The 72,089-nt window shown below is 42.5% G+C and overlaps 2 protein-coding genes across 3 annotated transcripts; both read left to right on the top strand.

Moving 5' to 3' along the window:
* The first annotated feature begins 56 nt into the window (after positions 1 to 56).
* Positions 57 to 6,520, top strand: LOC134577583 (uroplakin-2-like). 2 transcript variants are annotated; one of them, XM_063436410.1, is made up of 5 exons: positions 57 to 109; positions 2,237 to 2,395; positions 3,660 to 3,825; positions 5,214 to 5,290; positions 6,277 to 6,520. In XM_063436410.1, the coding sequence occupies exons 1-5, from the start codon at positions 88 to 90 to the stop codon at positions 6,417 to 6,419; spliced, it is 567 nt and encodes a 188-aa protein (XP_063292480.1). In that variant the 5' UTR covers positions 57 to 87; the 3' UTR covers positions 6,420 to 6,520. The 2 variants fall into 2 exon arrangements, with proteins under 2 accessions (XP_063292480.1, XP_063292479.1); XM_063436409.1 differs by lacking the exon at positions 57 to 109 and adding an exon at positions 198 to 311.
* Positions 6,521 to 14,924: 8,404 nt separating this feature from the next.
* Positions 14,925 to 52,400, top strand: GFY (golgi associated olfactory signaling regulator). The gene is made up of 4 exons (XM_063437211.1): positions 14,925 to 14,999; positions 28,231 to 28,795; positions 50,562 to 50,732; positions 51,204 to 52,400. The coding sequence occupies exons 2-4, from the start codon at positions 28,231 to 28,233 to the stop codon at positions 51,410 to 51,412; spliced, it is 945 nt and encodes a 314-aa protein (XP_063293281.1). The 5' UTR covers positions 14,925 to 14,999; the 3' UTR covers positions 51,413 to 52,400.
* Positions 52,401 to 72,089: the final 19,689 nt, after the last annotated feature.

Below are 72,089 nucleotides of genomic sequence, written 5' to 3'. Positions count from 1 at the left end.
GTTTAACATCAATATCATAAAAATATATGACCAAGGTATCATGGTCATTACCTACCTACCTACATATCCCTTTTGTTCTATGTTTGTATGATGCGTGGCACACTGACAGGTGGGTGGGAGTGGTCCATTTTTAGAGGTGTTTTAATTAGCAAACCTTTAAACTCTGTTTTGTTTAGGGAGAGCGAATGCTAAACTTATTGTTAGACTGATCTGGTCCATTGCAAAAATGAGACCCCGATCTTTTTGGATGAGATGCATTCATGTCACGTTTATGATAAATATGCTAAACTGTGTTCCTATGCTTCTGCCAAGTAAGTAACATTGTATGACTTTTTTTACCTAATCATTTTAAATTCATGTATGATTTACCACTGATCTACACATATGTAGGATAACTTTGTGTTAAAGTGTGATTTGTCAGGAATTTTCAAGTGAATTTCAAACTTGAGGCAAAAATAACCCAGTTTAAAATCTAGATGACTTGAATTTTTTTTTTTTGCCAAAATCTTGGAAATTCATGAAATTAAGTGAATTGAAACCTGAATTTCATAACTGAAGCTAAAATAGTCCAAGCGGTAACTACAGTTGAGTTAAAGAATCTTTACAAATTGAAGAGTCTTTTTTTCCATTAGGTTGGCAATTTTCTACAATTTGGGCCTCAATTCATTTAACCCCTTAAGGACCAAACTTCTGGAATAAAAGGGAATCATGACATGTCACACATGTCATGTGTCCTTAAGGGGGTTAAAGCTCTTGGAAAAGTATTTCAAATTCTCACAATCTGTTAGAAAAATATCAGTTTACCTACCGATATCCCCAGTAAAATCTGTGGGAATGTTTGTAGGTAAATCATTTGAATTTTTTTTCACAGATTGTGATCGGTTTGAAAAGTTTAGGTCTTGGAGTTTATTGAATAACCACTTGTAAGTTGTAAACCATCATGCAGTATCAAGTAATCAAGAAAATGCTTATTAATTACACTTTTTTTTTTTTCATGTATGTTTTTTTTGTTTGTTGTGTGCATTCAGGTTGTACTTGGTATGTGCCACGAAAGTGCCTCTATCAATCTGCCACTGAAAGTAGATTTAACCCTGTAATGTAAAACATTAGTTTTTCTAAAAAAAAAAAAAAAAGAATAATAAAAAAAAGTATATTAAAAGATTTAGAAAGTGACATCACAATCCATTTCGTTTTAGTCTAGGCATAGCCAGGTCCAATTTTTTTTAATGTTATTTAAAAAAAAAAAAAAAAAAAATATATATATATTTTTTTTTTTTTTGTGCACATTTTATACTAGGGAGCCAAGATGGAGGTGCTCCAGGATTTCTGCATTTGTTTTTCCAGATTTTGCAAGGAAACACATTTGCTATATGTAGAAGATAAATAAACAGAATATTAACATTTCTTGGCAGTGACCATCCCTATTCAAAGAAACGAATTCTAGCATGAAGTAGTTGCAACTGAAATAATTGTCCACGTTTTTTTTTAATTTTTTTATTTAATTAATTTATATACCCCACAGTCATGTATACACAATCTTAACTATTGTAAATTACCCTGTAGTAGCTGGCCAGATAGCAGAGTTACCCCTACCATTATAAAGCCACACCCAACACAGCTGCATGGTCGGCAAGGAGTTCTATAGAGCTCCTTTCCAGTCAGTGGTCTGCACTGAGCCAGAGGTGCAGATCTACCTCGCAGCCACTGTGACCACCTGGGAATCAAGATTAGAGCCCAATCACTGCAGAAAAACTAAGCAGAAGGAGGGCTTGGATTAAAAAAAACAAAGGGGGGAAGAAAAAAAAACCCGCTGCAATTTGTGAAGAGGCTGGACAGAGAAATACAGCCTCTCTGCAGATTATCTACCCACTAACTCACCCTGTCACATAACCCCCTTCACACACAGGCAACCCCAAGAGACAAATACAAATCTAATATTGTGCGCAAAAATATACTTGGTATCCTTTTAGGGGCTTCAATATGCCAATTCATATAAACTGTATCTTTAAGAAAAAAAACACGTTCAGCGTTTTTATTTTTTATTTTTGTTTCCCCTACACTTTATTTTTTTTTTTTTTTATTCTTTATTTTTGCGTTGACAGACAATACAGCTTGTAAACAGAACTTGGGCTTGTGCAAAAGCCCAGTTTCATGAGGTATCATAGAACTGCAATGGTACAGAAAGAAGACAATGTACTCCTTTTTAATATATGGAATTGTATTCCTGTCTCTTAAGATTATGAAGTTTCCCAGTATGCTGGAGGGCTGCAGTTGTCTACAATGTTCTACCTACGTCCAGCTTACTGCCTATATGAAGAATGGACCAATAAGGTAGTAAATCCATCTGTAGCTGTCCGAGAAACTTCAACCATTACTGTGCAAGTACAGACTGACGGTAAACTTTTTTTTTTTTTTTTATGGATTATAGATGGCACTGTTTGTCCTTTTTTTAAAAAAAACATCTTGGCTAGAACAACATTATCAGACTCTATGTATAGGATGTTCGTATTGTTTGGATCGTGTGTGCAGTGCATTACGTTAGAGTGCACCCAGAGAAAAATGTACCAACTTTAAATTTAAAATACTTATCTAACAAAATAATCCCAAATATAAATTTTGCTTTAAAAACTCTGCATACACAGACAGGATACAGTAGGAAAATAAAACCTCAAGTACTACAATTCTACATAACGTATTACCTTCTGATAAAAAGAGGTCCCTCAATAAGGAAAATCCCTTAACACCATAAAAATATGAGAAAAGTGATCGTATGGACAGAAGACACACAACCCAACATTTCAACTTCAAACAGCCTTTGTTAATGATCCTCGGAGAGGTGTTTTTTTTTTTTTTTAACTTTTTGTTTTCCTCTCATAGAGCTTGCATATTGTTTTGTTTAACGCACTACACTGGTAATTACCATGATCACAAAGCTTAATTTGCCAAATGTGGGTATGTGTGCTGCTATATTTCTGTAGATTTTATTTTGGGGTCCACATTTGTTTCAGCAAGTTTGTTACTGTAATAAAGGACTACTTGTTACTTTACTGGTGTGCAATAGGTTTATTTATTTGATATTTCACATTTCTGTTTTTTTTGGACACATCTAGATGTTCTCTGAAAAACCCCACTAATTCAGTGACATGTACTACTTGCTCTTCTCAGTCTGCCATGGAATGATCAAACCTTACTTGAAATACTCTTGGTCATTTAATCTTTCCATTAAACCTTTTACATACAATCTAATTTTCAGTGCCATCCCCTTACTTTGTCTGTTTACCCCGAATACCTGAGGTGTGTGTGTGTCCCCACCCCCCCCATACAAGATTTTAGGTGTTCACCTATAGCTTTAGAGTTCTGAAACTACCATCAGTGCAATTTACTCCTATTTTCTTGCATTCTGTTATGATAGGAAAAATTGCATTAAGGGGGCATTATACAACATAGTAAAATGATTGTCCATTTAGTCACTCATTTGTTAATGCATTTTTTGGGGGGGTATTATTGGGATTCTCGATTTGGTTTTTAATGTGCATGTGGGATTACTTACCAATGCAGTTATGGTTCAGAGTGTACTTTTACCAGCATAAGACACATAAGTTCACTTGCACGCAATGTGTAATCCATAGATTTTTTATTTTTTTTATTTCCTGCACTAGGTGACAACAGTACATATGCCCTTCCATCTGGATTCATTGTCCCACAGTGTAGACCATTGTTTGCTGATCTTCAATCGACAGGACCAGATGCTTATTCGGCTGGACCATATATTAACACCCTTGACAAAAGTCGTGTCCAAAGTATACTGCCAGGGCATGCTTACAAGTAAGGTGCAAAAAAGTGGAATTAATTATGCAGGTCATTTTGTGATAGTACAGAACTTTCTTCCCAAATCCCCAACTGGCTTCAGTTTCCATGAAAAGTAAATGTGTGAGCATCTTGGGACAAGGAACTTTACAAGTTATAGTGACAGCACCATAAAGACCTTGTTCACTTTCTGGACTTTTGTTTCACTGTGGTCTTGATGACTCACAACGTGGTAGAAGCAGCAGTAGTCAGGGATTCAACTGTGAAACCATTTCGGCCACCCAGCTGTATTGCTTTTGGTGAGATATTGCTTATCTTGCGGTCCTGTCCTCCCTCCCCCCCATTCAAATACAATTAATTTTTTCTGGTGTCCTGCATCCAGTAACACCAGTGACCTCTCCCATGAAGCACAGAGTGAGTGCATCATTAAACCTCCTCGCACTAGGATCTTTCAATGAAGGCTACAGTAATTCTCTCTCCAAGGTCTTCTATGTTTGATGTGGTGAGAGGGACTGTCAGTGTGCCTTTCCAGGCAGGCCCACCCATCAAGATTGGGGCTATGCACCACAGGCAGGTGTTGTTCCGCCTTATAATGCATTGGGGATTTGTACATGTATTATGTTGCTGTGCAGTTGGCATAGGTGGTCCTGTGGCACGCCTCCCTGAGGGAATGGTGCTGGGTGAATTTGGAGTCCTGCCTAATGGGCTTTGACCTTCCACAGTTTTATATTTGGCTCGACAACACACTAGGCTTTCCTTAGGATGTCCTGCCCAACTATCATTACATCTATAGAGTTATAAGACAGAGGAAATGTGTCCTTGTCTCCACTCCCTCCCCTAAATTACAGAACCGAGAGTGCTCCTCCACCCCGTTCCCAGATATGGTAAGGATGCTGCACTGAAATACCCTAAATGATCAAACCCTTCTCAAGCTACATGTTTGCTACGTGACGTAAAGGAGAAACAAATATCCCGTATCATCAGTCCACAGTAGCATTTTCATTTCAAAACAAAGTCTTGGTTTCCGTCACCTTATTCAATTACTGATTTTTCTGTCAAACTACATCAGCTTCTTTTGGAATCTTACAGCACAGAATTATTTTTCTACCCCCTCCGTTACCTCATTCAATAAATCCAGAAAAGGATGCATAATTACACTGAACCAAGTGTTCAGTTTGATTTTTGTTTACGACATCCATATTGATTCATGCTGATCTTTCAACCTTCCGTCATCCGCTTATTATAGATCAGGTTACTAATTAAAGGCGGATGGTGATATCTAACTTTCTGTGTATGCCCTTCTTTTCTATGTACGTTTTGATTAGTGTGTCCACCTAGTTAGAACACAGAGTTGGAAGGGAAAAAAATTTACACCCACCCCATCGTTCTTCTCTGCTTTATTTTAGATTCCGCTTTGTATTACTGAATGCTGCCAAAGCTGAAATGGCTTACACCAATTGGTCTCTGCCTTTTTACACTAGAGGTTAGTCCAATCAGTTTTGTGTGTGTGTGTGTGTGTGTGTGTGTGTATATATATATATATATATATATATATAATTTTTTTTTTTTTTTTTTTTTTCCTAAAATATGCAGTTTAAAGGGGCACTAACAAAAGGCACCCTAAGATCTATAGAATGGGAATGTCCTTCATATTTTTAGAAATTAAGGCAAAAAATTATAAAATTAAATAGTTCTTCTTCTATGGTAGAGATGAAGATGGCATTGTGAGTTTCAAAATTCCTTGTTCATACATGTTCTGATCTGCTGACTACGGTAGAGGTGAACCAAAGACTTTACAATGAAGGGTAGATTTGCACATGTAAGAAAATGAATTTATTGTCTCACTGTGCAGTAAGTTGCTCATCAGTGCTGCCATTTACAAAAAACAACACATATTTTTCATATCCCAACCTTCTTACAGGCTGCATCATATAACTTTATTCACCAAAACCATATTCTCTCATTGAGAGTGTAATAGTGCCTGAATTCTGCTGAAGTCCTTCCATTCAGTTTTGAGCAGTTTAACACTGAAATTAGGATATTTGGTTACCCATGGTGCAGCCCCTACTGGAGATTGAACACTTCCTTCTAGCCATACCAATTCATACCAATAGTGGTTTCTGTGATTGGCCGAAAAGTGCCAACTGACTGCTTTCAGCTTATCACAACTTCCTATTGTTACTCTTCCTAATTGGCGCTAGCAGAAGAGAGGGGAAGGGCTGTTGGGGACTTTTGTTCAACAATAAAAATATTTTGGTGCTAAATTGTAGGATGGCACCAGACTCTCTAAACCCTTTCAAATAAGATGTAGCAGTGACAGGGTCCCTTTAAATGTGATATTGAAACCAATGTGCAGATTTTTATCTATGTAATATTTGTGTGTACTGAAAAGTATATTTAAGATGGAAAAAGGAGTGTCAATTTATTTTTCCTTTTCTCTATGCTGTATTAATTTGTATTTTATTTCAGATTTGCCACAAAGCCCCAGTGACATGTATGTCTCCTTAACTGGGCGTTCCGGGGGTATGGTTGTAATCACGGTACTTCTCAGCATTGCCATGTTTATTCTCCTAGTTGGGCTTGCACTTGTTTTTGTTACAAGAAAACCCTAGTACTATTTCACTAGCATTTGACACTGTGACTTTATTTGCAGCATTCTGAAATGCCTTTCACTTCTATTATAGATGATAGAAAGTTTGAATGTCTTGTTGGTAGCCGTAACCTGTTACTATATGCTTGTCTCCTTAAATGTAGTAAATTGCAAACTTTTGCATTATGAATTGTTGTGCTATGTAAAAATGTAAAATAAACTTTTTATAATGTCTTTTTTGGTATTCTTAACGATGAATATAATGGAGATTTAAAAAAAAAAAAAAAACTGTTTAATTTTCTTTATATTCTAATTTCTAGTGAATGTTGGGTGCTGGATTAGGAGCTTATTGGTCTGGTGTTGCCTATAATGATGCACCTAAATATCCTATAGCTAGAAAATGAAAAGCCATAACTCCCAAGCTTCTTGCACCTGTTGGTATATTCTAAATTTGGGTTATTTGGTTCTCCCTTTTGGGAGTTGAGTGGGGGTTTGACAGTATATCAATGACCTATTTGACAATTCCACATGCAAGTTGGCTGCCATTTGGTTTCTAGTTGGCCATTTGCATAATCCACATTCAATGCTATTTTAGTACAGAACATGAAATATTTCATTACGATGTACTTTCTGTTTTATTGATAATGGTTTTTATAATTGAAGAGGTCACTGAAAGCACCATCACAATGTTCATAGGGCACCATGCAGCCAATTGGGAAGATTACTGCTGCCCTTGAAGCCAACAATATGGGTAAACGGTCAGGCAGACTGCATGCTTGGCTCCAGTTGCCAGCTATCAATTTTGTGTAGACCACAATTCTGCTGATCAGTGCACGTAACCCAGTTCACTATGGCTGCTATCATTTAAGAGTCGTTTTGCTCCTTCTAAATTGGTCTGTGTTTTGGGGGATAAAACACTTCTCCCTTTAACCCCTGATTATACAACAAATATATGATGTTTTGTGTTTCTCTTTTTTTTTTTTTTTTTTTTGGAGTACCTCTTCCTGCTGATGGAGTGGTCTGCTTTTAGCCCTCTATGCAATGCCAAGCAAGCAAACTTTAAAGGTAAACCATTATATGCTATAAAAATTAAAAGGGTAGTAAAAGACTTGCAGTGTTTTTTTTAAGCTGATACATACAGGGATATTCACTAAAGTGTGAATTTTCAATTTTTTGTTTAAAATGGCTGAACTGTAAAAATTCAGCTATATTTTAGTAGAGCTGCTCTTGACTTTTTAAGTTTGCAAGCCGAACATCTCTTAACCACACTCAATCATGAAATACGTTCTCTCGTTAGTACTTGCTTCTCTTTGCTTTTCACGAACAGATGGAATCTGGCTCAGGGTGTGAGTTGCATGACAGACATTCCCCATTGCATCTGGGCTGACTCTAGTCTCTTAAAGTGAGCAGGAGCATCTGTATAGTGCACATAGTCTGCTTTAAAAGACATCACCTCCCCTCTAGTAGCTATGGACGGACCGCACTAGAATAGCCATATTTCTTTTTATAACCGGTGCCTGTTTTGACTAAACTGAGAAATAAAACCCTAATGTCCAAATTTCTTTTATGCTACCTGTATATGCTCATGGCTAAAAGTCCCACATCTGAAGCTTCTGTCCCCCAAACAACCCCAGAGCAACACCTTTTGGCCAGACCTCATTATAGCTTAACACCAGAACCATAATATCCTGTTTATAACCAACATGATGACTTTATTCCTGCAGCGGAGGAGGAAAAAGGGGAGAGATGGACTCTATCCTCGGTTGTGCACCACACCACAGCCTTTGTCATCATCTCATGGATACCAAGATTATAAATATCTTTTGCCATCTGGATACAGATGAACTCCAAGCAAACAAGCCTGGATCACCACCTTCCAACTTTTTATGACTGACTAAAACCTTTCAACAAGCTTATAATTTTTTTTTAGGCGTTAAATTCTTGCCTGTGCAGCCAAACTAAACCATGAACTTTCTATATAATGTTCCATCTCAGCTTACACAAAATACTTAACACTTTTTAAAGCTGTGATAACAAGCAAGAAAGGACCATCATCAAGAGGTCTTAATGGTAAATAGCCCCGAACAGGTCGAAATGGACTGGTTTCATTATCGTTGATTCCAAACATCAACTGCTGCCCTGAATACCTGTCTTATATTACTTGGACAACCTTACTATCCAATCTATCCCCCCTACTGTAAACCTAACTCCCAAAACGTACTAGCTGCTACCAATTCGCTGGGGCTGAAGGATGTGAAATAAGCCAAAACAAAAGTTGTCTTAAGAGCTACTTTGTAGAATGAATAACATAAAGAATGCAACATTCTTAGCAAACTTTTCAGTAAGTCAAATCTAATTGGCCTCCTGCCATCAACAACTTTCTGACCTTTTTGGTAACCTTTCAATAATTGCCTAATTACAAAATCCTGAACTGTCATCGGCTTCCTCAACCGCTTCAAAACAAATATGATATTCCAGCAAGACGCCAACTAATCGCACTCTCACTACATATATTTTCCATTAAATTATCAACAAAACTCATGGCATGCCATAAATGATCACCCACAGGATCATACTTTCTTTTAAAGTGGACATCAGTGGCAGAACTACCAAGATCGCAAAGGTCACAAGTGCAATAGAGTCCTGGAATTCCGCCTGTCGGGGGGGGGGGGGGCAGCAGAGATGAGAAGTGCAAGCAGGGCACCAGCAGGCTGCTTACTTTTAGTTTGCTAAACTTCTGCTGCTGCTCTGCGTAGAGTCCAACATCAGCTCCTTTCCTCCTCTTCTCCCTGGTGGTGATAGATGACGCTCTGCGCCCTTTCCGGTAACCCTCTATTATATCTTCTCCTTCACGACTCTGGCACTCAGTGAGTCAGAGTGCAGCTGAGGGGATTCTCTGCATGCATTCTGACCTAATGTTGAGCGCAGAAAACGCAAGGGAGAGGATATTATAGAGGGTTAATTGGAGAGGTCAGAGCATCACATATCACCACTGGACCACCGGGGCTTGTATAAGAGCCAGCAGCAGCACAGGACCACAAAGAAAGGAAAGTCATGGAATGGAGGCAGGCTTATTATAGAGCCAATCCCCCAGTGGTCCAGTGAGAGACAGTTAACATGTGCACTACAGGACCACAGGAGAGAGACCTGTGCTGAAAGAGAGGGCAAGTGTGTCCATATGTGTCAGTGTATGTATCTGTACATGTGTGTCAGCATTTGTGGGTTAGTCAATGTAACTGTGTATGTGTGTCAATCTGTGTGTGTGTGTGTGGCAATGTGTCCCTGCATGTGCTTCTAGCAGCGCATATGTATGTGTGAACACACATTAGCATGAAAGCACAGTTATTACACACAAACACACCCTTGTATTCAAACACTGCACCCAAAATCCATTCTGCATTCAAATGTCAACATTACAAACACACCCCTGCATTCATACACTAACAATACATAAATAATCTTGCATTTAAACACCAACACGCCACATACCCCTGCATGTAAATGCTAACACTATACACAAACAGATCCCCTGGATTATACACACATACACAAATATTCACAAAAGTATACTGCGTACAAAAACATGCCTACATTCACAGATACTACATATAAAGAGAACCCTACAACAATAGGTAAATAGCATATTCACAGCTAGCTAAGCATCATAGGATTTGTACAGCAGCTGAGGATCCACTGGTCCGTCATCTCTGCTCTATAGTAGATGAGGGGCCCTTAACAAATTCTTGCACCACGGTCTAAGGTTTCTAGTTCCACCCCTAATGAACCTCATACCATTCATTCCAAGTTGATACATAGTCTGACCACATTGCAGGGGCTAAAGTACTTTTCAAAACATCACTGGCTCTTCCAATAATAATATTTATAGGAAACATTCTCCTCTCTTTTGCTTCTGACTCTAAACTTCTGAATCTGACAAACTGAAATCATAAAAGTAGACATGTGCATTCGTTTTTGTACGAATACGATTTCATCTGAAAATTTGTGTTTTTTTCGTATTCGTTTACTAAAACGTAAATCAAAGCCCTATAAACAAAATGAAAAGGCAAATTACCGTTTCATTTGTTTAATAGACTCCAAGCTGCAGGGGAATTACCCCCACAGAACACACAAAATAACACTGCGCATGTGCCCCCAAAAAAACACACACAAAAAAAGGACAAGGCCGGTAGCGCTACCATGGTCACTATGGCCCCTATATTAATAAAAGGGAGGTTAAATCCTCCTGCATGCCCCTACTCGCGGCATGCCGCCTTAAGACTTTTAAAAGTACTAGTGACTGGGCAGCTATTGCTGCCCAGTCTCTAGTGCAATAAGCGGGAACCTGGCACATTTCCCACATGGTGGGGAAAATAATATAACTAAACAGCGGGGGACATAGTGCCCCCCCCCTTGCACCTCCACCTGTGACCTGCAGGTGGGGGCTATTAATATAAACCAGGGGACCTAATGTCCCCCTTGGTCCCCATCCATGAGCGGCGGGTGGGGACTTTAATTAATTAAAGGGGGGACCTAATGTCCACACCCATGAGCGGTGGGTGGGGACCCTAATTAAAGAGGGGACATAATATCCCCCCTGGTCCCCACCCATTAGCTGCAGGTGGGGACCCTAAATAAATAATGGGGGGACCTAATGTCCCCCCCAGGTCCCCACCAATGAGCGGCGGGTGGGGACCCTAATTAAAGGGGGGGGGCCTGGTCCCAGCCATGAGTGGCAGGTGGGGACCCTAAATAAATAATTTGGGGGAACTAATGTACCCACCCACAAACGGCAGGTGAGGATAATAAATAAATAAGGGGATACCTAATGTCCCCCCTAGGTCCCCATCCATAAGCCATAAGCGGCGGGTGGGGACTTTAATTAAAGGGGGGGTCTAATGTCCCCCCCAGGTCCACATCCATGACCAGCTGGTGGGGACCAGAAATAATAAAGTGAATAGGGGTCCCCAAACCCCTAGTCACTCCCCTCCCCCAATAAAAATACCCTATACTGATTTATATTTAGTTTGAAATGACAGCGAGTGGGGAGGGGGGGTAAGAATGGTTATTTATTACAAGCTCCCTCCTTGCTTTTTGTTGTTGTTTTTTTCGCATGGGCAGTGCTGTTTTCATCCTAATGGACAAAAACTAATTACTTTGTAACAAATTTGAAAACGAATGGCTTGTGGACGAAATTCGGGATTGATTAATTACATTTTTATTTAGTACGAAATCATTTATATGAAACGAAAATTTCACTGCTGCACATGTCTACATAAGAGCCTGATTTGATCACACTTCCTTATTTCAATGGTTTCCTCTTTAAGGCTTCCTGCTTGGAAGTTAAATTCTAACTTTCTGCCCTCAAATTTGGGTGTGCACTGCACAGCCTCCACAATGCCACCTTCTTCCATTTGTTAAAGCCCCTATGGAAGGAACAAACAGGCAACTCTACAGCCAGTCCAGCCCCACTTCCATCGTCACCCACTCTTCAATCTCACAGAGCAGCAGGTCCACTCTCCGCCATCTCCAGCAAGCCGGTGATTATGCTGTTTCTTATTCATAGATCGTTAGCGATGTGGCTCAAAACAATCAAACAGCCCTCTTAATACTTCAATTTCATGCCCTGTTGCTGTCCTCATTCTGCATTCATCCAGTAGAACACCTGCTACCTATACGCACCCAGTGTGTTTCCTAACTTTTCCCGCCACACCACATTAGAGGCCCATGAGCTAATTTGCCCATAGCTTAACATGTCAGCTGGATCAATGTTAGAAACCCGAACAGTCAGCTACAATTATAACTGACATATCAGTTTAAGGTTCCTCGTGTGTTCTCACACTCCCGTCCCTCTGCACAGTATTACAGTGCAAGAGCTTGGTGGTGTTGGTTCTAGTGGGGGTAGTAGAATTTTTTTTATCGAATAATGAGACATATTACAGCATAATTAAAGCTAACGCATTAAAAAGCATAAAAACATCACTACTAGTGGTATAGAGTGTACTCAAACTGTGACCTTGTAAAAAATATAATAGAATATATAACAACACATAATTATTATTTTATTATTTATCAAGCACCAACAAATTCCACAGCTCTGTACTATGGGTGGACTAACAGACATGTATTTGGACACACAGAAACAGAGGAATTGAGGGCTCTGCTCAATGAGCTTACGTGCTACAGGGAGTGGGGTATAGTGACACAAAGGGTAAGGGCAGTGCTGTATTTAGCACGCGGCTGGCAAGGGATTTGCCTTGGGCGGCATTTTCAGGGTGGTGGGAAAAAAAAGCCGACCCCAAACGCCCTGGCAATCTCCTGATTTTGCGGGCGGCGAGGAAGCGTTCTCCCCTGAGCTCATTCTGCTCAGCACCCTCACGCGCACCTCAGTGATGTTGGAGCCTGAATATGACGTCACTCCGCGCGAGTGATGTTGGAGCCTGAATATGATGTCACTCCGCGCAAGGGAGCTGAGCAGGAGGATCACAGCTCCCTCACTGCCTGCCTGAACTGTGCGCCTGTCTCACCGACCGCCTGCAGCCCAGCCAGCAGCAGCCCCACTGGACCACAGGGAAAAATCCACCAAAATGTAAGCAAAAAAAAAAGATTGTGAGTGTGTTAGTGTGTCTGTTAGTGAGAGTGCATGTGTCTATTAGTGAGTGTTAGTCAGGGCCGCCATCAGGGGGTGACAACCATAACGGCTGTCACGGGCCCCCTGGCCCACGTGTAGCGGCGGAACTGCTGCCAGGGCAGTTGCACCATGGCCTGCACGATGATGGGGCCCTTTGGGTGGCCCACGCACTTAGGAACACTCGATGGGCCCTATATCTTCATGGGCCCGGTCAGCACTGCGGCCGTGCAATAGTGCGACCGGGCCCCTTTAAAAATAATCTGAGCCGCAAAGTACTGCTGGGAGGAAGTGACCGTCACTTCCTCCCAGCTCCCTCCCCTCTGCGCCGCGCGGGAGGGAAGAAAGCCAGGCCGAGGGAGCCACGCCGACTCCCATCAGCCACAGCCTTCCACCTGCAAAAAAAAGGTAAGAAAAATTAGCTGTATTTGTGTATGTTAGTATGTATGTATGTGTGTATGTCAGTATGTATCTATGTCTGTATGTATGTCAGAATGTCTCTATGTATGTCAGAATGTCTGTATGTATGTCAGTATGTCGGTATGTATGTCAGAATGTCTCTATGTATGTCAGAATGTCTGTATGTATGTCAGTATGTCTGTATGTATGTCAGAATGTCTGTATGTATGTAGGTGTTTCTGTATGTATGTGTGTATGTATGTGTGTCTGTGTGTATGTATGTCCGTATGTATGTATGTATGTCAGTATGTATGTCTGTGTGTGTAAGTCAGTATGTGTATGTATGCATGTCTGTCTGTGTGTATGTATCTGGATGGCCCGGGCCCGGGCTCCACCGTACACTGCCTCCAGCGATGGGGGCGCCCTCCTGGGCCGTGACCCCATCCCGCCTGGCTCCACACAGGGCCGTCCCGCCGCCATCGCGGCTTCCGCTCCGGGCGCCGCCCCATCCCGCCCGGGGGGCGCGCCGCAGACGTCCCGGGCTGCCGCCCGTCGAGAGGTACCCCGCCGAGGCCCTGGCCGTATGCTGGGAGGCGGTGCCTCGACCAGGCGGCCTCCGAGTCTGCCGCGGCCTTCCCCTGCTGCCTCCTGCCCGCCAGTGCCGCCGACCTCGGGCACCGCGCCCGGACTTAAGCACCTCGGAGGCCTCCTGGCCCGCGCCGGGCGTCGGCCTCCGCCATCCTGACTGGCCACCGCCGACAGGATTGGGCCCAGCTGGGCCTGCACCCACTCCGCTCCTTGTTGCCGCGCCGCCGTCCGGATCCCCTCCAGGAGCCTCTCCATGACGTCCATGGCCCTGCAGAAGGAGACAAAAAGAAAAGATCCTACCCAGCAAGTCAGAGAGCACTAAGGTGCACACAAACCTGCACACAAAAGATTAAAAGTGCACATTGCAAAATGGCTACCTATTTAAATAGCCAACCCCCTTATTCCCACAACCCACCAGTCCTGGCTGCTTCCTCCTAAGCCCGCCTCCTAACCCCTGTCAAGGCCCTTTTTCGCTAAGCTGCGCTTCGGCTACATGGGGCTACATGCTTATGGTTATGTCCAGCAGAATGATGAATTAACGCAATCCAACTTTCATTTTCATCAACCATATCCTATCTGAGAATGATAGCCACAGAATTATGAATGCAGGTATCCCACCAGCGTAGCAGCATTATTTCAAACTGCTTTGTGATAATGCAGTGCTATTCTAAACACTGTGCAATTTCATATTCGATACAACAGCCCTCAACATTTTTGTTTGGTGTAATTTTTCTCTATACATTCTCTAAGTCATAAACCACTATTATGCTTTATCTTCTACACGAGCAGCACCTTGTGGCTTTCCTCGTGGGACCAGTTCCTGAATGCTTAGTATCCATGGCAGGTGACAACACAGGGGATGGATTCATTGCATCTCTTGTTACAGACGATCCGTATAAAGCAGCTGTTTAAAAAAAAATATATATATATAAATATTGCAAGTAACATTGTGTAACTACGGCAATCAGTGAGCAGCTCTGTGTAACCAGGGTAAGTGAGTTTTGTCCCTTTTGATTTTCCTATGTAAATATAACTGTTCTGATTATGGTCCTACTTTGCATCATTAGGAGCATCTTGTACTATCTACATCTACCTGCACGTATTATGTCAACCTACCTGCAGATTCAATGCAGTTGCTTCTGCTTTGATGGACAGTATTATACTATCAGTGACAAATCATTTGTTGTATTTTTAAAGCTTGTAGTATGATTTTCTTTATTTTCTTTGTTTCAAAGTGACAATCTATGCAGAGAGGGAGCAATAGTATTTTAGTCACCAGGCACAGATTGTGTTTTGTAAAGAGAGGCAGGTTTGATAAAGCACAGTTTTGCAAAATAATATGTGCTAACCTTGATACATTGGATGTCTACATTTTCCTACAACTCTCATTAAGCCTTTACATTATTCGGTTCCTATAGAGAGTTAAAATGTCTCCCCATTTTGTCTTATTGGTAGCAAAGGGTTTGTTGTAAGACAGCTTATCTTTTTTTTCTGTTATATACTTTTCAATATCAATGGGTGTTTAATTCAATGTAGGCAGTGATAGGGTTTTCTGAGAGGCGAGGGGACAAATACACAGAGGCCACTCATATTCTGGGCCAGCGGGTCATGACGCCCACACAATACTAAGTTTGCTTGGCTTATTGTGTCCTGTAAATATGCAAGTGCTTTTTATTTTTTTACTGAAATCATAGTAGGAATACGTAGCTGTTCTAAGCTGCCCTTGGCCAGTACTATGGGGCTTTTTAATATTAGCTGGGTAGTGGTACAATTTGCCCATCTTGTTTTCCTAAAGGAGGAAGATGAGGGCCAAAAGTCTTTATTTGTGTGGGACTTCCACTAGTGCTAGGATGTTGGTTACAGTCAGTGGCTGTCCTGTCCTGTTAACTCCTAGAATTTAAGGTTAGGTCACCTTCGGCACTCCAAATGTTGTGAAACATAGAAACATAGAATATGACGGCAGATAAGAACCATTCGGCCCATCTAGTCTGCCCAATTTTCTAAATACTTTCATTAGTCCCTGGCCTTATCTTATAGCAAGGATAGCCTTATGCCTATCCCATGCATGTTTAAACTCCTCTACTGTGTTAACCTCTACCACATCAGCTGGAAGGCTATTCCATGCATCCACTACCCTCTCAGTAAAGTAATACTTCCGGATATTATTTTTAAACCTTTGTCCCTCTAATTTAAGACGATGTCCCCTTTACTGTGTTGATTCCCTTTATGTATTTAAATGTTTCTATCATATCCCCCCTGTCTCGTCTTTCCTCCAAGCTATACATGTTAAGATCCTTTAACCTTTCCTGGTAAGTTTTATCCTGCAATCCATGAACCAGTTTAGTAGCCCTTCTCTGAACTCTCTCTAAGGTATCAATATCCTTCTGAAGATACGGTCTCCAGTACGGCGTACAATACTCCAAGTGAGGTCTCACCAGTGTTCTGTACAATGGCATGAGCACTTCCCTTTTTCTACTGCTAATACCTCTCCCTATACAACCAAGCATCCTGCTAGCATTTCCTGCTGCTCTATTACATTGTCTGCCTACCTTTAAGTCATCAGAAATAATCACCCCTAAATCCCTTTCCTCAGATGTTGAGGTTAGGACTCTATCAAATATTCTGTACTCTGCCCTTGGGTTTTTACGTCCAGATGCATTATCTTGCACTTATTCACATTAAATGTCAGTTGCCACAACTCTGAACATTTTTCTAGTTTACCTAAATCATTAGCCATTTGGGTTATCCCTCCTGGAACATCAACCCTGTTACATATCTTAGTATCATCAGCAAAAAGACATACCTTACCATCAAGACCTTCTGCAATATCACTAATAAAAATATTAAAGAGAATGGGTCCAAGTACAGATCCCTGAGGTACCCCACTGGTGACAAGCCCAAGCTTCGAATATACTCCATTGACTACAACCCTCTGTTGCCTGTCACTCAGCCACTGCCTTACCCATTCAACAATATTGGAATCCGAACTTAAAGATTGCAGTTTATTGATAAGCCTTCTATGTGCAACAGTGTCAAAAGCCTTACTTAAATCTAGGTAAGCAATGTCTACTGCACCGCCCCGATCTATAATTTTAGTTACCCAATCAAAAAAATCAATATGATTAGTTTGGCATGATCTTCCTGAAGTAAACCCATGTTGTCTCTGATCTTGAAATCCAGGTGTTTAGATGTTCAACAATCCTATCCATTAACATGGTTTCCATCACTTTCCCCACTACTAAAGTAAGGCTTACTGGCCTATTGGTTGCCCGACTCCTCCCTATTACCTTTCTTGTGAATGGGCACAACATTCGCCAACTTCCAATCTTCTGGGACTACTCCAGTTATCAATGGTTGTTTTGCTAGTACACCACTAAGCTCTTTTAATAGCTTTGGGTGTATTCCATCAGGTCCCATTGACTTATTTTTCTTTACATTTGACAGTTGAAGTAGAACCTCTTCCTCTGTAAACTCACGTGTAATAAATGACTAATTTATCCTTTTTCTTAGCTGAGGTCCCTTTCTTTCATTTTCATCTGTAAATACGAACAAAAATATTCATTGAGGCAATCAGCTAGACCTTTATCCTCTTCTACATACCTTCCTTCTTTTGTTTTTAATCTAACTAATCCTTGTTTTGCTTTTCTTTTCTCATTTATGTATCTAAAAAAAGTTTTGTCTCCCTTTTTTACTGACTGTGCTATTTTCTCTTCTGTGTGTGATTTGGAAGCTCTTATAACTTGTTTAGCCTCTTTCTGCCTAATCTTATAGATCATTCTGTCTTCCTCACTTTGTTTTTTTTTTATAATTACTAAATGCTAACTTTTAGTTTTTTACTATTTTGGCCACATCTACGGAGTACCACAGTGGTTTCTTGAATTTTTTGCTTTTACTGACAAGCCTAATGCAATTTTCTGTTGCCTTCAGTAGTGCAAATTTTAAATAATCCCATTTCTCTTGGACTCCATTTAAATTGCTCCAGTCTGATAATGACTCCTTTACACATATTCTAATTTTAGAAAAGTCTGTTTTTCTAAAGTCTAAAACTTTTGTTTTTGTGTGGTGTGACTCAGTCACTGTTCTTACATATCACACTGACTGATGATCACTGGATCCTAAACTTTCACCTACAGTAATATCGGATACCAAATCTCCATTTGTTAACACTAAATCTAGTATGGCCTCTTTACGAGTTGGCTCCTCAACGACTTGTTTTAGAGACAATCCCAGTAGGGAGTTTAGAATATGTGTGCTCCTGGCTATTTTTGTTTTCCAATTCACATCAGGAAGATTAAAGTCACCCATGATGATAACTTCCCCCTTCATTGTCATTTTAGCTATTTCCTCAACTTGTAGATTATCTAACTCTTCAATTTCTCCTGGGGGCCTATAAATCACACCTACACGAGTTACTGTGTGATTACCAAATTCTAACGTAACCCAAACGGACTCTATGTTCGCCTTACTAACTTTTATTAGGCTAGATTTTATGCTATCCTTCACATACAGGGCCAACCCTCCCCCTTTCCTGCCTTCCCTGTCTTTTCTATATAAAGAGTACCCTCATATTGCTATGTCCCAGTCATTTTTCTCATTATACCATGTCTCAGTAACAGCGACTAAATCTACACTATCAGTTGCCATTATTGCCACAAGTTCATGGATCTTATTCCCTAAACTGCGAGTATTTGTAGACATGACTCTAAGCTTATCATTTTTTAACACACTTGCTACAGGCACCTTCTGTCCTTGTTTTGGGGGACAATTGGATTGATGTTTTATCACCCTTTTGCCCCCCCATCTAGTTTAAAAACATCCTAGCAAAACCTCTGAACTGCTCACTGAGAACATTTGTTCCCTTTTGAGAAAGATGCAAACCATCTTTTTTGTACAGTTTATTTCCATTTCAAATAAAGCCAAATCCTTGCTCCCGACACCATTCACCAAGCCACAAGTTAAAGTCCCTAATACGCAATTAATCCACCCCCCATAATTAATCCACCCCCCATAATTAATACACTCCCCCATAATTAATACACTCCCCCATAATTAATCCACCCCCCATAATTAATATACACCACCCCATTATTAATACACTCCCCCATAATTAATACACTCCCCCATAATTAATACACCCCCCATAATTAATATACACCCCCATAATTAATATACCCCCCATAATTAATCAACCCCCCATAATTAATACACTCCCCCATAATTAATATATACACCCCCATAATTAATCCACCCCCCATAATTAATATATACCACCCCATTATTAATACACCCCCATAATTAATCCACTCCCCATACTTAATATGCACCCCCCATACTTAATATACACCCCCATACTTAATATACACCCCCCATAATTAATATACACCCCCATATTTAATCCACCCCCCATAATTAATACACTCCCCCATAATTAATACACTCCTTCATAATTAATATACACCACCCCATTATTAATACACCCCCATAATTAATCCACCCCCCCATAATTAATATACACCACCCCATTATTAATACACCCCCATAATTAATCCACTCCCCCATACTTAATATACACCCCCCCATACTTAATATACACCCCCCATAATTAATATACACCCCCCATAATTAATATACACACCCCATAATTAATACACCCCCCATAATTAATACACCCCCCCATAATTAATATACACCCTCCCATAATATATATACACCCCCCATAATTAATATACACCCCCCATAATTAATATACACCCCCCCATAATTAATATACACCCCCCATAATTAATATACACCCCCCCATAATTAAATAACATTACATAAATTACAAAAACACATAAATTACTACTCACGTTTTGATGATGCCTTCCCTCCGAGACCGACCACTGGATCCTTACGCTGAAGATCCGTGAAGGCGGATTGACGGCGGCGCTGCGTACGGCGTCATCACGCCGCGTCCCAAAGACTCCTCCCCCTTCTCAAAGGTGCGGCTGAGCGCAGCGTGATGATTGGGGCCGGGGGGCCGACACATGACACGTGAAGTCATGGCACCCCCCTGGACAGTGGCACCCGGGGCGGGCCGCCCCCCCTGCCCCCCCACCCCCCCTTAGTACGCCACTGACGAGAAAGGAGTGCTGCAGCCTCCTGAGGCTCTCTATAGAGCGCTCAGGCGGCTGCAGCCTTATAGGAAGCACCGGCTCTGCTTGGGGCCCCAGGCCAGCTCGGGGCCCCAAGCAGTTGCTTGGTTTGCCTGTCGGGTAGCGACGGGCCTGAACCTCTGAAACCTCATTGCAAGCCAAGTCATTTGTCCCTAGATGGACAAGTACATCCAATTCCCCCACCTCTTATGCTGGAATCCCCCAACAATAACTGCTTTCTATTAGGCCTCACCATAGTCTCCAAGCCTCTCTCCACAACACCACTAGCCTCAGTGCCTCTCTCCACAACACCACTAGCCTCAGTGCCTCTCTCCACAACACCACTACCCTCAGTGCCTGTCTCCATAACACCATTACACTCTGAAAGTGCACAAAATGAATTATGTAGAGCAACAGACTGTGCAATATGCCTTTTACCCACACCTCTAAGTCTACCAGATCCTACAGTGATCCATCTGCCATTCCTAGTACGTCTCTGCGGCAGTGGATTTGCAGCAGTTCCAGCCAGAGTTTGTTTACCAGATAATTTACAAATCTCAGACTTCAAAAATACAATCTCCTGCCTCAAGATAGAGAACTGTCTACAGATTAGACAACAACCAAACCTCCAAAACGTGGAACGTGAAACAAATGCATAGCAACTATTACACTTAACTAAGTCTGCCATTCCAATGAGGTGAATAATTTAAATCAAACAAATTTTAACTTTTTATTTATCCTCCTGAATACCTCAGATTACCTCCAGTTTATCTCCAACCACGCACTTAGAAGCAGCACTCTCCAGAATATCTCCAACCACACACACTTAGAAGCAACACTCTCCAGAATATCTCCAACCACAGACACTTAGATGCAACACTTAGATGAAGCAACCAAGCTCTATTAGCCAAGCTAATGACAACAACCCAAATATAACTCCTAAAATCACCACCCACTAGGAATGTTTAACACCTGGGTAGGCCTTATTTGCAAACAATAGCTAATTAAACAGCAATCAATAGCAAGTAGCTAACTAATCAAATCAAATGCCTTATAATTACCAACAGGAAATCAAACCTTGTGCAATCAGTAACCTTTTCCTACAGATGAATCTTACCTGTAACAGTAGAAAAGAAAAACTCTTAGCACAACTATTAGACAGTTGAAGCTTCTGTTAAACTCTCCAGAATATCTCCAACCACACACTTAGAAGCAACACTTAGATGAAGCAACCAAGCTCTATGGATGCCTTACCAGCTATAAGATCATTACGGGATGTGTAGTACATTACGTCTGGAGTACTGAAGGTTGCCTAAGCTGTCCTAGATACACCTCAGTATCAATCTGTTTTGGTTTAACTTCAGAACCTCACAACTCGCGGCCATTACTTTATCCTAATTCTCCTTGATCTTTCTGCTGCCTTTGACACTGTTGATCATCAACAACTTCTTCGCATTCTCCGTAATTTTGGTCTACCTGATACTGCTCTCTCCTGGTGCTCCTCCTACCTTTCCCAGTGCTCTTTCAGTGTTTCTTTCTCTGACTCTGCCTCTTCCCCGCAACCACTCTCTGTCAGCGTCCCCCAAGGTTCTGTCCTTGGTCCCCTACTGTACTCTATCTATACTGCCTCCCTTGGTAAACTCATCAGCTTCTTTGGCTTCCGTTATCATTTCTATGCGGATGACATGTACTGTCCTGATCTCTCTCCGCCCATCTTGACTGCCTCTCTGTGATTTCCAACTGGATGGCTGCTCACTTCCTTAAACTCAACCTGTCCAAAACAGAACTTTAGGTCTTTCCTCCCCCAAGTGTTGCTACTCCCGTGTCTGTCTCCCTCCAAGTCAACGTTGCTACCTTTACCTCTACCTCATAGGCTTGCTGCCTGGGTGTTCTTTTTGACTCCAACCTCTTCTTCACCCCTCATGTCCAATCAATCACCAAATCCTGAAGCTTCCATCTCTAAAACATAGCGCACATCCGCCCCTATTCAACGCCGGATGCGGCTAAGGTGCTGGTCCATGCTGTTGTTCTCTCTATATCTATAATGAATGCTTTGGTGAGGCTCATTTTCCTGTCCGCTCGCACCTCCCACGCCTCCCCGCTCTGTCAGTCCCTGCATTGGTTTCCAGTTAGATATATGGCTCAATTTAAAAATCTGGTGCTTGCTTACAAGTCCCTACATAATGCTGCTCCAACCTACCTATCCTCCCTAATACACAAGTATGTCCCGTCGAGGCCCCTGCGCTCTGCCGAAGACCTATGTCTATCCTCTGTCCGTACTCCCACCTCTGATGCTCGCCTCCAAGATTTCTCCAGGGCTGCACCTCTTCTGTGGAAGTCCCTTCCCTTCTCAGTAAGAGTTTCAAGCATTCTCTACTCATTCAAAAAAATCATTGAAAACTTACTTCTTCAAGAAATCATATCAATTCAACTGTTAGCAGGTTTTTATCCCCCACCCCCATGACTCCTGTCCTGCAACTGTCAAAAATTACCTACTAAGCCCTCTGTGAATACTTTTCTAACAACCTACTTTGTACCCCTACTTTTACCCTTTGTGTCACTATACCCCACTCCCTCTAGAATGTAAGCTCATTGAGCAGGGCCCTCAACCCCTCTGTTCCTATACGTTACAATTACATGTCAGTCCACCCATTGTACAGCGCTACGGAATCTGATAGTGCTATATAAATAATACAATAATAATAAAATAATAATCCAGCCGTGATCAAGAGATCCATGCTGTCTAATGTCAATTCTGTGCATATTGGATGTCTGTCATCAGCTTGCATACCGGCACCAAGCATCCAGTGGACACCTTTTTAACGTTGAAGGGGGGTAGGATAGGAATGTTTACACTTTTTATTTATTTTTTTTTGCTGGTTTTTGGTTGAAGTAACCCTTTAAATAATATGATTTTTGATACCTCTGCAATAATCTTTCTTTGGACTGTTTAAATGAGGATTTCCTTTACACCCGTTTAATAGGCTTTCAAATCATCCTGCTTCACGGTGTTATGAACCTTTTCTTATCAGTATATTCCAGTTATAATTAAAGCCTTTCAATGGACTTATTCAATGGAAACTTATTCATATTTCTTAAGAAAAATAAAAACATTTCATTTTGATTTATTCTAATTATTTACGTATAACATTGGAGATACGTTAAAAAGATTTAGGGGTTTATTAATAACAAAAAGTGGAATGAATAAAGCTGCCAAAAGAAAAAAAAATTCTTATGACCCTATTTTTGCATTAACTATGTAAATTGTCATTGTTTAGTTAATATTGTATTATTTGATGTCCAGAACATGGTTCGGTGAAAGTGTAAATATACTATTATCCAATCTTATATTGCTATGTTCTACATGTAGTTTTGCATTCACACAGCACCCACACCGTTTTGTTGAGATGAAGTGGTCTGGATGCTAGGTCCCACTTGTTTTAACCCTGCAGCTTGCAGGTTTTAAATGTTTCTAGTGGCTGTCACTCACACAACCACTAGAGATGCTTCTGATGAAATAGCCAAGTAACACTCTGCTATTTCTATCAGATGGTCTCAGAGACCGAGCATGCGCAATAGCCTCCCAATGCTTTCCTACGGGAAAGCATTTGATTAGCTGATTTTGATGTTCTTAGCCGAGGAAGCAGGTCTAGCCATAGACACATGGTAAGTAAAGTACTTTTTTTTTGCCTGCAGGTGACCTAAACAGTGACCAGGGAACTATAGTGGTGTGAATACGCATTTGTTTTCCTAATGCTACAAAGTCCCTTGTTGAATGTTGAGACCTGTCATGCATTGTGGTGGCCTTTTTCAGGGCACCTTGCCATATCACATCACCTCCCAGCTAGTCCTCTGGTTCAAATCCAGTGTAGTCCACTTGCTGTGCATTACAGACAGCTCTTTGTCTGTTTTTCCATTACAAACCTTGTCAGTATCTTCGGTGAGTCATGGCAAAGTGTCTCTCATACTACTTGCTCTATTATTCAATAATGCCTGTCCATGTCAACCAAACATGTGCCAACACTTTCAATATTGCACCTTTGGTAACCATTCGGCTGGGTTTATCAATCCTGCACAATGAAAGGCTCACTCCGTTTTCACAGTTCTTGCACTTAAAGGGACACCATAATAACTCACTACACAATTCTTTGACATTTAGAAGTCAACATCTGATTAAAAATAAAACCTTTATTTTAATGCTGGCTGTGTCAGTCACTGCCAGTGGAGCTATGGCCAGGGCTGCATAAACACAAAGAAAAGTTATTTAACCCTTAAATGGCAGAGAATTATGCAGTGAAACGTCAGAGGCATGATCTATACACCAAAACTGCTACATTAAGCTAAAGTTGTTTTGGTGACTATAGTGTACCTTTAAGTGCATCTAAGGGGGTCATTGTAAGCACCATTGTACGCACTTCAGTAGATTGAAGTGGATGCATATTAATTAATATTTCATTAATATGAATATTCAGTTTATTTCATATATACCATATTTGCATGTTTGCATGTTTTTTTATCATCATATAATCTGTCAAATTATTTATTCTTTCACGATACCTACAATATCCAACAGATCACCTGTCCATAACATTTCAGAGGATGTGTAAGATTTACACAGTTTGAGAATTTCATTGTAACATTACAAATTCTATCAAAATTAAAGCATAGCTCTTGGCAACATTTTTATTCATAATATTAAAAAGTTCTACACAACCGGCTATTGGATCCGAAGGAATATCAACCGATCTTAGAATTTCAGCCCTTTTATTAAGAGTATTTGGTTTATATCTGGAGGCTAAATAGGCGTTTGTTGGTACACAATAGAACAGCTTTTCTAAACTGTGCAAAAGACCTGGGAGAAAACAAGACATGAACAACAAGAATATTGTCAGGGGAAAATAAACATCTGCTTTTGTTACTCCCTCTTCAATGTTCTCTGTGAACCATCAACTGCTTCCTTCTACAAAATGATTTCAGTGTCTAGTAATATTAAACTAGTGTACGTGTATTGGAAAACAGTTTTTCTGAGATTAGCTGCTGAGAATCACCATATAGTTTTTCAAACTCGCTACAAAAGTATCATCTTTATTTACTGTAACAGCAATTTTATTGGGGGAAAAATACATATGATAGTGGTTTTAGTTTTTGCCAATTCAATAGCATCTCGTAAATTTAGATTTTAAATTGTTGTGTTGGTTTAATATATGTGAAGCCTCAGAGAAAAAGCCAGTGGTTGGGTTTTAGCAGGAAACACATATTAAATATGGTGATTTATTTCAACTTAGGATTCAAGTACCCTCTTCTGCCCTGCTCAAAGCACAATAAGATAATAGGCGGATGGACCGATCGGAGGAGTAGAATTGATATACTCAAATTGGTACATATTTGGAAAGCATTCTGTACTGTTATATTATGCATATATTTTGCAGTGCACTGATTGGCCCATTTTCGCACCCTTTTCGTTCGAGGGATTCTGTTTCCGAACTGTTTTTTTGGTGTTGAAATTCTGCTACCCCAACATTCAGCTAAAATTCGGGCAATTTGTGTTCACTGAAAAATTGTCATTATGGAATATATTTAGTGTGCAACTTTTATTTATTGTGATTATTATTGCTGTTTTGCCTTGTTATACACATTAACAAAATGAACTTCCTGCTATCAGTGACAAGCATCAGAGGAAAGGAAAAATGAATGAAAGGAAAAAAAAAATACACGGGGGACATTTAGGAAACAATGAATCAGGGGAAGAAAAAGAATATAGAGTGCACCCGGGGATTCTTTCCTTTTGTTATTACTCAATTTTATATAATGTGACTATTCAATAAAGAGATATTAAAAGCACCATAACCACTACCTACTACATAATTTAGTGGTTTTGGAGCTGAGAGTGCCTTGGTTCTGCTTTCCAGTGTAAATAGCCGAACTAATTAAAAACAGTGTGACAACTTACATGGGTCCCACTGGACCTTTGTAGCTGCCTTTCCTGCATAGAGCTTCTAATGGCTCCATTGAGCTAAGTCATGCTGTGCATGGCCTGCTCATTGGCTGCAGACATTATCTGAGCACTGTGTGCAGTCCTGCATGGAACTTCCCACAAAAGAATTCAGTGGGCATCTGATGGGACCCACGTAAGTTGCCAAACCTTACATAAATGGTTTGACTACTTACTCTGGAAGCATAACTGGGAGATCTTATTAATGCATTAGGTCAGTGCTGTATTTATTGGAAGGCTAAGAAGGCATTTGCCTTGGGCGGCACTTTCCAGGTGTGGCGGCAAAACAATGCCGCCCCTAAACACTCTGGAAAATGCCTTGTTAGCCTTGTGTGAAGAGGGGCCTGGGCTCTGGCCAAATGTCCACCTTAGGACACTTCCGAGGTGGACGGCTAGGTTTCTGTATCTGTCAGTGAGTGCATGTATTTGTTAAGGCATGTGTCTGTCAGTCAAAGAGCATGTTGGTCTTAAACAGGACAGGGTGAAGCCTTAACTGGAAGGGGTGGATCAAATTTAGATTAGAGGGATGCCGGAGTTTAGTCATATCTAGGGCAGCATAAAACCAAAATAGACCCCTGATAGGGTGTTTACATACATATGCATTTGTCAAAAATCAGCATATGTTTTTAGACGTCTTTATGACCACAATGTCCACTTAAAGGGACACTCCAGGCACCCAGACCACTTCTGCCCATTGGAGTGGTCTGGGTGCCAACTCCCACTACTCTTAACCCTGCAAGTGTAATTATTGCAGTTTTTTATAAATTGCAATAATTACCTTGCAGGGTTAACTCCACCTCTAGACAGCCACTAGAGGTCACTTCCTGACTCATAGCCCAGATCTGTGCTAGAGTGTCGCTGGACGTCCTCACGCTGTGTGAGGACCTCCAGCGTCGCTCAATTCCCCATAGGAAAGCATTGAAAATCGTTTTCAATGCTTTCCTATGGGGAGACCTAATGCGCATGCGCAGCATGGCCGCGCATGCGCATTAGGTCTCCTCGGCCGGTACACGGGATCAGTCTCGCCCACCGGCCGACAGAGTCAGTAGGAGGAGAGGCGTGGAGGAGGAGGCAGCGACGAGGGACATCGTCGCTGCCTCATGTAAGTTACTGAAGGGGTTTTCACCCCTTCAGCAACTGGGGATTGGGGGGGGGGGGGGGTGGGAGGGAGAGGGAACCTGCAGTGATAGGAAAACAGATTGTTTTCCTGGCACTGGAGTTTTCCTTTAATAAATTGATTTAACTCCTTTTAAATTCCTCTTTTAAAGGAAGTGCTGGAGTGTGCCATAAAATTTGGGACCTACATGATGTTGTTATCTAACTGTGCTATTGAACCTTTTTTTTTTTACCCAGGTCCCTATTGCTTATGGCCTTATCCCTGAACATATGCAAGAGATATGGGCAAAGTCAGCAAAAAAGAGGATCTGTAAAATCATGGCTTTATTGAACATCATCCCCACTGCTTTGTGTATTTTACTCCTCATCTGAAAGCACTTTCACACTGGTCCACATTAGGAAAGCATTCTATACTGTCCTGTAGTGCTGTTAATTACCACTGTTCCTAATTAGATTTGGTTTGCCTGAATTTGTCGATGATTGGGTGTTTGGTTAAATTCCCGAATTCCAAGCTGAAATGGGTCAAAATCACAAGCCAAGCGAAACACGCAATGGTCGAGCATGTTCATCTCAGGTTGTGATCTGGATTTCGCTCTTGGCATACAAAATAGAGATGATTGATGGGAAATAAAAGCTAATTGATAGATAGGGGAGAGTCACTAAATGTGCTGCATACAGGGGTTGTTTTTTGTTGGGTTTGTGTTTAAAAAAACTGATAAATCTATAGATGATATGTACTTTTTTTGCTGTAGACTATCATGTCTGTTTATCAGCTCACTTATTTCATTACCACCTTTTTTGCTTGGATTAATGATGCATCTGTAAGTGTGAAAGCATTTATACAAGTGGCAATGTGTATGGTCTGTTAGAATTGGCACAGTTATTTTTAATTTGTTGTTGGCCAGACAATGTATAATGGATTTGTATCGTAAGCAGTGGCTGTGAATTAACATATTTCTACTTATTTTTAATTCTACAGATGAAAGAGGGAAGCAAATTGTGCCGAATGCGTGTTCACCATGTATTCATATTGTACATGCTTGGTTGCAATACAAAGGTGACTTTTGCTGCATTAACATCTCAGCCAATAAAAATGAATGGAATGGAAAATGTGAGCAAGAATGGTGAAGACACTAACGCTGTGCATTCAGAACTTGTCAAAGGCTACAGTGATCTCAGAAATGTATCTGCTGGTGACGTTCAGATGTCATCAAATTCTACAACTCTGTCTGGTCACCTCATTGTCAATGAAACGCTGCACTTTGCACTATGCAATACATCATGTCCTGATTCAATTAGTGATGGAAATCACATCACTGAAAGACCGAGAGCAAACATTACGAGCAGAATAAATGTCTCGGGTGAAAATATTGGTCCTTGGATTGCATCTTCACATCATGACTGGTCATCACTTGAAAACATGACTGATGTCAACGCAAGCAGTTCAACCCTAAATAAGGAAGGAATATCCAATCAGTTATCTCACAACTCAACATATCATGCATTGTATTATACATTTTTTGGAGAAGACAGTGAGCCAACTGGTAACTCTTTTTTTATTTCTGTTTTATTTATCTGTGATGTTTTTGAGTATAAAGAGATTTTTTTTGATGGGTTCTGTTCTATTTAGTTTTAACATTTCAGCTGTTTTGCTATTCTACTGCCATTGCAACAATACTTTATTCTACAGAATAGATAATTGCCAGCTGCAATAACGCAATAAGCACATCTCATTTTCTGCTTTGGCAATCTGAGTGAGGTGTATTTTGCTATCTGAGAACACCTACAGATTAATGTAGTTGTTCTGCTGACTATAGTCAGTCCCTGCAGGCTTTTTATAGTAAACACTTTCAGAGAAAAGGCAGTGTTTACATTACAGCCTAGGGACACCTCCAGTGGCCACTCCTCAGATGGCTACTAGATGTGTTGCTCGGACAGTGCTGCACAGTGTGCAGCACTGACATTCAGTGTCTCCACTCTCTTCATGGAGACTCAGAACTCTCCCCATAGAGATGCATTGAATAAATTAATCTCTAAGAGGAGATGCTGATTGGTCAGGGCGGTGTGTGGCTCTACCTCCGGTTCACCTTCTTGGCTGAGATCACAAATAAGGGGCAGAGCCAGCTTCATAGACTGGAATAAAACCGATTTTACTATATTTATCCTGACCCTATGGTGTTCCTTTAAGGATGTCTGGGTCTGGTGAAAAGCAGATATAAAGACTTATCCCAACAACCTATTTCCCTCCCCATAAAATAATGCCCCCCCTCTCTTTCTTTGCCTCCTCCTTTCCTCACAGAATGGTGTCCTGTACTCACTTCCTCCCAGCACTGCAGTGCCGACTGAGCCTCTGATCAGGCCGTAGCTAGTTATGGGGCCACCTTGTCCGCCACAAACTTTGCATTTCATTTCACTGAGAAGATCTCTACAATCAGGAAATAGATCTCTAATCTCTCTCCTACCCCTAGCATTACATCACCCAACCCCACTCCCTCTGCCATCCTATGCTCATTTGCACCTGCTACAGCACAAGAGGTTTCTGCTCTTGTCCTCCTGCCACCACCTGCTCCCTCAATCCTATTCCCTCGCATCTCATCCGTACTTTGTCTCCCTCTCTTGCTCTTCCTCTCGCTAGAATTTTCAATCTCTCCCTTTCCTCTGGCACATTTCCCTCACCCTTCAAACATGCAACCGTAACCCCGATTCTGAAAAAGCCCAACCTTGATCCCAACTCCCCATCCAACTACCGCCCTATTTCGCTACTGCCATTTGCCTCCAAGATCCTCGAGAGAGTTGTGTACGCCAGATTGACAGACTTTCTCGAATCCAACTCTCTGCTTGACCCCCTTCAGTCTGGATTCCGTGCTAGTCACTCTGTCAAAACTGCTGTGACCAAAGTATCCAACAATTTAATTGCAGCTAAATCTCACGGCCAATACTCTATTCTAATCCTCCTTGATCTTTCTGCCGCCTTTGACACTGTTGATCATCAACAGCTTCTTCACATTCTTCGTAACTTTGGTCTACGGAATACTGCTCTCTCCTGGTGCTCCTCCTACCTCTCCCAGCGCTCTTTCAGTGTTTCTTTCTCTGGTTCTGCCTCTTCTCCCCAACCCCTCTCTGTCGGCGTCCCCCAAGGTTCTGTCCTCGGCCCCCTATTGTTCTCTATCTATACTGCCTCCCTTGGTAAATTCATCAGCTCCTTTGGCTTCCAATATCATTTATATGCAGATGACACGCAAATCTACTTGTCCTCCCCTGATCTCTCTCCGCCCACCTTGACTCGTGTTTCTGACTGCCTCTCTGCTATTTCCAACTGGATGACTGCTCACTTCCTTAAACTCAACCTGTCCAAAACAGAACTTCTAGTTTTTCACCCCTCAAGTGCTGCTACTACTGTGTCTGTCTCCATCCAAGTCAACGGCGCTACTATCACCTCTACCTTGCAGGCTCGCTGCCTAGGGGTTCTTTTTGATTCTGACCTCTCTTTTACTCCCCATGTCCAATCGATAGTCAAATCCTGTCGCTTCCAGCTCAAGAACATAGCGCGCATCCGCCCATATCTAACGCCAGACGCGGCTAAGATACTGGTTCATGCTGTTGTTCTCTCTCGCCTCGACTACTGCAATCCCCTTCTCACCGGTCTTACATGTTCCCAGCTTGCACTGAATAATGAATGCGGCTGCGAAGCTTATTTTCCTGTCCGTTCGCACTTCCCATGCCTCCACGCTCTGTCAGTCCCTGCATTGGCTTCCAGCTAGATATAGGGCCCAATTCAAAATTCTGGCGCTTGCTTACAAATCCCTACATAATGCTGCTCCAACATACCTATCCTCCCTCATACACAAGTATGTCCCATCGAGACCCCTGCGCTCAGCCCAAGACCTACGCCTATCCTCTGCCTGGATCCCCACCTCTGACGCTCGCCTTCAAGACTTCTCCAGGGCTGCACCTATTTTGTGGAACTCCCTTCCCTCCTCAATCAGACTTTCACCCAGCCTCCACTCCTTCAAAAAAATCTTTGAAAACTCACTTCTTCATTAGCGTATCAATTAAACTGTCAGCAAGCTTCTCATCCCCCACCCCATGACTCCTTTCCGGCAACTGTCAAAAATGACCTACCAAGCACTCAATAAACCCTTCTCTAACAAACAATTTAATTCCCCTACTTTAACCCTTTGTGTCACTATACCCTACTCCCTCTAGCATGTAAGCTCATTGAGCAGGGCCCTCAACCCCCTCTGTTCCTGTACGTCCAGTGGTATCTCAATTATGTGTCTGTTAGTCCACCCATTGTACAGCGCTACGGAATTTGTTGGCGTTATATAAATAATAAAATAAAAATAAAAATAATAATAATAATAATAATGGGCAAGAGCGCATAATTGAAAGCTGCTAGAGGCATCCTTAGTGACAAATATAACATTGCTTTAGCATAAATATCTGTGTTTAGATTTGTCAGACTGCAGCGACTGAGTCACTTCACCAAAACCACTATATTAAGGTTTTGTGGATTTGGAGCTTAGAGAGTCCCTTTGGTGCTAGCTATGATTATTCTGGCACGTTTTACCCTTTGCATTTTGCCTATAGCACATTTTGTCCTGCCCGCTACAGTTCCCATGTGTCAGCCACTGCATCTCATCTGCAAACCATTTATTGTGTTAAAAAATAGTCATATATCTTTATACTCAGGGACCTCGGGGTTATGTGCATCCAGTCCCATTTATTATACTTTTCTCGTGACTATTTAAGCAGTTTTTTAAATAGACCACTAAACATGTATGAATAATCACATTTTCCTCTGTTTGAATTCACCTAAGCGTAACTTGATATAAAAACATTTCAAAACATATATACAGAGAACCCTCTCAATGACGATAAATAATTAGTTGATCTTAATTTAAAGGGACACTATAGTCACCAGAACCACTACAGCTTAATTATTGTAACTTGTAACTATTGTATTCTGGTGTTTATAGCCTGTCCTTGTAGGCTATTTAATGTAAACATTGGCATTTCAGAGAAAAAGATGTCCACTAGAGTTGCTTCCTGTGAAAATGCTGCACAATGTTCAGCACTGGCATTCAGTGTCTCCATGCTCTGCATGGGCACAATGTTCCCATATAGATGCTTTGATTCAATGCATCTCTATGGGGAGATGCTGATTGGCGCAGTGCTGTGTTTTGCCGCAATAGCTTCCCAGTGCTTTCCAATTGGCTAAGATCATCAAGTTTGATGATCTCAGCCATTGAGGTGGGCCCAAGCAGTGCATGGCAGAAAAGGTGAGTAAAATCACCTTTAGTTTCCAGAGAGAGAGAGGAGGGTCAGGGACCTAACGCTGCATTCCAGCACTATAGTGTCAGCAATACATGTTTGTATTCCTGACACTATAGTGTTCCTTTAAGTACCAGTCTTTACCATTTTATTTTTACCTGTTTTCTGTATCATTAATTAACCAGAATTCTATTCGTTATCCATTATGATTAGGATAGCATGCGCTGTATGCCGGATCAAAGTGTTTAAGCAAAGTTTAACGTTTACCCTGTGACATTCAGTATGTAGCCTTATAAACATAACGAGCTTCACACCAGGCTGGCTACTCTGTGCCGTTATAAATTGTCCCTATTAGAAATAACAGCTTTGCTTCCTTTGTGGCATCTGGAATGTTCAATTACAATTTTTACCTACCGGTGACCAATTTAGAGCCTAGAACAGTGTGAATCCTAGCACTAAAACTAATAAATAAATAAATAAATAAAAATCTGCAAAAAAAAAAAAAATAGAAAACAGAACAGGAACATCCTGCCCAGAGCTTGCAATTATTTCTCCAGGCAACTGATTAGTTATTATTTGTGTTACTGCATTTGTTCTTATATTCTTAACTTCTCTGACTATGCATAGAATAATCGAAATCTTGTTAGTGAAACACGGTTGCTTCCATGTATTGTTGAATCTCTGATACTTCATATGAGTTCATCCAATTATTATTTAGTTTCTCTCTCTCTCTCTCTCCCTCTCTCTCTCTCTCTCTCTCCCTCTCTTTCTTTCTTTTCTTTCTTTCTTTCTTTCTTTCTTTCTTTCTTTCTTTCTTTCTTTCTCTCTCTCTCTCTCTCTCTCTCTCCCTCCCTTCCTTTCTTTCTTTCTTTCTCTCTCTCTCTCTCCCTTTCTTTCTTTCTTTCTTTCTTTTTTCTTTCTTTCTTCCTTTCTTTCTTTCTTTCTTTCTTTCTCTCTCTCTCTCTCCCTTTCTTTCTCTCTCTCTCTCTCTCTCTCTCTCTCTCTCCCTTTCTTTCTTTCTTTCTTTCTCTCTCTCTCTCTCCCTTTCTTTCTTTCTTTCTCTTTCTCTCTCTCTTTCCCTTTCTTTCTTTTGCTCCCTCCCTCCCTCCCGCCCTCCCTCCCTTCCTTCTTTCCTTCTTTCCTTTCCTTCCTCTTTCTTTCCTTCCTTCCTACCTTTCCTCCCTTCCTTCTTTTCTTTCTTTTCTTTCTTTCTTTCTTTCTTTTTTTCGACTCTAAGGTGTTTTTTTTTCTAAACACCTTAGACACACCCAGGTAATCCCTAAACCCTGGACTGGTAGGGGGTCCTTGAGGACAAGGTTGAGAACCCCTGCACTAGAGGGACTTCCTGGGTCCGTGCTGTGCATGGAGATGCTGAACGTCCCAAGAATTTTGATTCAATGCATCTCTAAGAAGAAGTGCTGATTTGCACAGGGCTGCTTTTTCCCATGCATACACACTAGCGTCTCATTGCTTTCCTAAGGGAAAGCATTTGATTGGCTGATATCATCATGATTGATGATGTCAGTCAGAGAGGAAGAGTGGTGGGCCACTATAGCGTTAGAAACACATGTCTGCCTTTCTAATGCTATACAGCCACAACATTAATACCACTGACAGGTTAAGTGGATAACATTGATTATTTCATTACAATGGCATCTGCCAAGGGGTTGGATATATTAGGCAGCAAGTGAACAGTCTGTTCTTGAATTACATGTGTTGTAAGCAGGAAAAATTATTTATTTTGTACCTCTGCACAAAGCGGCAGACAAGGCTTCCCAATGCATGTGCCACACATCTCAATCCTTCTTTTTGAGAAGCATTCTTTTAGCTGGAAGATCATCAGTTCTGATCAACCATGAAAGAGCGGAACTGATAAGCAATGAGAGACACTCTAGCCGCTGGCTGACAGGTGAGCCTTTTATTACAGATATTGGAGAAAAGGGGTTCAAGAGACCAAACAAAATTCCAGCATTATAACTAAATGTATTTATATATAATATATATAATATATAATATATATATATATATATATATGTATTAAGGCCTTTTGGCCTGTAATTGTGGGAGGGGCGTATGACACACCTCTTCCCTACTTAAGGGACACCCCTTACCTGGCTCCATATCGTTCGAGGTCAGCGCTGCATCATTTCCACTTCCGGGTCATCCAGACGCCATTTTACCTGATTACTCCATGAGGTTTTTTAAGCAGAGCTGTGTCAGGAATCCAGCCACAGGCTTTTCCGGCCTACCACCTTCTTTCTTCAATCCATCGCCGTGGATGGTGTCCAAGTGACTCACAAACTGTAAGTCAACCTACCCGCTATGCCAGGCATCAGTCCCACGGCACCATGCACGGGTCAGGTCCTCACTTTACGGCTGCATTTTGTCTAAGTCTGTTCTAAAACCATTGCATGTTCATGCATATCATTCGTTTAAACCCCCTACCAGTCTTTGGGTGTACTACAGGCTTCTTAGACATTATCGCATTTCATGTACAAACCAACGAACCACTGCATTTTTGTCTACACACTGACCCCTACCGGTCATTTGGTGTACTACAGGCTTCTCAGACATTATTGCATTTCATGGACAAGCCATCGAACCACTGCATTTTCGCCTACACACTGACCCCTACCGGTCATTCAGTGTACTACAGGCTTCTCAGACATTATTGCATTTCATGTAAAAACCAACCTTGCTTCATTTAAACGATTGTCATTTCGGGTTGTGTTTTCTGGTCGGCACTTATTCATAGTATATTCTATGCACGATTGCTGTTCGCATTAAAATGCATACGGTTAAGCTATTCATGCTAACTTCTGTTTCCCTTCATACTAAGATTCGGTTATTCTGCTATGTATTCACATAGATCTTTTTCGTGAGTTACATTTCATCATTTCATGTATTTACATTTGGTTAAAAAGTTGCTTGGTTAAATAGACCATTTTCATGCTATTTTTAAGGTATCACTTATTACATCAAGGGTATGAAACCAGCTAACATTTCTGTATAGACATTGGACTCCCACGCTTACTGGAGTTTTTTTTTTTTTTTTATATAATTATCCATTTCATTACAATTAAATCAGCCTACGTTACAGGCCTCATTTCTTTGTTAACCATGACACAAGGATTTAATTCCTTTTCATGCATACTCGGGTTGAATCACACGTACTGATCCAACCAATCATACGTTTCCTGCACAGTAATCGGTTAAACTTTCAAATACTTATTTTACACGATCTTAAGTTGTCTATTTTGTTTCAGTTTGCTTATTATATATATATATATATATGGTTTTAATAATAATAGTTATTTTATTTTACAATGCAGATATTACATGTATATTACTGTTATGGTTAGCCTACATTACGGCTCCTTTTTCTGTCATGCTCGTACGACATACCACGAGTTCAAGGACACGGTCCTATTTTCAAAGAGTATAATGGAGATATGATGTTATTACAACCATGTACATTACGATTACATGGCACTAACTATTCAGGCCATTTCTTATCATGCTCATACGATATACCACGAGTATATAAGAACACGGTCCTACCTTCCACAGAAGGTTTCGGGTTGAATCACACGCATTGGTTCAACCACTCATACGTCACGTTACAACATTTTCTGCATAGATTGTCATTTCACATAATTTCACATGGCATTTACAAACTCAGGCCTTTTCTTGACACACTCAGACGACGTAACACGAGTAATCAAGAACACGGCATATACGTCTCACAAGACTTTCGGTTTTTGAATCACACGTTCTGGTTCATACATTCATACGTCACTTTACAGCAACATTTATGATTCTGCATATTGTCACTTCACATTAAAAAGTCCCTTGCATTCCCAGATCAGTTTAGTGACATGCATATCATCTGATCACCTTCCATATATACACATTACACGGCCAATCCCCTGCTGCCAGGTATCGGACTCAGCGTAACGCTTGTCACCAAGCATGGGCAGTCATGTCACTATCATACTCAAAGATTTTACACCTCCCACACATACTGCTAGAAGCCCTAATCCCAGCCTATACAGATTACACAGGTCTCACAGGATCCATTCTCACTCTATCCCTTTTTAGGTTTATGCAGGTTTTCATACCTGTCGAATCTCAAAACTTCATACATACTACCAGGTACATAAGCCTGCTCACGTTGTAGTTCACATACGTTTCATTCTTCTAGGCCATAGAGTACTGGCAAGTTAGGGGTATAGGCCCAAATAGGTACCTCCCTTCTTGGCATTTCTGCCTATCGTTTAGTGGTCCGCGAGGCCAACACCCCGCCTCAACGTTTCGGAGGCAAATGCCATCAGGCCACACGTGAGTTAGCCGCCTCGCAATATTATAGAGAGGGCCTCACCTGTCACTCCCTCCCCCTGTTTTCTTTTACTATCACCGAGAGGCCTACGATTCCTGCCACTACGACGGGTGGCCTCAATAACCCCTCGCGCCAACTCATAGACAGAGCCTCTCATAGCCACTTGGCAACTAGCAGGGCCTCACCTGTCACAAAACAAGATTAATTTTTCGCCTTTCAGGCCTAGTTAGCCTGCCAGTATCACCCCTGGGGAATCGGTCACTACACCCCTTACCATGGCTGGGTCGGCCGCTGCGACCCCTCCAGCACTGGTTGAGTTGCAATCACTTTCTCCAGCCATCTGTTTCAGGGCACATGCTAAATCTGTGTCCAAATAAAATGTATCCCAAAACTATACTTAACATCAATAAACATTTCTGTACTTACGACATTACTGCCACATCATCCATCTAGACATTTGGTGGAATTCATTATCTCGGGTCTATCAGAAGGATTCACACAGGCCTCATACACATGCCTTCCGGAATCCTGGAATGTCCTAATGTACAATCCGCACAACAAACCCTACAGCAGTGGAGACACTCATAGCCAGGAAGTGGCAGAGGACTTCCTATGGGGGCCCTTCCAGTCCCCTCCGTTCACCACATAGCGGACAAACCCCATCGGTATTGTCACGGGGAAATCTTCTTACAAACAGAGACTTATCATTGATCTATCAACACCTCACACCTCTGCCACTCCTAGTCTGAACTCCCTCATACCCTCTGAGGAATTTTCACTGCAATATTCCACCATAGATCACGCCATTACGGCTATCATGCAGGCAGGGGCCGGAGCATGGCTCAGTAAGACTGATATCACAATGCTTTCAAGTTACTGCCTATCCACCCTACACTGTGTCACATGCATGGTATCAAGTGGGCATGGAACTACTATTTTGCTCACGTTTAACATTTAGGTTCCAAAGTAGTCCGGCCATTTTCAACGTATTCGCCGAAACCCTATGCTGGTTTTATTAAATATAGCCAGATGCCCTACAGTTATACATTATCTGGATGATTTCTTACTGATCGAGGAGAATATTTCCCCTCCTAGTAGCCTAAAAGAAACCATCAGTCTATTCGAACAGGTGGGTGTCCCAGTCTCCTCCACCAAGACTGAAGGACCAGATACCTTCATCACATTCCTGGGTATCATACTAGACTCAGCCACCATGCAAGCTAGCCTGCCACGCCCAAGGTAGAAAACATTCTGATCAACATAATCTCTACATACAACTCGGTACTTGCAACCGCAAGAATTACAGTCTCTGCTTGGGTCACTGAATTTTGCCATTCGCATCATACCTCAAGGCCGGGCTTTCATCTCACAACTCCTTTACATGTTTCCCACTTTTAGACCTGATGGACACAGGTCATCCCTGGATACCCAAGCCACGGCAGGCGTAATTATGTGGAGAAAATTTGTAACCACCTTGAATGGTAAAAGCATGTTCCTTCCAAAATTGTCTGACTCCTCACCTACCATTTGGTCAGACGCGGCGTCTACCACAGGTTTTGCAGCAATTTTTCAGGAACGAATGGCTTTGGGGCAGCTGGCCTTCAGAAGTTCAGGACCTGGAGGGTTTTTCCACTACCTCAGCTCTGTTTGAGATATATCCCATCGTGACGGTTGCCGTGGCATGGGTGCATTTATGGGCAGGTTCGTCTGTACGTTGCTACTCAGACAACCAAGTAACTTGTCACATTATAAACAAGGCCGATCCAAATCACTGACTATTATGAGATTCTTGAGGAAACTCACTTGGCTGGCTGCATGTCATAATTTTCTCTTGTTTTGTATTCATGTTCCAGGTGTATGTAACACTGCTGCTGACAATTTGTCTCGCTTTAATTTCCAGGCTTTTCGTCAAATACTCCCAGCCGCACTCACAGCCACGAACACCCCACTATTCCACCATCTAGTAATGGACTAGATGCTATTATGCAACATAGCAGAACATTGTCCCAATTAGCACTGTCTACTAATACCCGGGAAACTTACGATAGAGCTTTCATTTGATTTAAAGATTCCTTTCTGAACACAACATCTTACAACCTTTCATCGTGACATCCTGGTTGGGCTTTGCTTCTTTTTTCCACCTCAAACTCAAACTATCATACAACACAATCAAACCATATCTGACAGGCATCCAACATCACATGCTAACTTTACAACCAGACAAATCAAGTGTCCTCCGACCAATTAAGAACATCCTTAGGGGTATTCAGAGATCCGAACCCCCACGTACGGCCCAGAGGCTACCCATAGATTTCCATATTTTTAAAGACTTATACAATTCACTAGATTTAAACCCTTTGCCAACAACACAAACCTCATCGTTAAAACCGCCATATACGTAGCCTTGTTTATGGTTTCTTGAGACCAAGAGAATTTACCGCAATCAGCACAACACAGTCCACTCACATCCTACTTCATTCACACTTAACAAAACACATGGACTATTATATCTTGACTCTGCCTCACTCCAAAACCAGTCAACATGCACTTTCAGTAGAGGTTAAGTACTATCCTACTCACAACAGGTGGAGCCCCGTCAAACTACTGGACTCATATACATAGCATAACAACGAACCACCATCTCAACCACTTTCAGTCTACAAGGTTCGGTACTCACTACCACCACCTTTATGACACACGTCAGGTCTTTACTTACACAGCTGGGCCTCAAATCAGCTAACTATTCGGGCCACTCCTTCCGCATAGGAGCGGCCTCCACAGCATCCAGTGCAAACATTCCAGTTCATGTTATCAAGTCACTAGGGCGCTTACTCTAGATACATACCTAACCCGGTACAAGAAGTAAGAAATGCCTTTCAAGACATGTCTGGTTAAAGTATGTATATTGCTGGTATGTAATACATTTTATTTTCTACTTTTGCCCTCTTTATTTACAGGCCTACCTCATCGTCTGTTCCGGCACACCACAACCGACTTGCTCTTTTAATACCATCCTACACTTATCAGTGTTTGTATCTTCTGTACTATCATGAGCCCTTAACACAAGTATTAAGGCCTTTTGGCCTGTAATTGTGGGAGGGGCGTATGACACACCTCTTCCCTACTTAAGGGACACCCCTTACCTGGCTCCATATCGTTCGAGGTCAGCGCTGCATCACCCTCCCACCCACTCCTCATTATTAACTCCTTTTCTCTTTACATTTCTTCTTGGTGGGCCCTCTTTATTTACAGGCCTACCTCATCGTCTGTTCCGGCACACCACAACCGACTTGCTCTTTTAATACCATCCTACACTTATCAGTGTTTGTATCTTCTGTACTATCATGAGCCCTTAACACAAATATATATATATATATCTATATATATATATATATATATATATATATATGTAGAAAGGCCATTAGGCCTGAATTTGTGGGAGGAGTAAGTCCCCTACTTAAACTCCCAGCCCCTACTCACCTCTGCCGTTCCAGTTGATTGTCTATCCCCATAGCAACCAGCACTTCCGTTCCAAGCTTCCCGCCAAACAGCTTCAGTCTCCTGCAGCAAGAGGTCCAGCGATATCCTCTGTCCATTCTGCGGCCCTGCCACCCGGTTTTTCCTCCCAGTCGCGGTACCTGGCTTCCGGTCACAAGACCGGCACGCTCACGTAAGCTAGTGAGGGAAATAGCGTTCGGCTATTTCCCTCCACTCGGGCCTAAAAACGTAGGGGTAGGCTCCCTTTTTCCTTTACACATATCCGTACTCGTTCATGTATTCAGTGTTCGAGCCAAAAATAGACGAACGCCCGTTATACTTACGCATCATTGGCGCATTCGTACGGCCAAAACTGACGAACCATGTATAGGTATAACGCTGGTGTTAATCGTTACATTTCTGTATTACCTTTCGGTAATACGCACAAACCACGTACCTATTGACTTACCCGTTCGGGCATCTTAAACGATTGATGTAAATCCTATTCACCCCTCGCATACTTCCTAATTCATTATTTTTCTATTCGTACGGATTTAAACGAACGCACGTTATACTTACCTAAACAGATCCCTAGTACGGCTAATTCTACCAATCCCATTCTAATAATTCACGCATTTCATTCACACAAATTTCATTTTAAAGCTCATACTTTCTGTTCGCTCATTTAACTGTTTACCTACCTGTCAGTATAAAGTTATTAAATCCGTTTAAAACTACCATCTTTTACTAAACTGTGTTTGCCGGTTTAATTATGTTTAAAACATTAAAAAACCTCAGCCATTTTTTACTAGTAATTGGTTCTTTTTCCTACACCTAAGTGGTTAGTAAACTACGTTTAAATAGTCATTTATCAATTCAAATAGATTTCTCATGACACCAAACTAAAAAGAGCAGAATTCTTTAATTCCACACCAACCCTGTACAAACTCTACATACAGATATTAATTATTAAACAGGATCTTCTAGGGCAATTCTGGTAAATCCACATTTGTACTACATCTTCTCCTTACAGTCATGCAGTCATTTAAATCTTGCCTCTGTCACATTTTCTTTGGCTTCACAGATTGCCTTGCATTTGGCTTCACAGATTGCCTTGCATTTCTGCTCAAAGTTAATTAATTCAAGTTCTTTTATTTACAAAACCAGGTATAGTATTTACTCACTTTGGTTTCATCCATGTCTATGCCTCAAATACAATACGCAATCTAGACTTGTCACAGTAAGACATGTTATTTATTACATACTGTCTCAGCTTTCACTAATTATTAAATATTCATGGGTTAATCCATAGCTCCAGTATTATTCTAGGCCTCCACCGGTTTCTATGCATTAAACCAGTTACGCTCATCATAGTTCCTGTACTACAAATCAAGGTATAGTTCTCTACTCTTTACAGGACCTTTTCATACAAGACCTAACGCGGTCTCAATTCATTATGACTGACTCACGGTCCTACGCCCTTGGTGTGTTAATTCTTTACAATTTTTCTACCCAGGCCCACGGTCATACTGCCATCAGGCAAGAAAAAACACCCAACCTACCCAACCCGGTACTCAGCCATACCACCAGGTACTTACGTCCTTACTCATGTACGGAAATCACTACCCCAAGGCCTCAATCAGCCTCTCTCCATAACGTAAACTCGTCCCAGTCTTATACTAACCATTCAGATCCCTCAATTCAGGATCTCATGTTGCACTCCTAACAGTCAACCCTCACTACAAATCATACGCCACCACGCTACGCATAAATACATCAACATCTGTCTTAATCCTTAGGCTTCTTCTACGAGGACAGCAGCAGACAAGACTCGCTACATTAAAAATACTAGAAGGTTCCAGTTATCGTTTACAACCCTTTCAAGGTTAGTATCCACACATTACACCAGAATTCACAGTCAACCTTTAGTATACAAGTGAACTGGCTACAGGGTCTAGGCTACCGCCTTAGCTCACCCTATTAGGAAATCCGGTCCCGCGAGGCCATCTCCCACCTCAACACGGAGGTGCGGCCCCATGCCCAAATCATAGTTATACGCCTCGCCTGCCCTACTACAGGGCTATAGTCACGGCCACACGTTTTGAATTCTCTTTACAGTCACCGAGAGGCCAACATCCTGCCACCACGTCTGTGGCCACAATTTCCTAAGCCAAATCATAGGTAGAGCCTCTCACCACCACTTGGCATTATAAGGGCCTCACCTATCACAAATTCCACAGCTAATTTTTTCGCTTCGGCACTAGCATTACAGTCCAGTTCTTCTAAAAAAATACCACCCCTCATATCCCTCCCGCGTCCCTTACTCCCTTTCTAATATCTCATTCATTAAATCATTTTTTAGAATGTCCCAAGAACCAATTCCCATCGAAGAGTTGCCAGAAAAGATACCATTTACGCCCACCAGACCGGAGTCTCCAGGCGAATCTCTCACCCCCTCAACTCCCATGTCCTTGAGAGCATGGACTATTCCTAAAATTACGGCCGAGCTTAGGCTCAGGGGAATCCCCTTTCCAGCTACGGCTAGAAAGGCAGAACTTTATAGACTGCTTACCTACCAAGCCCCTGAGCCAGCACTAGCTCTCAAGGACAGCCACTAAGCACTGGCACGGCCACCCAGGATACCCTGGCAGCAATCTTGGCCAACTTGCAGACTCTTAATAGCAGGCTATCTAAGGTGGAGAGCGCCATCGCCTCCCCAGGTAATACTCCGGGCCTCCCAGTCTCCACCTTGGCTGTCCCCGCTGTACCACCATGCCCCCCCATACTCCCCTCTCCAGTACCAGCCACAGCTATAGCACCTTTCGAGTCACCAGCTCACTCCGTCCCAGACTCTATCAGGAAAGAAATCTTAGACGGGAAGGATGTGTGTCTGGTGTCTATGCTCATAGCTTCTCAGGACATACTGGAGAACAAGGCATACAAGTACGGGGACATAACAGTGGTGCTTAAGATGAGAGACCCCAGGCTTAGTGATAGCTTTCCCTAGTTCGTGATAGCTTTCGGGATATACCGTGACGTCATCTGCACGGTGTATCCCCACAGAAGAGAGGAGTTAGTCCTCTACCTCCACAAGGTGGTGGATCTAGGCATCAAGTACGGGGGCTCCTCTTTCTACGACTATCATAAGTCTGTATCAGCGAAGGCGGCGACCCATCTGAAACAGTTTAATGTCAGAATTAACTGGTGCCAGATGGATACAGAACTATTCTGTCGCCACTTCACTGGTCTCAGGCCCCCGCCTTGTGCCATGTGTAACTCCACATCCCATATGGTGGACTTATGTCCTTCCGAAGCAGATCCTACCACCTCCACTCCTACCCCTCAACCCACTTTCACCCCTCACAACAAACCAGCGGGTGGTCTACGTGACAAGCTGGGTAGGCCCATCTCCTTTTAGGGCAAAGCGCAGGTGTGCAAAAATTTAAACGCAGGCTCCTACAGTTTCAGCGCCTGTAGATTATTGCAATTCTGCTCCATATGCTTCAGGGCACATACCAAGACCATGTGCCCGGCCAGGTTGTCCCCAAATAAATGACTAACCGTCATTAATATCGACAACCTGTTTTTTTACTTAAGGTCACACCCTAGCAGGCACTTGGTGGAATACCTGACCACTGGGTTCACACAGGGTTTTCTCACGGGTATGGTAGCCATCCCCACAGGCACACTGGAATGTCCCAATCTTTTGTCAGCATGTCAAGATCCAGTTTCCACAGACACTCACCTTTCCTCTGAAATTACCAACGGTTTCATGATCGGCTCTTTCAACTCCTCACCGTTTTCCTCCTGGCGCACTAACCCCATTGGTGTTGCAGTACACAAATATTCTAATAAAAAACGGCTAATTATTGATTTATCGGCACCGCACTCCTCTTTTGTTCCCAGCATAAACGCACTCATTCCAGCAGACAAATTCTCACTTCAGTACGTAACAATCGACAACGCCATACAGTCCATCATCTCTTCTGGTAGTCGCCCCTGGCTCAGCAAAACGGACATTACAGATGCGTTTAAATTACTACCCATACACCCCTCACTCTGGCACTTGCACGGTGTTAAATGGTGAGGAAAGTACTACTTCTCCACACGACTCACTTTCGGCTCTCGAAGCAGCCCCAAACATTTTTAGATATTTTTGCTGAGAACAAAACAATGGGCCCCAAAACTAAATTTACCTTTTTGGGGATAGAGCTAGATTCTATTACCCTCCGAGCTTTCCTTCCCCACGACAAACTGACCCGCTTGAGAGGGGAGATAGACATGTTCCTGTGGAATTATGTTTGCACCAGAAGGGAACTTCAGTCCCTTCTGGGATCCCTTAACTTCACCATGCGCATCATCCCGCAGGGAAGGTCTTTTATATCCAGGCTTCTTTGCCTGCTCCACGGGGTACCGGACTCTTGCCCAGTGTCATTGGACCCCCACGCCAAGGCTGACTTAGCTATGTGGGGGAAGTTTTTGGCAGATTGTAACGGTATCTCCATGTTTATCCCCCATATCTCCACTTCTTCACCCATCATTTACACAGACGATGCAGCCAACACTGGTTTCGCAGCCATCTTTGGGAACCACTGGTTTAGGGGTCACTGGCCCCGCTGAGACGGATGCCTTGCCAGGATTCAGGGAGACCTCAGCCCTATTTGAAATCTATCCCATTGTGGCGGCCGCACACACCTGGGGTCATCTCTGGTTTGGCAAGGCAGTAAAATGCTACTCTGACAACTCAGCGGCTTGCGAAATCATTAACAAGGGGCGCTCATCATCCCTGACCATCATGCGGCTGATTCGCAAGCTTACCTGGCTGGCAGCAACCGTTCAGTTTCACTTAGTTTGTTTTCACATCCCGGGTATCCACAACACGCCCGCTGATGCTCTTTCTCGCTCTCAATTCCAGGTATTCTCCCAGGCACTCCCTACGGCTCACCATCAGCCATCCAGGACACCACGATTTCACAAACTAATCTTGGATTGAGCACACTAATGCATCACGCTAGGACTCTAACTCACCAAGCACTATCACCTAACATAGCTATCTCTTATAATAGGGCACTTACCATATTTAACAAATTCACTGCAGAATTCCACTTACATCTTAAACTTTCTCACAACACCATTAAACTTTACCTCACCGGGGTTCAGCACCATAGCCTCACCAATTTTCCTAACAACACCCCCTTCTTGTCATCATATCCCATTAAAAAGGTATTGAATTGCCTGGTGTCCGGTCAAGGCGCTAGACCACCTACGGTCAATCCATCACGCGCACTTACCAAACTCTCCGCTCTTATCACTACAAGGGCACCCGCTCACCACGGCTAAATTCACGTCACACATCAGAACACTACTATCTAAACTGGGTTTCAATCCGGCTTCATTCTCTGGGCACTCGTTCCGCATAGGAGCCGCCTCATCAGCCTCTAGCACAAACACACCGGTCCACATCATCAAGAGACTGGGTCATTGGAAATCCTCCATATACCATACATATATTCCATGACCAGAAAAGAGCTTCGTTAAGCTTTCAGGAACTTGGTTATGTAAAAGGCAATAAAGTGTGCATTTTCTCGAACTTCTCTTTTGCCCTCTTTTATTTACAGGCCCACTCGTACGTTGGTTTCGGCACACCACAACCAACTTTGCCCTTACAGATACTATCCATTAGGTATTAAATTCCGAACACACATATATATATATATATATATATAACTCCAGAATATTTTGCATTAATGAAGGTCAGGGTAGTTGAGCATAAATTCTCCAAGTATTTTAGAATTTTTTTTTCCATCTGTTTTTATTGAGAGGCATACAGGCATTTTAAATTCTTTATTTTTTATTGTGCAAGTTATAAAAGACAAGCCCGTGTTGCCACAAGAGCGGTCACAAGCTTAATATAATCATATATTGTCATACATGACAAATAGAAAGTCAGCACAGTTTTATAATATTAATAAACGAAAGATATTTGCTAAGACTATCAATTTGCTCTAAACAGTGCTGTACAGCAGCTAACAGGTGAATCAGTGTGAGATGTACCATAAAAACTTAACAAAAAACAAAAAAAAATACATTGATTCAAATCAAGGGCAAGATTTACTCGATGTGGCTTAAGTTGAACGGTAAGCTACAAAGCAGGTATGCTATATGCATTGTGAGTAGCTATGATTGCACACTTAGTAAGATGCAGGTTTCACAAGTCGGGGCGGCCCTCGATGTGAGTGTGCACGGGTGGCAGGCCGATAGCCTGTGAGATATGTGCGGGGCATAGCAGGCTGGTGTGGATAGCTACTCGGTGAGATTGCAGTAAGGGAGGGGGTGATTGTCCCTGGATGTGTGTGAATGGATCAGGAGTAAGGGGACCCCCTGTGCTTGCGGCCTAATTGTTGCACATGTATAGCACTGTGCTCGGCATCGGATTGAGCCCCAGTTGCCGGGGCAAGTGTCGCTATGTGCGGGGGAGGTATGTCTGGCTCTGCAGCCCAAGTGGCCTGGGTGGTCATGGTGGCAGGGGGGGAATTTGTGTTTGGTTGAACGTTATCCAGCGGCCTGCCAGGGTGCAGCCTGATTGTGTCATCAAAAACATAAACATATATTTAAACCGCATATACAAACTTCCTACAGCAATAGGGCAAAATTATAAGAGGTTGATGCAGCTCAGCTGGCCCGTTAGGGGCGCTCACAGGTAGTGGCTACTGTCTGTACTGCATAGGTTGAGCCTCTTGGAACGAAAGTCTCGGAGTTGGCTGGGTTCCAATCGTGTGGTCTGGAGGGTCTGTTCGGTTGCTGCAGAAAGTCTGGTGGAAGGCCCAAGGTAAGAGGCGTGTCTTTGCCTCCTGCAGGTCCGCTATGAGGTATGTGTTTTCTTCCTGAAGCACGTGGAGCTTGTGGGGCGAACGCCATTGGTATTTAATATTATGTGTGCAGAGTAGGGTGATGAAAGGCCTCAGGGTTGAGCGCCATGCCATAGTCCCTCTGGATAGATCCGTGTAAAACGATAGGGCCATGTCCTCAAAGGGGTATGGTGTGTTTCTCCTGATGGCGGTCATAACTGCTACTTTATTCTGTTGGTTTTGAAATTTGACAATTAACTCCCTGGGTGCCGCTGATGGAGACATCGGTGGTTTGGGGATTCTGAACATGCCGTCCAGACTTACTCCCTTGGCCTGCTTCGGCGGGAGTATTTTGCTTATAAGGCACCTCATGAGGGGAGGAATTTCCGATTCTGGGATTGACTCTGCTATGCCTCTAATCTTTATGTTGTGGGCCCGGCGGGAGTCTTCCAGTGCCGCCATTTTCTGCTCCACCTTCAGGTGCTGTTGTTGCAGCGTTTTCACCTCCTGCTGGAGTGTGGTCACCGTCCTCGAGTGGTTGTGGGGAGTCTTGCTCCACAGTACCCATGCGGTTCATTAGGCCTTGGATGTCTATCCTCATGTCTGCCACATCCGCCTGGATATTCCGGCGGAGCTCTGCCAGCAGCTCCCTCATTTCTGCCTTCGTGACCGGGGCCGTGTACGGCTGCGATCTAGGCTGCACTGCCACCTGTGCTGCGGGCAAGCATGTCTCAGAGAGTCGCTCGTCGGAGTCGTCGAAGTCATCAAGGTAGGTGTCCATGTTGGGCTCTGGAGCGCCATGTGCTCGTCGCCGTAGGTCCCCTATGCTGGTGCCCAGCCGGAGCAGATCTTGTTTTGGCTTTTTGTTTTTTCTGCCCATTGATGCTTTGTCTGCTGCAGTGGGTCAGTTTTGGTTTCCTTTTGGGGGGTAAAATAGTTGTTTTGTGTGCCGTTAAATCTCGGAGCTCTCCAGCATACAGGCATTTTGACAGTGTATATCAGCAGTAATAGGAAAAACAAATAAATAACAAACATAACTGAGACATGGCTGCTAACATGCAGCACAGTGTGCTTATGAGATGGCGGCCTCATTTTAAAATAAGTAAGGAAGTATAGAAGACATAAACTTTATGAACAGACCTTTTTAAAAGAAAATAACAGCTGAAACATATTAGACTATCATCTATGGGGGCATATCAGCTGTAATAACGAGCCACATTATAAACTAAAGAATAAATAAGGTAGAGCGGGATAAAGCAGTAAATAACATATGGAACATCAGCTTGTGGAGTCCAAATTGCACTTTGACTGTATCAGTGCCAGTCTGGCTGGTGGTTCGTCAGCCTTTGAGGAGTACCATCTCAGCAGGAAAGGAATGATCCTGTCCATGGACCATGATGGATGAGTCATTGCTTGTAAGGATCCGTTGGCAGTTGTAACCACAGCTGGTTCACTTATTTACCACTATTACGTCTTAAAGCATAGAACTTAGTAGGGCTAACCTACTATATAATTTTATATAGTTAGTAAGAGATCCTCTATTTAAAATATATAAATAATTGAGAATACAATATAAAATAAGGGTTGTCTTGGAAGCAATAAAGTTTTGTCTTTTAGATATTTATTATATAAAAATATAAATATAGACATATAAAATCAATTACAATAATTTATAGCAGAGTTTATAAGATTAAACTACATGCTTGCAATATCTTAATAGATTGATATACCCTCCTGAACATGTCATGATGTCAGCCTCTCTGTCATTATAAGAGGGAGCATCTGTCTCTAAATCTCTCCTCTCTGTGTTAACATTTAAAAGGTACACATATTTATACCTTAGGTGTCTTCATTTTAGGGTTACCATAGTTCATATATGAAAGAGTAACACTTCTTTTATTTATTCATTTTAGGACCTCCCTTAACTTGGCAAAAATACAAGGCCATAACTAAAACGTAAAGGGGTGCACACGTCATGGGAAATTCCCTGACTTAGGACAAGATTACATCATAAAGTCTGAACATCTTTATCTATTTAGGGTTACAGCAGTATTTTATGTACTGAAAGAGTCGTATCATAGCCTTGAAGCTTGTTTATGCATTATTATTATTGTATTTCGTCTGGGACAAAATGGCGTAAACATATTATGCACTGAAAGTAAGTAAAAGGTTATTGCTTCTATAACATGTATGAAAACAAATATGTTCTATTTCTAACACCTTGTCAGTCTTCAATATCTCTTAAAGACAAAGTACACAGTTTGAGCAATGCAAAATTTGCATTTGCCCATAACACAGTCCCATCTCTTGAAGCATAGTAAGTGCCTTAAAAGGGTAGGTTTTGCCACCTCTCTCCACCAAGAACCTGCACGGGCCCCATTTAAATGGTATTTTGTGCTCCCGGAGCAGTTGAGTTATCTTTTAGAGAGATTGCTGCCACATAGACTCTCTGGTTGCTCCCATAAGCACCCCCCTATCAGAGTCTTGAACAAATTTAATCAGGATATCCCATGTGGCATCTGGAGATGCCTTCAGTGGCAATGGGAGGTGAAAGCAGCAGTCCAGGAGCATCATCTTGGCCTGTTTTTGTGGCAACACTGTAGATATAAGACTTTTTACATAATACAATAGTTCCACATTAGAGATGGTATCTGGAACTCCTTGAGCCTCACATTTCGGGTCTTGGACCAATCCTCCATGCGGTTGGTCAGGTCTGCGCAGTGATTTAGCAGGTTTAGTAATGGCTGCATCTGTAGCCATTTGAGCCACATTCACACTCCTCAAATCTTCTTCCACAGCTACTATTCTACTAGTTAGAGTTGCTACCACCTCCCGCACCACCTTCATGTCCTCCTGGAACATGCGACAATCTCATGCAATAGTGCCTTAATTTCACCCTTAGTGGAAGGTACTGTATCCCAATTTATAGATGCCCCCTGTTTCGCCCCTGGTACCTGGGGGAATGTGGGTATGGTGTCCTCATCTGAGGATTCTAAAGTGTAGGCTGCCTCGGGTGCCATCTTGGCAGACCCGGGCCTAACAGCCTGTTTCAGGAACATCCCAATATCGTGGGGCCCAGATCAGCCCGGCGTTTTTTTTTCCTTCTTCCCCATCCATACTGGAGTGAACATGATTGTAAATAGATTTGCAGGTATGTGATTTCAGCTTGAAAAAACGCAGAGCGGAGCTCCAGCAGCATATGTCTGTCTTCCTTGGCTGCTGGCTCCACCCCCCATAATATAATAATATAATATTTAACCCTTTATTTGCTATACTAGGTTATTACTAACTCTAATATTCACAAATATTTATATTAATAAGTAAAAAGGATAGCATTTTCCTTTAGATTGAAACCATGTTTTTATATCCTAGAATTCAATTTCCGGAAGACGATTGCTTCGCACAAGTTGCTTGCCATGTTCCTTGGCATGGCTGTAGTTCTTGCTGCCTTACTGGTTCTTGTCTACTGTATCTATAGCAGACAGCACAAGGAGGACATGTTCTCACATCACAGACTTTATGGAGAAGGCTTTGAAGACCCAGGTATGTTAAGGAACCTAAAGTATCATATGAAAAAGAAAATTTATTTCAATGTCCAATAAAAAATGTTTTTTATATTAATAATCTTTTTACATTTCTACTATGCTTTTATTAACTGGCATAAAGTATAATAATTGTATTATACAATACTTTCCTATCGGGGAAGTCCTTATGCGAGCACTGCATTCGTCACAAATGCACATTGAGTTCCCCTGCTGGCTGACATTGGCTGAGAAGGACCAGAGGCAGAGCCTGAACCAGTGCTGATAGACATCGGCGCTGGAATCAGGTAAGTGACAGAAGGCTTTTTTAACCCATTCTGCACCATGAGGGTGGGTGCGAGGGAGGGGGGCACTTTAGGGAGCTATATGCTAGGAATACAACTTTTAACTAATGCTGGTTATGGTTTTAATGAATTATGTATTTTATATGTTTGAAATTGTTATTAATTGTGTTTATTTTACATCTCTACAGTACTGCATCTTGACACACCGGTGGATCACTTTGATTTCTTCTCTTTCAAAGACACAGAAATAACCCCCACACCAACTCCACTGCACAAACCACAAAATTATGTTATTAATGAACCTAAACAAGACAATACATTTGATGTACCAAAAGAAACACATTCCAATGAGAATTCACATCAGAACTTCCAGATGAGCTCTCTTAACATTATGTAATATTTGACATCGATCATTCTATCATATTCGCGTTTACTGACTAAATAACTGGTGTAATACCCTACCCAAAAAGACAAACAGATGAAAATTGGCACTTTTCACATGCTCCCATGAAAACCACCTAAATTTCACCCCATTTTTTTATAGTGGAGGTTTTTATTTATGTTGTGAAATTTTCATTGCCAAATAAGTTGAGGATTTTGAAAAAAATAAATAAATGAGTCCAACAAAAACAACAAAAAATATTTGCTGAAGTTTTGCAGGCTTTTCTTTACACAAAGATTTGAAAATATACTGTACAAAGTAAACTGATTATACAAAATATCTGAAGTAACGCAAGACAACTTTGTTGGCCACAAGGTGGTAGTGCAGCAGAAGGTTTTTACTTCCACCATTTCTTCATAGGAAGTGACAATTCTCCTTAAAAATCAGACAAATTTTATGTGCGGTTTCGGGGAGCTGTAAAAAGACAACTTTCTTCTGTTCCTTATTTTAGCGACAGATTCCATCTATCCCTTCATGTTCTGTGTGATTTGTGAAACTCTGACTAGTTTAAGTAAATGTTTATTCTCAAATTGTAATAGCAAACTACAGGAAATTTGCAAGTATATTTAAGGATATACCCAAATAACAGACACAGCCACAAGGCAGGAAAATGTTTTTTTCCTGTCCGTTCTGCTGCGGCCACAGTCGATTCTCCTGCGGCCACTGGCCAGAAGTGCGCATATATTTTTTCCTACGTCAGCCGCAGCCCGCTGGATGTGAACATCGTAGGGCATATGATGTCATATCCACCGGCTGCGCGGCGGTCGGTGACATCCCTTCCCTCAGATCTGCAGAACGCTATGCAAGACTGAACTGAGGCTGAGCTCAGCGGCCGGGAGGAGGTTAGCAAGAAGAGGAGAGAGGAGCGGACAGCTTCCTCTCCCTCTACAGCCTAATTTTCTGTCTGAAAGCCTGATGGAGGGCATGGAGAACCAAATACTGGGCGGGGAGCACAGGGACCTTGGTAGTGAGCATGGAGGACACAGGACCACAATACTGGGCATAGGGGGGCACAGCGACCCTGATACTGGTCATGGAGGGGCACAAGGATCATGATATTGGGCATAGGGGGTAGGGACCCTGATACTGGGCATCGGGGGGCACAGGGACTCCTATATTGGTTATGGGGGTCACAGGGACAAAGCCCTGACTCTGAGATGGGGTTACTAGAACTGTGATATTAGGCATGGGGGACACAGGGGTTCTTAAATGGTGTTTGGGACAAGGACCCTGATAATGAGAAGGACCCTGATAATGAGAAGGGGTTGCAGGGACTCTGATGTGAGGTGGGGGTTCGGAGAAACCTAATACTGGGCATGGGAGGCACAAGGACTATGCTATTTAACATGGGAAGAGGCACAGACTATGATAATGGGAGAGAGGTAAAGTGTGCTAGAGGGTGACAGGATCATTACCTAGTATCCCTAAGCTAGACCACTGCAGCCCTCCCTGATCCTAGACAGAAACCCCCATTAAGAGAAAGTTCTAAATGTAGTCTAATCACCATAGCAATAAATGGACTACTCTTGAGGATTGCTCCACGTTTACAACTTTCTACCATAATTTGCTCTTTATCAATAAAGCCATATATGCTTTCATATCTGTCTTATCTACAAATAATTCACTATTCAAATGTGCTTTAAAGTGCAAGGTTTTACCTTTTATGAACAAGAGAATAACGCTTTTGTGCTGGTATAATGACGCAGTGCGATGAGGCTGGTATGATGATGCAATTCTATGGGGTCGGAATGCAATTATTTCCAGGGCCGGTTTTCATTCCCAGTCCGGCCCTGCAGTATACAAACACATAAAGAACAAAACAAAAAAGGCGACATCTTTATCTGCACAAAGGACAATATCACGACTACGGAACAAAACAACGACCACAATACATAGCATCAGCTATCTCGCTGGAGGGGGGGGGGGGGGCGGGAGAATTAGAGAGGGAGGGGAAGACATGGGATAAATATTTTATCCCATTTTATCACATTACAAAAAATTGGATGAAAAAAAAGCATCAGAGGAAGAGTGCTCCATATGAATTTTCACCGACAATAGATAACAATTTCTTCTTTTTTTTTCTTTATATAAATAAAAATGAAAATAAAAGGGAGGTAGAGAAAAAGTGCTCCAATTATAATTTCTTGATAATACATAACCATTTTTTTATATTCAGTATATAAAGACCTATTAATACCCATTTCCATTTTGATTTGATAAATAAGTTTTTCTTTGACTGAAAGCCAACATGTCACAGTGTCCGACTTCCAATTCCTGACTATTAGCATCTTAGCCGCTGATTTACTGATTGTTACATTGAGTAACAATCAGTAAATATGGGCCACAATTTTGTGTATAGATTGCTTCACAGACAAATGTAAAAAAATAAATTGTGTAAATTTATACAATTTTTATTTGGCACTTCTAATTTGTAAATAAAAATGGTCAAACACCTTGCTTATAGGTATTTGCTAAGATCCAAAATGCATTGCTAGCCGTGCAGCTTACTGAAAATGGCAAGCGAATGTTAAAAAAAAGGTCTGCATTGACGTATAATGTCCACATACAGTAAATGCTGTTTAATCACATATTTCTAAAATAAAAGTATTTAAAACTGCTGTAGATATATGTATTACTCTCGGAGTGCTAATGTAATGCTGACAGTGAAATGGTAGAACCCATTCACTTTTCCTCCCCTTACATCACTGTAAGAATGCTATAACCCATTGCAACTTAATTTACTGTTTGGAAGCAGGGGGGCAAACCTGCAGGCATTATTTTAGTGACTAGTGGCTTCTGGTAGAGAAATTAGTTCCTCTACAGGCTGGTAATCATTTCTAAAGTATAAATAAGGTGAGTGAAATTTTGACCATCCTTTGCACCTGACAGTCAGCATAGAGAAAACACACAAGTAAAGGAGAAATTAAACCATGTTTTCTTTCATCCCTCACTGTGCTGGTCTCCATTCCGCTGCTATGCCTCCCTGGCTGAGATTATTAAGATTAATTATTTCAGTCAATCCAATGTTTCCCCATAGGGAAAAAAAATCAAAGTCTTCTGAGTATGTTCAGCAAAATACTGAGCTATGCTGGGTTTGACTTGGTTTTAGAGGAAGTGCTTCTGGTGACTACCTGGAAGACAACTAGAAAAAGGCATGTTAACACTGCAATGGAAACATTGCAGTTTCTATAAAACTAAATATTTTGCATTGCAGCGTTCATTGAGATGATGTGGTCTGGGTGCCATTATTGGCCCTTTATCCCCTTCCCGACCACGGACGTATCAGGTACGTCTGACAAAAAATGGTCCTTAGGGACCGTGGACATATCAGGTACGAATTAAAACGCTGGAAGTGCAAAATAGGACCTCAAAGGCCAAGTGATCGCTCTGAAAGAGCGGTCACATGGCTGCAATAGGCGTCTATAATGTTGCCTGCAGGTGGACTGCCTGAACTGACAGACAGTCCCCCTGCTGGTAAAAAAAAAGTTTAAAAAAATAAAAATAAAGTTTCATAAATTTAAAAAAATAATAATATATATATATGTATATATGTATATATAAGACACTAGACCTCTACGGTCTAAGCAGCGGTGTACACATGATCCATAGGGCCTCGGTGCAAAAATTAATCTGTGGGCTCCTTCCCCCCCCCCCCCAGCGCTTACTCTGCACGGACCGGGGCAGCTACACATGGCGGCGGGCACCTAGTCTCAGGGCTACGACCCTTGCGACCGCGGTGTGCACGCCAGTGCGTGATACACATACACTTAAAGGACCACTATAGGCACTCAGATCACTTCAGCTCAATGAAGTGGTCTGGGTGCCGGGTCCCTCTAGTTTTAACTCTGCAGCTGAAAACATAGCAGTTTCAGAGAAACTGCTATGTTTCACTGAGGGTTAATCCAGCCTCTATTAGCTGTCTTACAGACCGCGATTCCGCTGGACGTCCATAGGAAAGCATTGAGTAATGCTTTACTATGGGCGGTTTGAATGTGCGCACGGCTCTTGCCGTGCATGCGCATTCGGAGCTGAGAGGCAGATCGGAGGGGAGAGATCCCTAGCACCAAGGGAGCCCGGCGCTGGAGAAAGATAAGTGCTGAAGGGGTTTTAACCACACACTCTCACGAACAGACACATACACACTCACTTACAAAACATACACTCTCACTGACAAACACACACTCACTAACAGACAGACACTGACAGGCACACACAAACTAACACACTCAGTAACACACACACAGAGTAACACACACACTCACTGACACACAAACTAACACACACTGACACTCACTAGCAGACACACAAACTAACACACTCAGTGACACACACACACAGTAACACTCACTAACACACTTACTGACACTCACTAGCAGACACACACACTAACACACACACAGTAACACACTCACTGACACACACACACTAACACACATACACACATATATTTTTTTGTATTTAATCCCCCAGCCTCCCTACCTTTGGGAGTGCTGAGGGGATTACTTCGGGTACAGTGGTGCTGCCCGGCGGCCGGTCTTACAGGCGGCGAGGGATCATTCTACCCTGAGCACTCTCTGCCCAGCTCCCTTGCGCGCTGCCTACTGATGCCGGAGCTGGAATGATGTCATCTTCCGGCTCTGGCATCAGTGCGGTGCGCGCGAGGGAGCTGGGCAGGGACCGCAGAGGGGAGAATGCTCCCTCGCGCGCCCGCCATCCCACCGGCAAAGTGAAGCCACTGCCAGCCTCGGGGGGCCCTGGGGTGGCCAGTTCCTGGGCCCCCCAGGAGTAGAGGCTGGCAAAATGTGGCCACCCTGGCGTACATACCGTGTTGCAGGGTGGCCGGGCCCCCTGGAGGCCCGAGCCTGGTCGCACCCGCGACCCCTGCGACGGGGGTATGTACGCCAGTGGGTCTAAGGACAAAGCCCCCGCCAAATGCAGTACGCAGACTCCGGCACCTGCCCTGACCCCATGGTAAGACCCCTCCTCGGCTGAGGACTGCAACATTATCTGTGAATCATGAAACAAAGGCACGCGGAAACATCGGGGTCTGACAACGATTGGGGATCGGAATCCACATATGGCTCTGCATTCGTGTACAGGTTTTTCTGGGTGAGCCCAAGGTAGCTGAGGGTGACAGTGCCTCGCACGCTACTGACCAAGAAGACATGGAAGCGATCCTGGATCCTACTGGTCAATGACTTTGTAACCAACAACATCCATCACCCACGTCTGAGAGACTGGTCCTCTCTTTAACACCTGGCTAACTTTATGCACCTCTGGCTTTGCAAGCCACTAGATAAAGATGTCCGTAACCCAGTTCCGGACTGGGAAAAAAATTAGGACCAGGCATTTTTCATTCAGAGCGGCCCCCTAAGAAGGGGGCGGGGCCAGACAGGGTGTGTTTTGTCATCACTAATGACAAGCACGCCCCCTCTCAAAGTGAGCATGTTAGTTCGATGCGCAGAGCCCAGCTGAAGAGCTCTGGCATTAGAAAAAGGCCCTGAATTTGTTCTGCGCAGCGCAAGCAAATGTAATAACATGCTTGCGCTGTGTTTACTTTTAAATTGTCTCTGGTGCATGGTGCATATGTTTGGAGCCTGCTTGTGGGATTGCGTGTGTGTAGAGTGTGGTGTGGTATTGTGTAAATAGGTCAATTTCATTTGTGCTTGTGGTGTAATGTGTGGCTAGGGGCTGTAGAGTGTGTGTATAGGGGGCATAGTGTTATAGGGGATGTAGCGAGTGTGTGCATACGGGCTGTAGTGTGTGTGTGTATAGGTGACGTAGTGTGTTTAGGGGTTGTAGAGAGGGTGTGTTCAGAGAATGTTGTATGTGTTTGCTGACAAGGAATGTAGTGTGTGTGTAGGTGGTGCAGTGTGTGTGTAGGAGATCTACTGTGTTAAGGACCCAGCGTGTGTATAGGAGATTGTGTGAGTGTGTGTGTGTGTGTAGAGGATTAAGAGTGCATATAGGGTAAGGGATCTAGCGTGTATCTGGAGCGTAATGTGTGTAGTGGTGCAGTGTGAGGGGTGCTGTAGTGTGTATATATATATATATTTGGACGTATAGTATGTGTGAGGGGCGCAGTGTGTGTAATTGTAAGAGGGGTGCTGTGTGTGAGGGTCTTTTTTATCTGCCGTCACATTCTAGGTTTCTAATTTTCTTTGTCTGTTAACTCACTGAGGGTTGTTTTATACTTTATATATATATATATGTGTGTGTGTGTGCTGTGTGTGTGAGCGAGGGTGCTGTGTGTGAGTGAGGGTGTGCTGTGTGTGAGTGAGGGTGCTGTGTGTGAGTGAGGGTGTGCTGTGTGTGTTTGGGTGCTGTGTGTGTTTGGGTGCTGTGCTGTGTGTTTGGGTGCTGCGCTGTGTGTCTGGGGGTGCGCTGTGTGTGTTTGGGTGCGCTGTGTGTGTTTGGGTGCGCTGTGCGTCTGGGTGCTGTGTGTGTCTGGGGGTGCTGTGTGGCTGTGTGTGTCTGGGGGTGCTGTGTGTGTCTGGGTGCTGTGTGTGTCTGGGGGTGCTGTGTGTGTCTGGGGATGCTGTGTGTGTCTGAGGGTGCTGTGTGTGTGTCTGAGGGTGATGTGTGTGTGTCTGGGGGTGCTGTGTGTGTCTGGGGGTGCTGTGTGTGTCTGGGTGCTGTGTGTGTCTGGGTTGCTGTGTGTGTGTCTGGGGGTGCTGTGTGTGTCTGGGGGTGCTGTGTGTGTCTGGGGGTGCTGTGTATGTCTGGGTGCTGTGTGGGTCTGAGGGTGCTGTGTGTGTCTGGGGGTGCTGTGTGTGTGTCTGGGGGTGCTGTCTGTGTGTCTGAGGGTGCTGTGTGAGTCTGGGGGTGCTGTGTGTGTGTGTCTAGGGGTGCTGTGTGTGTCTGAGGGTGATGTGTGTGTGTCTGAGGGTGCGGTGTGTGTGTCTGAGGGTGCTGTGTCTGTCTGGGGGTGCTGTGTGTGTCTGGGTGCTGTGTGTGTCTGGAGTTGCTGTGTGTGTTTGGGTGCTGTGTGTGTCTGGGTGCTGTGTGTGTTTGGGGGTGCTGTATGTGTCTGAGGGTGCTGTGTGTGTCTGGGGGTGCTGTGTGTGTCTGGGGGTGCTGTGTGTGTGTCTGAGGGTGCTGTGTGTGTCTGGGTGCTGTGTGTGTCTGGGGGTGCTGTGTGTGTGTCTGGGGGTGCTGTGTGTGTGTCTGAGGGTGCTGTGTGTGTGTGTCTGGGGGTGCTGTGTGTGTTTGGGGGTGCTGTGTGTGTGTGAGTGTATTTTTTTATTTAAATTTAAAAATATTTTTTATTAATACAATTGTAAAAAAAGTTATATGACCCCCCTCCTCCCTTCTTACCTTTATCCGGGGGGTGGGGGGACGGTTCTGCCATGAGGAGGGCCGTGCTGCCATGGAGGGTGCTGCCTTCCCTGGTGGTCCAGTGGTGAGAGTGAGAGTGAACTCTAGCCCCTGCAGGCTAGAGTTCACTCTCGCGAGTCCCGCGTGAGGACCCAGGAGCTCCGCCGGTCCTCTCTCCTGCCTCCCTCCCACACTCCCCAGCAAGCGGCCGCATCTGAGTGCCTTTGGGCCAGTGAGGGAGATCTTTGATCTCCCCACCGGCCCATGGAGGCACTATGCAGGGCTGGCGCACTAATGACAAGCACGCCCCCTCTCAAAGTGTGCATGTTAGTTCGATGCGCAGAGCCCAGCTGAAGAGCTCTGGCATTAGAAAAAGGCCCTGAATTTGTTCTGCGCAGCGCAAGCAAATGTAATAACATGCTTGCGCTGTGTTTACTTTTAAATTGTCTCTGGTGTCTCCACAAGTGGGATACCAGAGGACAAAAGGGCCAGGAAAGTGCATGGTGCATATGTTTGGAGCCTGCTTGCGGGATTGCGTGTGTGTAGAGTGTGGTGTGGTATTGTGTAAATAGGTCAATTTCATTTGTGCTTGTGGTGTAATGTGTGGCTAGGGGCTGTAGAGTGTGTGTATAGGGGGCATAGTGTTATAGGGGATGTAGCGAGTGTGTGCATACGGGCTGTAGTGTGTGTGTGTGTATAGGTGACGTAGTGTGTTTAGGGGTTGTAGAGAGGGTGTGTTTAGAGAATGTTGTATGTGTTTGCTGACAAGGAATGTAGTGTGTGTGTAGGTGGTGCAGTGTGTGTGTAGGAGATCTACTGTGTAAAGGACCCAGCGTGTGTATAGGAGATTGTGTGAGTGTGTGTGTGTGTGTAGAGGATTAAGAGTGCATATAGGGTAAGGGATCTAGCGTGTATCTGGAGCGTAATGTGTGTAGTGGTGCAGTGTGAGGGGTGCTGTAGTGTGTATATATATATATATATATATTTGGACGTATAGTATGTGTGAGGGGCGCAGTGTGTGTGTATGTAAGAGGGGTGCTGTGTGTGAGGGTCTTTTTTATCTGCCGTCACATTCTAGGTTTCTAATTTTCTTTGTCTGTTAACTCACTGAGGGTTGTTTTATACTTTATATATATATATATATATATATATATATATGTGTGTGTGTGTGTGCTGTGTGTGTGAGCGAGGGTGCTGTGTGTGAGTGAGGGTGTGCTGTGTGTGAGTGAGGGTGCTGTGTGTGAGTGAGGGTGTGCTGTGTGTGTTTGGGTGCTGTGCTGTGTGTTTGGGTGCTGCGCTGTGTGTCTGGCGGTGCGCTGTGTGTGTTTGGGTGCGCTGTGCGTCTGGGTGCTGTGTGTGTCTGGGGGTGCTGTGTGGCTGTGTGTGTCTGGGGGTGCTGTGTGTGTCTGGGTGCTGTGTGTGTCTGGGGGTGCTGTGTGTGTCTGGGGATGCTGTGTGTGTCTGAGGGTGCTGTGTGTGTGTCTGAGGGTGATGTGTGTGTGTCTGGGGGAGCTGTGTGTGTCTGGGGGTGCTGTGTGTGTCTGGGTGCTGTGTGTGTCTGGGTTGCTGTGTGTGTGTCTGGGGGTGCTGTGTGTGTCTGGGGTGCTGTGTGTGTCTGGGGGTGCTGTGTGTGTCTGGGTGCTGTGTGTGTCTGGGTGCTGTGTGTGTCTGAGGGTGCTGTGTGTGTCTGGGGGTGCTGTGTGTGTGTCTGGGGGTGCTGTCTGTGTGTCTGAGGGTGCGGTGTGTGTGTCTGAGGGTGCTGTGTCTGTCTGGGGGTGCTGTGTGTGTCTGGGTGCTGTGTGTGTCTGGAGTTGCTGTGTGTGTTTGGGTGCTGTGTGTGTCTGGGGTTGCTGTGTGTGTTTGGGTGCTGTGTGTGTCTGGGTGCTGTGTGTGTTTGGGGGTGCTGTGTGTGTCTGAGGGTGCTGTGTGTGTGTCTGAGGGTGATGTGTGTGTGTCTGGGGGTGCTGTGTGTGTCTGGGGGTGCTGTGTGTGTCTGGGTGCTGTGTGTGTCTGGGTTGCTGTGTGTGTGTCTGGGGGTGCTGTGTGTGTCTGGGGGTGCTGTGTGTGTGTCTGAGGGTGCTGTGTGTCTGGGTGCTGTGTGTGTCTGGGGGTGCTGTGTGTGTGTGTCTGAGGGTGCTGTGTGTATGTGTCTGGGGGTGCTGTGTGTGTCTGGGGGTGCTGTGTGTGTTTGGGGGTGCTGTGTGTGTGAGTGTATTTTTTTATTTAAATTTAAAAATATTTTTTTATTAATAAAATTTAAAAAAAAGTTATATGACCCCCCTCCTCCCTTCTTACCTTTATCCGGGGGGGGGGGGGGGGATGGTTCTGCCATGAGGAGGGCCGTGCTGCCATGGAGGGTGCTGCCTTCCCTGGGTGTCCAGTGGTGAGAGTGAGAGTGAACTCTAGCCCCTGCAGGCTAGAGTTCACTCTCGCGAGTCCCGCGTGAGGACCCAGGAGCTCCGCCGGTCCTCTCTCCTGCCTCCCTCCCACACTCCCCAGCAAGCGGCCGCATCTGATCTCCCCACCGGCCCATGGAGGCACTATGCAGGGCTGGCGCTCGGGTAGCGCTGGCCCTGCAGCGGCCGGCCGGGGAGATCCTGTGATCTCCCCTGCCGGCCTTGGCCCCACGGCCATCGCAGCCCACCGGGCATTTGCCCAGTATGGCCCCCTCTCAAGGGTAAAATACCTGACAATGCCAGCACCATCTGGAAATGGGCTCACAATATTCGTGAATGGGCTCAGAAATTTTTCTGTTTTGTCACCTATGAGAAGCGCATAGTAGCACTGATGGATAGTTGGCGAATCTGGGTGCCAAAACATTGGAACCCCAGGCACAAGGCACGAGGGAGCACACGTTTATGTCCCTGCTTTCCTATTCAAGACCCAAACCTCCATAAGGAAGCTGTTATGTGGTAACCTCCCTAGGGGGTGTTCTACAGGACTGGTCTACAGCCACCTCGGACCATCTGACACCTGTACCTCGCTATCGCAAACTCTTTACCTGAGAAACAATGTGAAAGACAATCTTCTGGTGCTCCAGATGATGGGACAGAGAACATGGAATGCGTAGAGACGCTAGATACCCTTTTCCTCAGGTAAGCATCCCTAGGGTAGCATTGACTGTACTTTCTACAATGCCCACATAAGATACCATTGCTTCTAAGTGGAATGCATTCAAACTTAATAAAGAACCTTCTTCACGTGGACGGCTGGCTTGCAAAACTGGATATGAAGACACATCCGGTCAGTCCTTTTCCATCCCTCTTGACGACTTTCTCTATGTTTCCTGTGACACGATCAACCTTCACACTTCACCTGCCTCCTCAGCTCGGATCCTTGGGGCCTTCATGAAACTACTAAAACCAGTGATCAATTACATATGGGGAATGCATTGCATTATTTACTTGGACGATATCCTTCTGTTCGTTTCAGAGAATTCAAGACTGCGTCAACATTTGCGATTCTCCGTGGTCCGGCTGGAATTGTTGTTTCGTAGTGGATGGTCCACTTTTTAGGCTTCGTTATCGACTCTGCATCTTCCACACTGAAACTTTTCCCTTCAAAAGTCTCCTCTATCCTCATGGATATTCACACGATCCTCCACTAAAACACTGTGACCCTCCACACACTCGGACGGATTGTGGATTACTGCCCTCCTCCATCCAGGCTATCTTCCCAGACCCACTACGTTGCCAGGACATGCAGAGCTTCCTGGTAAGGTTTCCTCAGGCAAACCCCTACGACCAACCGAATGTCGTTCTGGAGTGTAATACCAGCTTGTGGGGCTGCGGTGACAACCTGCGAGAGCGCACCAACGGAAAGCGTGTGCACAACTCAGGAATTCTCCCTTCACATTGAATATCTGGAATTCTTTGTGGGGTCCCTTACTATCCGCAGACTGGTAAAGGAGTTCTTCATTTGTTGCATCCTACTCCGGATGGACAGAGCATTGACAGTCAGATATATCATTCGCCTGGACAGAGCCAGTTCCCGTCTCATATCAGACATTGTGAAAGACATCTTTGATTTCTGCCTTCCTCGCAGGATCTCCCTGAGGGCGGACTAACTCCCGGGGGAGACACTTCTCAACACAGACTGGTTCTCCAACCTTCAGAGGGACCTCCAGAATTCAGTGTGCTTCAATTGGCTGCCGGATCCGGAGTGAACAATGGTGGTTGCATTCAGCCAGCTGGGCCTCCCAGCATATGCTTTCTCCTCCTTCTCAAGGATTGCAAAGATTCTCCATCACCTGTTCAGCGAGTAGCACTGCCTTGGCCATTCCGCTGTGACAGAGTCAACCTTGTTTCCCGGACCATCGGGGACTGGCTGGTGAGGATCTCCTCCTCCTACATTCATACCTGACTCTTCTCACTGACCCAAAGTGGAACCCACATCTTCTATTCCTGAAGGGTAGGCTGACCCTGGGGTCTTGGCAGATCGGTGGACTATCGCAGGCTGCTAGGAACCTCTTTGGAGACTCTTTGGCCCCATGGACTTGACGATTCTGCAACTCCATCTGGGCATTCCTGGTCTGGTTGGTGTTTGGAACGGAACCTCAATATGGTGAGTTCAGACTGTTCAGCAACCCTTCCCCTGGTCTGGGGTCTCCCGACGGGTAAGGATCCTTTTGTGTACTACACCATGACATCCACCTCTGACTAATGGGATGTGGAAATCGTTCTCCATTTGTCTGCGGGACTGGGCATCTACTGACGGACTTTTTTGCTTGGTCTGGTGTTTTTCTGTCATGTACCGGATGATCGGGGGTTCGGCGTGGATGGTTTTCCTTATATCCCGATGGTCTATGTCTCTCGTCGCACTATTAGGATTCTTCTTTAGTTTTCTATTCCTTTCTCAGCATTAAAATTGCAAAATATGAAGCCTCCTGTCATGCTGTAAAATTGAAGAATATACTAGCTTTAGTGTACTAATAATCTTAATTTTAGTAATGATAGGTGGAGAGTATTTTCCCACCTTGCTTTGCTATCCCACCCTTTCTGTTCGACTTCTTTATATGAGTAAATGGTCTAAGATAGGTTGGGCTCTTAATGTTTTGTGTTTACATGGATGATTTTATTTCCATTGGAAAGGAATTGTCATTGGAGTTTTATATGATTGTTGTTCAGTTATCAGATTGTAGTTTAGAAACTACTACTATGGAATGATGTATACTGTGTGTTACTTGGATTTCCACATTCATGACTGTGTCTAAACCTGTCACACATTCTCTTTTCAGTTTGATTCGTCCCTGAAGAAATTTAGGTTGTTCGTGTGAAATTCTCAGGAAGTTTGCTCCTTCGGATGTTGGATTTAGGAGTTATTGTTATTGCTTGTTATATGTACCTCATGTACATCCTACTCTCTTGTGATTGGTTCTTTTTTTTCTATGTGTTTCTTTGCTGCTGTGGACCTAGTAAAGAGATTATGCAAAATACTTGCCTCCTGTCATTACTAAAATTAAGATTATTAGTAGTCTAAAGCTAGTATAATCTTCAATTCTACATGCATATATATGTAATATTTTTACATAATTAAATAATTTTATTGATTGCAATTTGGGGGACCTGCCTCACAACCCATTCGGAAAGTCCAGAGAATTTAATTTGCTAGCACTGCATTTAACCCTGCAACTTTCCAAGACACCCTAAAAACTGTACATGGGGGGTACTGTTTTACTCGGTAGACGTAGCTGAACACAAATACTAGTGTTTCAAAACAGTAAAACACAGCGATGATATTGTCAGTGAAAGTGACTTTTTTTTATTTTTCACACACAAACGGCACTTTTACTGATGATATTGTTGAGATACGTTTTACTGTAAAGCTCTACTATTTGTTTTCAGCGACGTCTTCCAAGTATAACAGTACCCCCCATGTACAGGTTTTATAGTGTTTTTGAAAGTTACAGGGACAAATATAAGGCCGTTTTTTCACATTGAAATTTTCAGATTGGTTATGTTGCCTTTGAGAGCGTACGATAGCCCAGGAATGAGAATTTTTAGTTTTTTTTAAAGTAAATTATATGATATGATGAAAATAATAGTATCTCTAGAAAGACCATTTAATGGCGAGACAAACAGTATATAATATGTGTGGGTACAGTAAAGTAAAGTAAGGGTGCCTGGAGTGTCCCTTTAAATGATAAAGAAAAAAACCACATAAATATAGTCAAAATGAATAAAAATGAATAAATATTCCTAGAACATGCATATGAATAGTAAGCAAACCAGAAACAACAGAGACATTATAGAAATGGTTAGTGACAAAACTAAATAATAAAAACAAGAATTGAACAGATGGGATTAAAGAGAAATAGAGAACGTAATTGACAGGTTTATCTTTTACAATATTTGCCTAGAATTTATCATTTCACTGTACTAACAAATACACTTAAATATTGTATATGCTGTATGAGTTTATAGTGTTTACTCATAAGAAAAATGACAGCAATGATAGAATTTTTAGAGAGGGGTTTATTCACTGAATGGTAAATTTTGGTGAGCTGAAAAATAAAATGGGTGGAAATAGAATTCTACAATTTAGCATTTTTTCTAACAGTGTTATCTTAGCCTATTTTTTTTTACAATTAGCATTACTGATTAATGAATAAGCCTTAAACGTGTAGCCAACGGTACTGAAATCTGGTCAGATTCCATTGTAAAAGGAAATGGAGGAGACATTGATGTCACCTCAGACCTTCTAAAATCCAGCATTGTTCTACTTCATTCACATTTGTGCCATCACTACTTACAACAAACTAGTTTATTTCTGTATATTTCCTTCACCTGACACTTCTAGATACTGTGCGGAGCAACCACTGTCTAGAAGTTTCAATCCACCCAGCCGTCACCAGTGAGCCAGGGAACTGGCTCTGTCTATGCAGGATACTGCTATGTCTATCTTGGATCTTGTAATGGCCAATTTAAATTGTTTTGACAGCTGGCCCATAGAGTAAACATTATGGAAAGCCAAACTGACCAAGGTAAGCTTTGATCATTTTCAGCTCCTGAACCAAATAATAATTGAAGTCACATGGTAACGATCTCATAAGAACTCTAAAAAGCACTGAGCCTTTCATTGATTTGTAAATTCACAGAAACCTCTCATCAAAGTTCTACTTACATTTTGAGTTTCGAAACTCATAAGGTTATTCACTGAAGTATGGATTTTTAGAAATTTACAGTGATTTTTTTAAAGGAAAATTTTAAATTCTCTTTAAATTCTTGAAAATCATCTACATAGGCGAAAATGTTTTTTTTTCAGCAATCTGTGTGCTGGTGGGTGTCCACATGTGTTGCTTTTTCCCTGGGAAAATGATAATCTACAGTGAAAAGAGTGTATCCCAACATGGCAGCAGTAAAGCCTGGACCTTACTGTGATCTGGAGTCAGACTACTTGGCTCCTGTTTGTATCCATAAATGGCCACAAAGCTTTCTGTGCATTTGTTTCCATATCTGAGTGCATATATTTTTGTAAGTGTTACAAGTTGTGAGAATGACAATGCAACTTTTACAATGACACACTATGATATATTTTTTGTTTCATTTTTAAGCTTGTTAAAGGAGTAATAAGCTTTTCATCTCATTTTTTTAATTGGTATGTTCAATTTGTATTTGTCACACCAGCTATGGGTAGCACTTACCTTTGGGGCATTCACACGTAGTTGGTCTGGGACCACGGGGTACTGCGGCAGACTCCGTCTTTGGTGGCAGCATTTACTTAGAGCAGCAGTATATTGATGCATGTCAGAGCTATTTAAACCATAGACATAGAATACCTAGACGCCGCATTCTGTGCTGAGCGGCGAGGAATGCGGCGGCCATCTTGGACCGGTCGCCGCTCTACTGAAGCTATTAAGGATCCCTTGGAAAGCCCATCTCACTAAAGGTAAGTGAAGGACTTGGGGGCACTTATAGCCCTTAATGCCCCTACCTCTTAATAACCCTACCCCTATCCCATGTCATTAATGCCCCTACCCCTAATCCTTAATACCCTTACACACACAGTGTTAATACCCCTATCCCAGCACACATAGTCCTTAATACCCCTACCCCAGCACAGGGGTATTAAGACTGTGTGTGTAAGGGTATTAAGGATTAGGGGTAGGGGCATTAATGACATGGGGTAGGGGTAGGGGTATTAAGACTGTGTGTAGGGGTATTAAGGATTAGGGGTAGGGGTATTAACACCGTAGGGGTATTAAGGACTAGGGATAGGGGAATTAACACTATGTGTGTAGGGGTATTAAGGATTGGGGTAGGGGTATTAACACCATAGGGGTAGGGGTATTAAGGACTAGGGATAGGGGTATTAACACTGTGTGTAGGGGTATTAAGGATAAGGGTAGGGGCATTAATGACATGGGGTAGGGGTAGGGATATTAAGGGGTAGGGGCATTAAGGGGTATAAGTTGTGGGGATATTTATGGGATAATAATAGTAAACAGTTGAGAATTGCCCACTATTTCAATTCTCAGATCCCAAAGATCGTTATCGTGTAAGTGAAATGTATTCCATATAAATAAAATCACAATTTGTTATAAAAATAGATACAATGTATTGTGCCAATTTAAATAATAATAATATGTCACATGCGTGACAATAATCAATGAATATTCAGTATAATATGAGTATGCAATACAAATGGCAATACATTGGCAAGTTTCACACAGAGAAAGCTTCCAGCGAATAGCCATAAAAACTTTAGCTGACAGTTAGAATAACCCTTTCAATGCTGGCTAGACCTCCTAAGTAATTAAGACCTATTCACCTAGTCATTTCCTGGAACCATCCAATAAGAGTAATCTACTATGTTCTATAAGCAGAATTTTAACTTGCCTAAACAGATATTTTATCTTATTTTAGAGCAAATCAATACACCTGGATAAATATCACGATATGCTAACATGTGATATGTCACATAAATACATACTTATTCTAATTCCATCTGCAGCATGGAATGGTTATAAATATATACTTCTTAGTTAACTAAGATTTCTAAATATCGAAATCTGATCGTGATTTATCCAGTCATATATCATGCTATTAGAAAATTTTAATTAATTTATATTAATTCAATGAAACCAGCATATTTACCAGTTGAGTAGATATTTTCATCAGATTAGTAGGTATTCTCAGGAATTTGAATGTCATGGGTCTCTTTCTCTGTCTCCTGACTTAGCCTGCTTCCAACTCTTTCCCCCGACTGCTCACTCTCTTGCTTCCTTGCTTTGTTTTGCTTTCTCTGCATACCTCCTCTTCCCTTTGTCTTAACTTTTAAAGGAAAAAATCACTAGGTGATAGACCAATAGAAACACTGGAGGTGTGGTTACCTTCTAGATAACAATTTAAGTATTTGGTCTATAGAGGGCAGTCTCGTCCCACTAAACATACCTATCCAGGAAAGAGTTAACTTTTCCTGGTGGCTATTTTGACGTCATTTACCTTATCTTTATAGTTGTCTATAACTCAAGTTTTCTGTCAGTTCAAGAGTTTCTTCGAATTTTCTTCAGACTATGTGTCTAGCAAATTCGGCTATAATTTCTAATAGGACAGTTATAATACTAAATATGACCCTTAAATTACAATGGGACTCTTATACATTATCGAAAGTAAAATTAAATTATTTAATCTTCTCTGTCAAAAATGTCTGGGTTTAGAATTCATTATATACCATTAGCATTTAGCTAACAGTCTGTCCATCCCCCATTTCTTATCACTTGATTTGTATATACAAACATTCCTAAGCTTCTGGTAAAGTGGTTAGTTTTACAGAAGAGATAGAAATCTTGTGTCTTTTGTTAGTTTGAAAATAACAAAATGGAGTCTGTTCTGTTCAGAGTGACTCAGAACATACACTTTTAATTTCTATCATAGCACAAAATGTCTGCAGATATAAATATTCTGACAAAGTGCCCCCAAGTCCTTCACTTACCTTTAGTGAGATGGGCTTTCCAAGGGATCCTCAATAGCTTCAGTAGAGCTGCGACTGGTCCAAGATGGCCGCCGCATTTCTCGCCGCTCAGCACAGAATTCCATAGATGTGCAGCGTCTATGTATTCTATGTCTATGATTTAAACTCTTCGTCTATGGGTATGACACAGACGTGCGTGCGTCATCACGTTTACATTGCACACGCACATTTCAACAACATGTGATCACTAATAGTAAATCCCAGCCTTCCTAGGGCTATCTTTGTGCAATGCCCTGTCGTGGTTTCCATTTAGGTAATTCAAGAGCACTTTTATCTATTGATTTTACCGTGTTTTTGACTATTGGCCTTGAATATTCTGACTTCTATTCTCCTTGAATTCTGTCTTGTCTTACCGTTTACCTTCTCTCTGTTCTCCTGACCTCAGATTGTCCTTTTTATTCTAGTTTTTACATTAAATCTGACCACTATAAGCTCCAGTAATATGCTTTAGAGTTTCTGGTATATTGTTTATCCTGACAATATTACACCTGGGTGGTGTAAGAGTGTGATACTATATACACGTAATATATATATATATATATATATATATATATATATTCTCCTCCTTGCACTGACTCTCCAGATTATTGTGTTCTCATATCGTTTTGTTTAGTTAAAACCTAGGTGGTTGCAAGGGTTATTGCATATTTTGAAGACCCAACTACTTACTGTATTGTGTTACAATAACAATAAGAGAATAATCCTGCTAGATAATGCTCTGGGTTCAGTGTATAAGCTCTGTTGTGCCATATATGTTTATTTTCACAATAATTCCAATTGCTAAAGCTCTTTAAGATTCTGTATTCTGCAACATATTTGCATATCCATTTGGTGTATTTTTAAATGGAATGAACACTTAGTACCTACAGAGTTCTTCCTTCCTATATTATCTTTGCTTATTATATTCAGCCTGTCAGATCATCTTCATGTATCTGTTAACGTATCCATATGTCTAATTTACACTTCCTTCCCTCGCACTTCCATCCCACCTAAATGTATAGACATCTTGCTACAGATCATTGACTTACTATTCACTATACATCTCCTGCAGGTGTAGCTGCAAATTTGCAGCTCCCGTATATTTTATCATACTTTAGATTCCTTATTTTACATTCCCCAAAGTGGGATTTCCCTCTTTATTTGAAAATAAAGGATAATCCAGTACCTGTCCCAGTTTAGGCCATCACAATATCTAATAGTTAAGAGAAATTAGATGGCAAGGAATATGGGCTTAGTAATCGGCATCTATCTACGGGAAACCAGAAAACATTCTGGGTGTAAAAGCTTGCAAGTCTGTGCTTTTAGCAACTTTACTTGCATACTAAAATTCGGTCAAAGCAGAGAAACATATAAATACTAACAATGTTTATAAAAATGAGCAGTTTATCTAATGTATCTAATTTATTATACTTATATCAAGATATTGTGATGGAGTGGCGATCCTACTATATCGGATGTGTCTTAATACCACATGTATCAGTTTAGATTATTTTACCTTAACTAATGCTGTTTTGATTTTATCTTTCTTAATGATCAGTCTGATTGCTAAAATCATTTTTTGCCAGTAGATGCCAGTATAACACAAACTTGAACATTGATGCAGATTGTCTCTGTGAATGTTGTGTGTGTGTGTATAGATCTATAGATATACATAGTACATACCAAAAGAGTTGTGATGGGAAAAAAGTGTGGATGAAAACCCCTTCCACCTGAAGTAAGTGGATAGTTAATACATTGCTAAACACAAATACACACCCCAGTCAAGCTATAAGACTTTTCCCACAAAAATCTCATTTTAAAACAGTGTCCTCACTACTGCAAGGGATTCTGGGTAGGTGTATGCAAATGAGCTCAACAAAGAACCACATATTTGCCTCATAATATATTATACAGTTAAAGCGCATCCTTTCTGCTTATCTCTCCAGTGCACAAACAGTGCACTATTATTTTTCCAACCTAAACCCACCTTCCCTTTCATTACAGTCCTATCTACCAGAGAAGAGAGACATTGGATTCCTCCACAACAGTGAAACACTAACTGGCCTCTGCAATGACCTTAAAATGCCTTTTTCTTATAAGTGGTTCCAACAGGGAAAAAAATGAATTCAACTTTTTGAGGACGAAAGAGGGAATTCTTTCAAATCTTATTTTTAAAAGGTAAGAAGGCAGCTTTAATAACGGCCACTGCAGTAATGCATCAACTAGTCTAGCTAGATATTCAGATTAAAGAAGATGAAAATGTTGTGTGTTGCTGTTTGTGCCAGGATTAGCAAATGCTGCTGTTTGTGCCGAAAAGCTAGTGCTGCAGTGAGATCGTGGGCAGAGTCATCTGATGATGACATTGTTATGTGGTTAAAGTGTTTATCCACTTAACAGCAGACTGCAGGGAATTGAAAACTGAATTCAGGCCAAAACAGCAGAGCTGTGATTTTATCGGAGTTGGAGAATTTTCCAAATCTGTTTTCGTTTCTATTCTGTACAATTTATTGTTTAGTGAATAAACCCCTTTTAATTCAGTTGCCAGTGTAAGACCCACGAACGTGTGATTGGAATGCATAACAGAATTCTCAAACCCAAGGTCGCTTTACAGAAGCTGTCTCTTTTTACTCTCCTCTATAAACATTTGGTGCACTGAGAAGGATTAGCTCTGGCTCTACCGGCTGACAGATTGCAAAGCTTTGAGGTTTTGTCATCCGTTAAAAAAAAATCCTAAAAAAAAAAAAAAAAGAAATACTAATGGAACAGATTACATAAAGCTTTTTATAAGACTAGGTTGCTAAAGTACTTGTCCAGTATTTTCAGTGACACAATTTGTTTCCATTTTGTAAGATGCCAACATTATTTATAGAGTACTGTATAAAGTACACTGGGGTGTAGTGATTGTATATTTTTTACAGGAAAACATTAAAAAGGGAAACAAGATAAATATATTTTTAACATTTGTGTATTTCTTTGATGGATGAAGGCCCCATCTTAAAAAAAAGAAAGAAAAAAAGACGCTAGAAAACTTAGCTGCGATCCAACACAGTCTCCTCTCAGCAGTTTCTCCACCTGGTCCAATATAATACTTCATCGAGAGGTTTTGGGAACCTACAGCTCAGGCGAGGCTCTGCCAAACAGACTGCATTGAGTGCTTCTCTATGTGACGCATTAAGACAATTCAATACCATAATGTTGGGCATGAGGATGCAGAACTTAAAGACTATTTATTTTTAAAGGCATTAAGGAGGAGATCTTTCAGACAACTATAAAATTGGCATTTCAAAAAAAATTCTGACTACTTACAATGCCCCCCAGGAGGGGCTGGTTCACTCCTGGCACCATAACCACTACAGTGAGCTGT

This window comes from Pelobates fuscus, chromosome 11 (genome assembly GCF_036172605.1).
Source record: "Pelobates fuscus isolate aPelFus1 chromosome 11, aPelFus1.pri, whole genome shotgun sequence".
Classification (NCBI taxonomy): Eukaryota; Metazoa; Chordata; class Amphibia; order Anura; family Pelobatidae; genus Pelobates; species Pelobates fuscus.
Note: the sequence above shows the minus strand (reverse complement) of the source record. Positions and strands in the feature narration are given on the sequence as shown.

Excerpts from the sequence above, each read along its gene's own strand:
- LOC134577583 (XM_063436409.1), top strand. The coding sequence starts at position 227 with ATGAGACCCCGATCTTTTTGGATGAGATGCATTCATGTCACGTTTATG. Across the intron at positions 312-2,236 it reads TGTTCCTATGCTTCTGCCAA|ATTATGAAGTTTCCCAGTAT; the intron begins GTAAGTAACATT and ends CTGTCTCTTAAG. Across the intron at positions 3,826-5,213 it reads CTGCCAGGGCATGCTTACAA|ATTCCGCTTTGTATTACTGA; the intron begins GTAAGGTGCAAA and ends GCTTTATTTTAG.
- GFY (XM_063437211.1), top strand. The coding sequence starts at position 28,231 with ATGAAAGAGGGAAGCAAATTGTGCCGAATGCGTGTTCACCATGTATTC. Across the intron at positions 28,796-50,561 it reads AGAAGACAGTGAGCCAACTG|AATTCAATTTCCGGAAGACG; the intron begins GTAACTCTTTTT and ends TTTATATCCTAG. Across the intron at positions 50,733-51,203 it reads AGAAGGCTTTGAAGACCCAG|TACTGCATCTTGACACACCG; the intron begins GTATGTTAAGGA and ends ACATCTCTACAG.